The sequence below is a fragment of the Lytechinus variegatus genome, chromosome 3, assembly GCF_018143015.1.
Source record: "Lytechinus variegatus isolate NC3 chromosome 3, Lvar_3.0, whole genome shotgun sequence".
In the NCBI taxonomy this organism is placed as follows: domain Eukaryota; kingdom Metazoa; phylum Echinodermata; class Echinoidea; order Temnopleuroida; family Toxopneustidae; genus Lytechinus; species Lytechinus variegatus.
This window is the reverse complement of record NC_054742.1, coordinates 34,019,811-34,091,899: the sequence shown is the minus strand read 5'-3', so window position 1 is coordinate 34,091,899 and position 72,089 is coordinate 34,019,811. Positions and strand designations below refer to the sequence as shown.

General features: G+C 35.1%; 2 protein-coding genes across 4 annotated transcripts in view; both read right to left on the bottom strand.

Moving 5' to 3' along the window:
* Window positions 1-42,038: 42,038 nt before the first annotated feature.
* LOC121410844 lies at window positions 42,039-55,832 on the bottom strand. Its single transcript, XM_041603167.1, has 3 exons — window positions 55,610-55,832; window positions 46,280-46,519; window positions 42,039-42,237 (listed from the first exon to the last, which is right to left on the bottom strand). Exons 1-3 carry the CDS (start codon window positions 55,650-55,652, stop codon window positions 42,170-42,172), a joined length of 351 nt encoding a protein of 116 aa, XP_041459101.1. The 5' UTR covers window positions 55,653-55,832; the 3' UTR covers window positions 42,039-42,169.
* Window positions 55,833-65,345: 9,513 nt separating this feature from the next.
* LOC121410843 (altered inheritance of mitochondria protein 44-like) overlaps window positions 65,346-72,089 on the bottom strand; it is a 14,788-nt gene continuing 8,044 nt past the window's right edge. The window contains exons 6-11 of one of the 3 annotated variants that reach the window (XM_041603163.1): window positions 71,604-71,696; window positions 70,531-70,706; window positions 70,038-70,095; window positions 69,214-69,285; window positions 68,192-68,330; window positions 65,346-66,771 (exon numbers count right to left, since the gene is read on the bottom strand). In XM_041603163.1, the coding sequence (XP_041459097.1) occupies window positions 66,660-66,771; window positions 68,192-68,330; window positions 69,214-69,285; window positions 70,038-70,095; window positions 70,531-70,706; window positions 71,604-71,696 (650 nt within the window). In that variant the 3' untranslated portion in view covers window positions 65,346-66,659. The remainder of the gene's footprint in view (window positions 66,772-68,191; window positions 68,331-69,213; window positions 69,286-70,037; window positions 70,096-70,530; window positions 70,707-71,603; window positions 71,697-72,089) is intronic. The other 2 variants (XM_041603164.1, XM_041603165.1) reach the window with 2 other exon arrangements.

The window sequence follows — 72,089 nt, the reverse complement described above, 5'->3', positions numbered from 1 at the left end:
GAACATGATAGCCTCAAAGAAGTCAAATTATCGCGCTTATTCTGAAAAAAAAATCTTTACAAAAATCAACTTTGAATTCGTAGTTCACTTTTGCCATTTGTGAAAACGCCACTTTATATATCTCTTAAAACCCTTCCTAATATCGCGATTATTCCGAAGGAGCCACGCTTTAACAGCAGTACAAGGCCATTTTGTACTGTAAGACCTACGTGATGTTAGAATGAGCTTTCGTTTTGAAAATGATTAGGCCCACAAACCTGAAATTGATAATCGATTTACACCTCCTTCTCCCCGACCCCCTGACATTCCGTCTCATAGAAACTAAGCTGCTGTATACGATTGTGGCAATTAGACTGTCCTCGACGATCTGGTTTTAGAACCGATGGGGTGGCTTTGGGGCGCATGCCCCCCCCCACCCCAAAAGAAAGAGAGAGAGAGAAAAAAAGGGAAAGAGAAAAGGGTGAAAGGGGCAAGAGTGAAGGTGAAATATGATATTATTTTCTGAATATCATGTCAAAAAAATCTATCAAAAATTGATACTTGCAATTAAACTGTCGAAATTTTTGTTCGCTTCCAACTTTTGATAAATTTTGCCCGATACACCAAATCTATTCCCCTAAATTTTTTTGGCTCATTTCGCCACTGGGCATGATTCAAATCACGCTCAACACATTCCTAATACCCTTTTCATAAACCTATCCTCCAATTAGCCGCCTAAGAGTAATGCGGATAATTCAATAAAATTGCGTTCATAAACTCCGAAAATAAGCCGCATTATTTTTACGAGCGCCCGTCCTGAAAAAGGCGGATAATCGCCATGACAACTGGACACGCCCCCTCCGATGCGGTTGTGTTGGAAAAGGGTGACCTTGTGACCGCACCATGGCAATTATCCGCATTATTTGGAAATGCGTTCATAAACTCAAAATCTTGTCCTGATGCTGCTATTATGCGGATAATAGCAGCATCAGAGTAATGCGGATAACTCTTGTCCTCCTCCAATTTTACGACCAAATTATGCTGCTATTAGCCGCCTAATTCATTTTAATGGGGTTTATGAAAGGGGTATCAGTCGTTCGTACATGTGGATTTAAAAATGGTTTGCTCAGTGATAGTGAAATAAAACACCCTGATAATGACCAAGGAGAAACATCCTCTCCTTTGAGAGGACCATATTTGTTAAGGGACAAAATGATGACACAAGCAATCCCACATTAACAAATTATTCTTTACCCGAGGCTGCTACCGATTGATTTTATGCAACCGTTTACAGGGTGCTTCGAGCAAACCCAAGGTTTACCCCCTCGATAATTGCGGGTTGGGGAGAGCACCCGCATTTCCGCACCGGTCGGAACGTTGGTAAAAGTCTCATTTTATGTCAAAAGAATCTTCTTTCAGTATTATGACACGAACAGAAAAAAATCGAAGGGTAGAATGGTGAAAGGGTTGTCATTTCCTTTCGACCTGAACAAAAGTCATAAACGTTTACTTATATGTCAATACATTAGCGTCACCCATATGACATGTATTGATTTATTGCCTTCTTCCCTGCAGACGACAAAGTAAACACTTCGAGGTTTAATTTTACTGTTTCTGATTTACACGCTTAAAGTTGTAGATAAACCTTCGGGAAATAGCATGGGTCTCAGAATCATAACTAGATTTACGATTCAAGTCAATCAGGATTATTAGGACTTATGAACTCAAAGACCCCAAAAAGAACATCGCATTTCGGAGGTGTTTATATACATTTCTGAATAACATGAATTGTCTTTTTCCCCATGTTATACTAGGCATTTAATTGAGAGGTAGATTTATGGTGGTAAAAATGACCTTCTGAAGATGTGAAGAACACCCACTTAAGAGAATTCAAAGTCTCCATGTATCTTTATTAATTCGGTATAATCAACGAATTTCACAATTAAATAAATAAGAAAGAAAACTCAAATGAAATTCAATTACGTTATCTTTCTTATTTACTAAATTTCAACTATCAGCATCACACTGTGCTTGACTTAAAATAAGGCGTTATACTTTTTCCCTCTAAATTTATAATTTCTGTGTTATCTCTCTTGATACATTATAATATTCAGGAGTATATGGAGACGACAGACTAAAACCCAGCCCACCTAGGAAATTAGACTAACTAACAAATTTATAAAATCTAACAAATTTTGCAACTGTCATGTAAGTTTTTTTTAACCTTGGATAAGTCATATTTTGGTTGAAAGTGACAACCCCACATTAATGTGATAAACCATCAATCCCTTTACAAAGCACTCTCCACCGACCGGAATGTATCTTTAAAGAGAAAATTGGCAAGAGATTACAGAGGGTTATTGATAGACACCTACACCACCGGAGCAACATGTAATTTCATTTGAGGAGAACTGGGATGAATGGACAAGAGTCAATTTTAATTTGTTTTACCGGCGATGTCAAAGACATTTACAATCGTGCTTACGTCACAATCTCCCAGATGACACATCCTTGTAACAAAATTATAGTTTAATATCACTTGGTTTCACTCAGGTGTCAAACCTGGTATCCGAACCATATCAAATGAAATTCCATAGTGTATTAAATAAACTGAAAGAAGGTAGTCGATATCAGCAATCATGATTGTAATCAGATATCTACCAATAAATTTACATCGATTATTTTTATCACCGTTAAAACAGGACGTATCGCATCTCGGGTTCTGCTATTATCTCAAGGTGGTGTCACACCTTGGCGTTTTAGACAGCGTATGCCCGACGTATCAAAATTTCTCTAAAACGTCGGCATACGCTGAACTTTGATTTTTTTTCAACTCTGGGCGTATGCTTAGCGTATTCATAACGAGTTGGACGTATACATAACGTATTAGTAACTTATATCGAACGCTCCGTTAATTTATAAGTAACGTATTCCAACGAATGCTTAGCGTATTGCTGGCGTACACAACTTATGCCTTACGATAGCATAACTTACGCATAGCGCGCGGCAGCGTATTGCTGACGAACACGTGTCGTAGCCTATAAAAAGGCTGCTGCTCGAATATTCAAATCATAACCGCATGATACATCACCTATCAACACCACCGCCATGCCGAAGAAAACTCCTGTGAAACCCACCTTTATATACCAATTCCTATGAACATGATAAACGTTGTCAATACGCCATTATACGGTAGCTGTAGGTTATAAACACGTTCAGTAAGTTTTGTGGTCGTCCGGAGCACGTCTTCATACGTCAATATACGTTGGAGTTAAGTTACACATACGTTCAAAGCACGTTACTCATAGGTTAGAAGTAAGTTTTAGGGTACGCTGGACATTATCTTGACGTACATCGACTTATGAGTAACTTACGAGTAACGTGTGTCAACGTGTATCAACGATCGCGTAACTTGCCTACAACTTATGGCCCGCGTATGCGGGACGTATGAGCCATACGCTGGCATACGTCGAAAAATTTTGTGCTTGCACAAAGTTTTCGACGACCTCGCCGTATGACGACGTATACCAGCGTGTTTTAGCGTACTCTTAACGTAAGCAAAACTTACTCGTAACGTATTCGACGTACACCAGCGTATTCGCCAAATTCCTTATACGTCGGGCATACGCTGTCTAAAACGCCAAGGTGTGACAACGCCAGACTCCGTGACAGCAATGGCAAGGCCAACACTGGGCATTTGTATCTTAACTGGGTTCCAAAAGAAACTGATCAAAGTTTACAAAGGCATCGCACAAATTTCACTCAGTCACAATTAACAATATTTTTACACAGACTATAGCGTCAATAATCTTTACTTAGCTCATGTCAATAATTAAGAGATTGCTTTAATCTCATAGAGGCTATAGCCCCTTAAATCAATTGGTTGCAGGGTCCGTAGTCACAAAATGGCAAAAAGAAAGACCAATGAAAATGAGATGGGATTAAACAAAATTATCGGTTTATTACACATTGGCTCAATTACAAAGAAGCTACAAGAAATTAACATACAAGTTTCAAATGACTGGAACAATCACCGAGCCACACACAAACTCCCTGGGGATGTCCAGGTAAGTGGGGATAATCTGAACAAGGTAAGTGTCTGTGTGTATCTAACTCAGCCATACACGAAAAGCACCACAGTGGTTCTGCATGGACAAGATAATTATGTTGAATTGGTGATTATTCTTATTGCACATTTTTGTATTAAAAACATTTTTTTTGTAATAAATAAGATGCGGTGCGATCCCATATAATATTGTAATATATTATAGATAGGGCAAGATCATTGTATTATATCAATAAGTGAGAATATGAGGTGGCAATGTGAATTCAAGTCTACTCATAACACTAACAGCACATGACACTTTGTACGATATTTCCTTAATATCATCTTCCCACGTAATAAAAAATCTAATTACCGAGGAATCTTAAAGAATTTACCTTATTCATTTTTTTATTGATATGCAATTTAGAACAATCTTCATTAATTTTCACTTTTTTTAAATTACATAATTAGTTTTTTGTTAAAAAGATTTATCAATTATTTGTGGCCAGAAACCAGGAATGTTAGTTCAGAGCTGATTGAAAATCTTGCGTTTGAAGGGTAATTGCTGGCAAGAAAAAGGCTTGTATCGTCAACAAATAAGATAAAAGATAAAATATCGCTAACATTTGGCAAGTCATTTACATAAAAAAGAAATGATGAGGTCCTAGTACTAATCCTTTAGGAACACCAAGTAAAAATTTCTAAAGAAGAAGATCAAGAAGATGAAATGATCAATATTTACAAACTTCATCTCTTTGTACCTTTCCAAGGCATTTGATTGTATTAAACCACTGTATTTTTATTAGAAAATTGTATTTTTACGGTGTAAGGGGTGTTTTTTAGAAAGGTCCAAAGAGATGCCAGTTAACGAATTCATGCTTACAAGATTGAGCAATTTTTTTCAGAAAAAAATAATAAGTGCATGAGAGTACTAAAGCCTTGCCTCAAACCTATTGTCGACTATATAAAATGTCATTCTGATCAATAAAAGCTATTAGATTATTATATATATATACATATTTATATTTTGCTCAAATGTGATAAAACTGATATTGGACGAAAACAAGTTAAAAGTAATCTGTTTCTTTTCTCAAAATAGGTATCACCTTGGTAATTATAATGAGTCTGAAAAGACACCCTTCTAAATGGCAAGATTGACAATATTGTACAAAGGTTTAAAAACTGCATGTCCTCATTTTTAAAGAATGTTTGGATGAATGTTATCATAGCCTTGACTCTTATTTGGATCTAATTTCATCTATAATTGATTTAACGCCATTAGGAGCAACAGGTTTGATATACAGATGATCTATAATTTCCTTTTAACCACTGTGAAATATCAATATTCATATCATTTTCAGTTTTTGTGCACGTATTTCTATTTTGGACAATTTGTCCAATATTTTCAAAAATGTTGTTAAAAGCATTAGCAATATCGAGTCTGTCTGAAATATTAGATTACTTGTGATATAATACATACACCATGACATGACTCAAATTAGCAAAAACAATATGGCCGCCGTTCTACACCCTTTTTTGCTCTATTTTGAACCCCCAAATTTGTAACTAAAATGTTTGTCATCTGTTTTTGTTACCATTTGATGTTATGAATAAAATACTAAAAATCTACCAAAATCCGTATCCGGAAAAGTGGTTATTTTCAAGATGGCGTCTAAGATGGCCGTCATTCACTGAAAATTAACATAACTGACTCTTTATCTGCCCTAGACCTTTTTTTTGGGGGGTGCATACATGACTTACATTCAATGGTTTATAGGGGGTAAAGGAAAGAGTAAACATAAGCACTCCAGGATACCTGAAAATCCAAGATTGCGTAAAAATGGCTGCCGTGGCCTAAATATTTACAATTCACTATTTTAGTGCATTTTATATGTTTTTTTTTTCATTGGTGATTTCAAGGGTCAAGTAGTAAACTGGGACAAGTTACAAGGACATTCAACTGTCCGCTATGTCCAAAAATCCAAGATGGCTTTCAAAATTGGAATCTAAAATAGCTGTTGTTGTCTAAAACCCCTAAAACCCGACATAGTTTGTTTACTAATATCTGCCTTGGGGATATCACGTTGATACCTAACCCATGATTTAGTGGGTAAAAAAATACGTTAGAACACGGAACAAAGACAGTTTGGTCCTCCATGTCCAAAAATCCAATATGGATTGCAAAAATGGAGCATAAAATGTCTGTTGTCAATTACAAACCGACACAGTTTGTTTAATAACCGCCTGGACAATATGATTTTTTTGTATAACCCATGGTTTAAAGGGTCAAATAATAAAGTAGGATAAGTTACAAGGACAGTCAGGGGTCCAGCATGTCCAAGAATAAAAAAATGCTTCCAAAAATGGAATCTATAATGGCCGTTCTTACCAAAAAAACTTACATAGTTTGTTTAAAATCAGCATAGGGTATATGATTATGTTGTCTAACCCTTGCTTTAAAAGGCCAAGTAATACATTAGAATAAGTAACAAGGGCAATCAATGGCCTTGTATGTCCAAAAATCCAAGATGACTTCCAATAAAGGAGTCTGAAATGAGTGCTGATACTTAAACTAATTGACATAATCCATTTAGAATCCATCTGGGAGATGTGATTTTGGTGTCTACACCATGGTTGCAAGGTTTAATAATACTTTTGGATTATTTACAATGCTATGAAGCTGTCCATTTTGCCTATTATTCAAAGATGGCTTCCAAAATTAGTCTCAAAAGAATTCCATCACTTGAACATTATAATTAGATTAAAAAATCTGCACTATTGTGGCTTTCAAGGCTGAAATAATAAATCGGGACAAATAACAAGGATGGTCATTGTTGTCATTTTCGTTGTAAAAAGCTCAAAGCGACTTCTAAAATTGCGTAAAAATGACTGCTGTCCCCCTAATCATAAAACCACAGGATAGTCCTAAGTACTAAAATGACGTGTCTTGAAATACTTATCAGCTAATTATGGTACCTTTTAGGTAAAAGTGTACCTTATTTCTTAAAGTTTGTTTTCGGATGTTTACTTGTTTGTTGCACCACCATCTAATTATGTCACTAACTCTTGTAAAACATATTTTTATGAGTCTTAAATACATAGCAGAGACGCCAAAATAGTGGCACTAGATGGGATATGAATTATTGCCATTTTTGTATCAATGTTGGCCAATTCGAATGCAATTTTTGGAGCGTTCTTCAATTTCTTGACAAAATGGACACCAGTGTATCCCTGTAATTCGTCTTCAGCTATATTATTTGACCCTTGAAATCATGAGAAAGATACAAAAATGTCTCTAGATATATAGTATATGCACTATGCAGCAATTTTTTTAAAGAAATAGCAACCATTTTTTAAGCCATCATGATTTTTTTGCAAAAAAGCACCACTAATACACCTTGACATTTTTCCAATATAATTTTTCTCCTTGGAACCATGATTTTTATATGTTTTTTTTTCGGTAGACCGCAAAATTATTTCTACCAGGTGGAAATTATAAGAATTTGGACCATTTCAAAGTTACAACGTTCATTACAGACGCCATTTTGAAAGGTCATCTTGGATTCTCTGACAACCTCACTATCTTGTAAACATGTCCTGATTCATTATTTGCCTTGAAAGCTTTTCTACGATTTTGATTTTGATGATTTACTTTAATATTTGGAGTTGATGGTACAACAACTGCCGTTTTGGACGCTATGTTGGATTTCCAGGTATACCCTGGACGACCTTTTGTAACTATAACCTGTCTCTACAGATTTTAACACTAAGTTTCATGAAATAGACGTCTATACCCTAAAAGTTATGATATTTCACAAACTTAACCTCGGTTAAGATTTGTTGATGTTGACCTTGCCGCCGCCATGGTCATCGCTGCCGTCGGAAAAGTGACGTCCATGTCATACTTCTGCTATGCAGGCGAGTAAAAAATGGCGGACACGTTAAAAATATCACATGATTATGCAAGCATCGCCCCCAAATCATCAAATATTTGGACATATTATTTATCGATCAGCAGCTGTAAATCATGGCAGCCATCTTGGAATTAAAGATGGCTGACGAATCAATCGGATGCATTATGTTTGCAACCCAGGGTATCAAAAATAAGGCATAGACCCCAATTTCCGAAATAAAATCACTCATAAAAAATCTTTTAATATGGGAAACTGCATTAAAAATGCCGCCATTTTGTTTTTTGTTTTTGCCGATTTGAGGATGAAATCGTCGGAATCAAGTTTGGCAATCAACATTTTTGGATTCAGCACCCCTGAATTACCTAAAACCAATTGATAAATCAGCATTAACACATAATGCTAAAGCACTTTTTCTGAGCACATTTTTTTTTTAACTGGACCTGACTATATAATGAGGGGTTCATCAAAGAATTGTAGCTAAACGATGATATTCGTATTGGTAGATTTTCCCATCTTTCATCGTTTTAAGTTCACATTTCGAGTTTCTCAGTTCGCATTTAGAGTTTCTTTAGGTCATTGATTGATACTGTTTTCCTTACAGTTGATCCATTGGACGGCTTCATCAGTATGATGACGTTGCCATTAGTAGACCAGGCAGCGACTAATTTGTCCTTTGCTTTCACTTCATCTTTTGCTTTGTTCAACAGGTTGCGGTTCGCCAGTGTGAAATCCTCTTCTATTCCAATTTGAGTTCCGTTTAGTTTCTTCCGGCTTTTCAGAATGACCTCTCTTGTCCGATATGTACTGAATTTCACGATGATATAGGTTACGGATATGGTGTTTTCCCTTCAGTACTTTGTGCATTTCTTGGAGCTCCAATTCGGTGTGACCTGTCAATCTCATGCCGCTCAAGTTTTATGTTCAATTTCTTTTCTGCTAGGTCTAGCACCTCTTGGTCGGTATCCTCATGTTGCTTCTCGGTGATTCCATTCAACCGCAAGCAGTTTTGACCCGAGTACTGCTCTGCGTCGTTCATTTCTCCTTTTAGCTTTCCAGTGTCTTCTGAATCACGCTCATGTTGTCTTTGCAATGACTCAAAGATAGCTGTCTTTTCTTCCACTTTATTTTCCATCTTCGGGACTTTCCCTTCTGCTTCTTCCGGTCGAGTTTGGAGCTTCATCATTTCATTTTCATTTGGGCATTCCTAGCCTCTTACTTCTTCCTTTATCTTGACAAAAAAAAAATTACTCTCTATACGTAGCAGCACTAGCTTATGATGGACAATCGTATATATATAGACTTCAGTATATTAACTTCAATGTCTTTCTTTCTCCTCCAGGGTGCGTAACAGTATAAAAGCCGGGGATTATCCGTGTTCACAAAGGGTAACTTTGATAAGGGTAAACTGAATTCATAGAATAGCTATGATACGGATTATCACCACAGACCAATAATAGTAATGATGAGGATAATTATAATAATGATAATAATTACAACGACAACGAGAAGAAGAAGAAGAAGAAGGAAAGTGATAACTTTTATTAGAATAGTTTCCATGAAAAAAATCAGTACATGTATACATGCAGAAAAAAAGGGCGCCATTACATTAAAAAGGAAAGCCCGGACGATCTCAGGTTAGGGGTGAATGTAGTTTATTACCGTGACAGAGTCAACCATGAAGTATGGAACGCCATACGAAACACAAATAATTAACACATAGTGGCGTGACTACTTTTTCTCCTTCTCGTGATTATTTAAGATTACATACGTTTTATACAAGCAAATTCAGAAATTTATACAACCCGAAAACTGACAGCTAAATATTGAATCAAAACTTAATACAGCTCTACGCCTGAATGAAAAAGCATACATTTACTCCATAAACTGAAGCAAACTTAAGAATCATTTTAATCTTACTTCTCCATTTGCAAGTACCAACTCCAACTGTACTAACTACCATCTTTGAAAAGGTAAATTAAAACAACTGCCAATTGAACAGCCTCTTGATACACATAAATGTCTTTTAACTAACAACCTAAGATGCACATTGATATACAATATATGGTAACACACCTGAACTCTAAACCTGGCTAAATCTTTTACTCAATTAGATTATACAACTTAAACTTTATTCAGTTCAGACTTTCGATACGCTTAACCTATTACATAAACCAATCTGCCAAGTTGGTAAAATCACAATCAATTACTGATGCCAAGAAATTGTACACAAGCAATATCAAGAAGCATGTTATTAGTTGAACAAAAAGCATAAGGACCTATAGAAGTCAAACAAAAGATAAATACATGTATGAGCTTCTAAACAATCAACAGGTTATCTTTTCTCTCTATCTTCCCCAAAAGAGGAGATCCGTACACTCTATACAGTTTATCCGGTACATACTTGTATAAAACAAAATGCCCGCAGCAAGACCTAAAGACATATGATATATGATAATCCATTTCCATACTATAAAATAGTTATGTATACTTCAAATAATAAAAAGGAAAAATCTTAGACAAACATACACGTTTCAAAAAGGTGGTACAAAGTAAGACAAAAACATAATCACTACACCCTGCACAGAGGGCACTATGCTGTAAAACATGTTAAATACAATATATGAGAAGAGCAAAGGCTAAACAACAGGCACTGTCAACACCAACAACATATAACATCATGAAAGTCATGTCAGAAATGCAACTGTATAGCAAAAGCATAGCATTATAAAGGCATTGAAAAATTAAGTAGCAACCACATCAATACTCGCAGTCAAAGAAAAAATGATGAAAAAAGACAATGTTATTATCGTTATAAAAATACAAAGTATAGATGCAATCAATAGACAAGTGCATCCATGAAAAAAAACATTAGCAATTATACAAACCTTCATGCCTACGTGTAACCAATTAATGATCAAATGCACCAATCCCACAACAAAGGTAATGCAAATCCATACTAAATGTAACAAACCATCATCAAAAGTCACAAATTATAAATGATGAACAATCATTCATCCGAAAATAAGATGATTATCGAGTTAGACATGTGCAAGCAAAATAACGGGTGGGGGGAGTCTAAAAATTCAAGCTAATAACTCGTGGAAAAACAAAGTCCATACGACAAAATTGGCAGTCCTTTAAGCTTTCATGGATATGTACCAATCAAGTGGGGTCAAGGGGGGTACCAAAGTCCAGTAGAATGTGTGTGTGTGTGGGGGGGGGTTCTCCCACGAGGCGAGGCCAAAGATAACCATGGAAGATTCCTGACTGTCCATTGTGTACAAGATGATCTGGACCTGGGGAAGGGCATCCAGAATTCTCTCGGACAAAGAAGGTAATCCGGCTTCTGGTGATGGCGGCCGGGTCCATGGTTCCAGGGGGTAAGACTCCAGGTAAGGTAGGCATCACAGCATGCAGGACCAGGAGAGGAAGACAGGCTAGGGGCTAGAATGGAATGACCAGTGAAAGAGGCCTGTCGATGACGATCATAGGTTCTGCCATCAAGAGTGACCATGTGGCTAGTCACCGGAGAAACCAACGAATGAGCACCCGTCACATTTAAGATCGGACGTGTCATTGTCCTCGACTGAAGGCCGTCTACTACGGTGAAGATCTGCATCTTCCAAACGTGGGCCAAATGGATCAAGATAGTTGACATGCCTGGTGTCTGCAGTTGAGGCAGGAACAGTGGCATCAGGAGGATACGTAGGTTTAAGCGTGGCATAGTTGTCATGGTAACGAATGTCGGGAAATGAGCACACGGGCTCAATGACACGAGAAGCGTGCGGACCTAGTAGTGACAGAGGCATGCCGGCTATGCACCTCTGGAAATGTCCTATACGAAGGGTCAACGCTGTAGTACTCTGTGTAAGTACTCGAAGCGGTTACAGAGTTGTCAGAAACGTTACCTCTGCTAGAGCTGCTATGATACGACTAAACGACCGATCTGTTGACCGCAAAGAGACCTGTTGGTCGTTTGCGATCAACAACATGGCTACGACAGTACGACTCAAATGCTAGTTTGCGATTAGCATAGTAGCTGCGATATGATGTGGTACTGCAAGACGAATCGGAACCCGGAGCGTGTTTGTTACGACTGTCGCGATGCGAATCGACTATGGTCCTATCATCGATATCGTATGCAGTATCCGAACACTTAGGCGTGCACCGATTTGTTCTACAATTCACTTGCGAGTAACCTCCAGGGAAAGACACAACATCAGAGTGTTCATCACCATCGTCATACGACGAACTAACAGGCCCAGAGCTATGCACAGTAATAAAGACCGGAGGACCTGGAACATATACATGTTCCTCTCGACACATGCTAGAAAACCGACAATACACAGCCAAGAAACCAACAGCAATAGGATTGCTGTAAACATCTATAACTGTATCAGGGAGTTCATAGGCATGGGCCGGGGGGGGGGGCACTCGACCAAAAAAGTGGTAGGGGTGTGCCGCGGACGAGACAAAAAACGGGGGCCCTGGAGCGGGCTTATTGTAAAAAGGAGGGTCCTCGGAACGGGCTTCGGAACTACAATTCTGTGAAAACGGGGGTCCTTGGAACGGATCGCCAGCAAGTGAGTATGTGCGTATGTACCCCTATGGAACGGGCAAGCTAGCGCGGCCTCCGCCGGGTGCGCTCGCACAGAGACGATGGTCGGACAGCGCTCGGCGGGCGCTTTTCACCAAAATCGCAGCAGATCAATGCAACCGGAACGGAAAAACGAAAAATATGCGAAGCTTTGGAGCGGATTTCTGTCTTATTTTTTTCTTTATAAGAAGAAAATGGTATGCCTTGGAGCGGCTTTCTTTGTTCTTTTTCTCAATAAGACAAAAATGCTATGCCTTGGAACGGAAATTTGAGTGTAAAAATGGGGGTCCCCTCCGCGGCACATACCCACTATGCATTATATACTGAGTGCCCCCCCCCCCCCCGGGGGCATGGGGTGAATTTGGTTTGCAATAGATCTCATGATACGTGTCTGAGAGATCGTGTTCAGTGTTAGTGTTTTCATTATTTATACCTCACCTTTTCTTTATACCTCACCTTTTCTCTCTGTCTTCCGGCGGTGAAGGTAGTTTATTACACTGATCTCTCCCCTACCTGGATGGGAACAATAACGCTGATTGGCCTGTTCCGCGTTGAAGCACCGGAAGTTGGTACCTCCGCACGCCGAGTTCCCCCAAAAAAGCCAAAATCGGAGTAGAGTCTGGTATACGGCAATAGTGTCAATTCTTAATCATACTTACCAAATCAACTCTTATAACAGCACTTTTCAATGTGTATTTATACCTGATACAAAGTTTAAGATGTCGTCCTGTGCCACGTATAATTGCACTTATTGTGACGACCGTGGAAAGAGAGAAAATGGGATTACTTTTCACAGATAAGACAAGCTGGTGAACTGCATAGTTGTAGACTTTATGTAGTCCCATGTGCTCAAATACATGTGTGGTAATTCTATATTACCAGAGCAAGTTTCCAAAACTTTAAAACTCCGGGGGGGGGGGTTATCGATTGTTGTGATTTCTCTGGAAGCGTGATGAATTCAAACCATGATTCAAATGAATATTCAGTTTATTAATATTCACAAATGTTTTATGAGTTTATCAATCATGTTTGGACAGAAGAATATCACGACTGAGACACGAAAATACTGAGCGTGTATAGCATGTATTGTGAAACTTAAGTTAAGACTAAAAATCTGCCGTTTCGGAGGAGTTAAAAAAACTGACCGAAATAGACTGATTTTTGGGATAAGGACTTTTTATTTGTGAAAGGACAATAAAATTTACAAGCTATAGGTACATGTACGGTATAGGACTAGGACTTTAGGGGGCTTATGTAACTTGTGGCATGTGAATTTGTGATATTTCTCTGTCAACAATAGATCGAATTATTTTTTCCAAGAACTCTTTTTTTAAGTACGTAAAAAAGACATTAAGCTACAGAGACGGATTTACAGACTTCAGAAATTTCACAGAACTTATTTTTAGATGCCGAATGTCTTCAAAGAAAAAATGTCTCGGTGGAGCAAAAAAAAGGGGGGGGGGTTATCAACCAGAAATTTAGGGGGTGACGCAATAAAAATAATCTGATCCAAGCAAAAAAAGGTTATCAACCTAAAATTTAGGAAGGGATGCAAAACAAAAGAAATAATCTGACAAGCATCAAAAAAGGGTTATCAACCAGAATTTCAGGGCGGACCACAACGATTTTAGGGGGGTCCACCTGAATTTAGGGGGGATGCAGGAAAAAAATTGACAAGCAAAAAGAACAAAAAAAAGTTGTCAACATAAAATTTAGGGGTACAGGACCCCCCCCCCCCCGCTTCCTACAGTGTACCGTAAGGGCACTAGTATTCAACCCGGCATAATTCAAAGATTTTGACATATTTCCAAAAATATTTAGAAATATGGAAACTATCTTAATTTCATAGCTTTGTTATTTCCAGGGTAATCTGTTGTCGGTATTTTCTTTATCAATCTGTAGACTGTATGCGCGTAGGATCGAATTATGCGCCGATGGCCTTTTGCACTGAATTGCACTAGTATTCAACCTAGTGAGGATAGATAGCAAATCTCAAAAGGGTTTATATTGGTAAATTAGATCTAGATCTATGTAAGTCTCTGGCTTTGATTAATTCCCTGTTTGGTCTCATCTCAAATGGTCTAGTCCATAGTCGGATGGGACAAGGGCAGATTGAGAGACAGGACCATCTTTCATCGCTAGGTTGAATGCTAGTGCAGACGGGTTGAATACTAGTGCAAAAAAAACCGTCGCCCTATAATTCGATCGCCCGTGCACACAGTCGACTGGTTGAAGAAAAAAATAACGGAAAAAGAATAACCAGCATTTGCTCTTAGAAATAAGACGGTCTGAAATTCAGGTAAATTCTATGTTTCTATATATTTGAGGAAACTCTCCAAACGGGTTGAATACTAGTGCCCTTATGGTATATGAACAAACTGGGTAGAGGATAATTGAAGAGGGTCGATCGATGTGACAGAAGGAAAGAGAGAAGGTCAAGTCCACCTCAGAAAAATGTTGATTTGAATCAATAGAGAAAAATCAGACAAGCACAATGCTGAAAATTTCTTTAAAATCTGATGTAAAATAAAAAGTTATGACATTTCAAAGTTTCGCTTATTAAAAAAAATAGTGATATGAACGAGCCAGTTACATCCAAATGAGAGAGTCAATGATTTTACTCACTATTTGTTTTGTGTTTTATAGTTTGAATTATACAATATTTCAATTTTTACGAATTTGACGTTTAGGACCTCCTTGCCGGAAGCACAAAATGTTAAAATAATGGAATACCAACCGAGATGTGCATATAACTGTTTTGTGAAATGAAGCGAAACTTTAAACTGCCATATCTTTCATATTATATACATCCGATTTTGATGAAATTTTTCAGGGATATGCTTGTTGAATTTTTTTCTTTTTATTCAAGTTAAGTTTTTGTTGGGTGGACTTGTTCTTTAAAGGGCGAGTCCACCTCATGAAAATGATTATTTGAATAGAGAGAAAAACACACAATAATGCTCAAAATTTAATCAAAATAAGAAATAAAATATGAAAGTTATATTTTCAACGTTTGAAAACGATGAATTTTTGGGTGTTACACTTGTTTGATTTTTTTTTGGGGGGTGGGGTACACTTAAATTAAAGGGGGGTTCAAGCCCAGTGTTATAAGCCTTCATAACCTAGAAAGTCCTCGCCATATCGATCCTAAGATGGTTATTTGGAAAACCTCCAAAATACCCGTCAAGGATTTCATCCATTCTTCCGTAGGTGAGAAAAACACCAACCCCTTCAAAAGTTATGTTTCCGAATTGTATACTTGGAAAGTACCATGGTTTCAAGAAAATTGCGAATTCTGGCACCTTAAATATATGAAGTTTTGTATAAAAAGCAATGAGTGCTTCAGTGTGCAGACAGCTAGCGTATCGCTCACAATGCACATGCTAATGGAGCGATCGCGTTCCTTTGGGGGAACTGGTATGGCGGACAATAGAACTCGCGGGCTTCAAACAAAGGACCCTCCCCGCATATCCAGTTAGGGGAGAGATCAGTGGTTTATTACCGTGACCGAGTCAACCATGGAGTATGGAACGCCATACGAATTACAAACAATTAACACATAGTGGCGCATGATCATTATTTTTTGCAATTTAACAAAGAAGAGACTTATACAGAAACTTGGAAAAGCGCCGATATTATTCGACATTTTTAAGTATTAAAGTAAAGTATTGATTGTGTTTTTTTTTTCATTTTCTTCTTCTTATTATTATTATTAAATTCCATCACTATTTTCACTACTTTTGCTTCATAATAAATTACTGATCTGAAACAATACGTAAAATTGTTCAATCTGTTACTTGAATTTTAATTCTTTCACGTTAAAAGACTGATCTGCACTATTACTTTACGTCAATTTTGCGTAATTTTACACGACGGCATGGTGTAGGAGAAAATATTTCTCAATGTTCTCAACACAACATTTCGTGACGAGCGGGGTCGCGGCTTTTCTTAAAGGGTTGCGTTAACGCACCAAACCGCATCGCAATACTTCGAAATAAGTCCATGAGGACAAATGATGATGATGTGTTATTAATGATGACGACGAGGATGGTAATTTATCGGTCAGATTCGGCCCCTAAATGAATGGTTCTTGACTCCTTTTTTTAAACAGATCAACAATTTATATTTCCAAGGTTGATTTTCGAAAAATGGTGCACTGTTCCAATACTTTTTCACTTTTTTTTCAATATTTATACATTGATTTATTCTGGAACATGTTAGTTCAAAACGTGAGGCCTTAATTCCTTCATTTACTTATTAATTGCTATCTCCAGAATTTCTCAATACACCACACCTGTCTAATCACCTCTCCCTCTTTCTCTATCCATAACTATCTCTTCAATATATTAGTTATATCTGATAATTTCAGGTTTACCCTTTTTGCTTTTTTTTTACAATCAAAATACTGTGCGAGTATTCTAAATGGAATTGTTGATTATCATGATAGCTTCCTTGCTACAAGATTTCTTTTATAAATCCATAATTAATGCATAGAATAAACATGAGTCAGGCGGAGTAAAAAAAAAAATATTTATCACATGATTACTAAAATATCTCTGAATGTTTTGAAGCGCATAGTATGCAAACGGAAGCGGGAATAGTTATCTTGACAGTTACTGCTAATGAACTATCGTTTGCTAATGTCATTTGTACAAAAAAATAATCTGTAGGTATACAAAGGGTTGTGATTGATCAGATCGATCACAACTATGGGCGGCCAGCAACGTCAATATCTCTTATGCATGTTTGTTCAAAGTATTTTCTAGCAGTGATGTATATTCATGCATTCATTGTTTTCTTGAAAATTCACTGTGCTTCTTTTTGTTTACAAATGATATTATGCGAATTTCCTGCAGAAAAAATTATGACACTGATGGATTTCATAGAGTTACAATTGATTGGATCAATCGTAACTCTTTTTTAAGACGGGGATCCGGTATGCTATACACAATGTGTATGAATACAACTTGAAGTAAGATAGTGATCCCATATTCTAATTCTGTCGTTACCGTTGTTTACACTCAAATTTGAGGGGAGTAGGGGGTCAGACTGTCTATTGACCTTTGACCTTTTTCATCTTTGTTTTTGGGGGAGTTGGTTCTTAGACTTTTTTTTCTTCATTTTTTTAGAAATAGCAGTTGCCACACTTTTGTAATTTATTCCCTTTCCGAAAATATTTGTTAAATGTTTTAAAAATCTATCACAAAATTATATATTTATTTTTAAAAGGCCACTTTCTGTCGCTCATGGGCGACGTTTATGAAATGCCACGGTCTTAAACACAGTTCTCGTGTGTATTTAGTCAATATCAAAATTGTATTTTGATGAAGATCGTGTAATTAAAACGAAATAATTTTTCAAAAGTACAGTGTTTTATCAAATTGCTTATGAATAGAAATTGGATCCAGGATCGACTCCCACTTGTTGCGCTATAGTGCCCTTTGGTAAGACATTAATTCTCATTACCAGGTCAATCGGGGAGGACATTAAGCCTTTGGTCGTATGGTTGCCTGCTTACAACAATTAATTCTTTCTTAGCAATCAAGTAAAAAATAAAATAAAATCATCACCATCACCATTTTTAGATTTTAGTTGTATGGTATTTTTACAAAAAAAATCTTTCCATGCGACACGCTCTTCATGTTTTCCTCTAGTGGGTGTTTTGTTCAAAATGAAGCACCAAAGTAGGTCTTGAGCGCCACCCATAACTTATAACATGCAAATAATCTTGAATAAAGCTTCGTATCAAAGGTCGCTGCGATTAAGAATGACAAAGAAATATCACGAAATTCCAGTGATATTAACGAGATTTGTCATCATCTTGCCCCTAAAATAAGTACATTTAAATCATTATAGCTACTAATGACATAGAGATTAGAGAATGGCTGCAATTAACCTTTACTTTAACCTTTACTTTAATTAACCTTTACTTTATTTATTTCCCTGAAGAAAAAAAATAGTGCACGTGCATTTTTTCTAGGTCAAATGACTCATGAACTGGTCTACAGTTAATCCCCCTTATTTTACAGGGGGATTAACTGTTAAATTATTTTAAATAATGACGCACTATACAGCCATTGTGTGTCCTGTCACACACGTGATACACGTGATGTGTGACGCATGCACAAATATCACAATGATATACCTTAGTGCATCACAAACTATAATGTGTCATGGGACACATAAATACAAATTAAATATGTAATTTGACTAATTTTTGTGCATTTTGGACTCTTCGGAACCTCATGGAGGGTCACCTGGGAGACAAATTATAACTAACATAAGTGTGTCACTTGACCTGTAGAAAATATGTGTGTATAATTGAAGACAGAATGGTGGATTTAGAATCATGCTGATCAAGAAGAATCCGATCATAGAATGTTGAGAATAGAACATGGCATCTTTAAATTACTTTAATGAAATAACAAGGGAAGACATTGGATTGTAAGTTTTATCTGTTCAGAGTTTGCTGATGATAAGGAATGTTTGAGTGAAAGCAACTGATGACGCACTATACAGCCATTGTGTGTCCTGTCACACACGTGATACACGTGATGTGTGACGCATGCACAAATATCACAATGATATACCTTAGTGCATCACAAACTATAATGTGTCATGGGACACATAAATACAAATTAAATATGTAATTTGACTAATTTTTGTGCATTTTGGACTCTTCGGAACCTCATGGAGGGTCACCTGGGAGACAAATTATAACTAACATAAGTGTGTCACTTGACCTGTAGAAAATATGTGTGTATAATTGAAGACAGAATGGTGGATTTAGAATCATGCTGATCAAGAAGAATCCGATCATAGAATGTTGAGAATAGAACATGGCATCTTTAAATTACTTTAATGAAATAACAAGGGAAGACATTGGATTGTAAGTTTTATCTGTTCAGAGTTTGCTGATGATAAGGAATGTTTGAGTGAAAGCAACTGATGTAGAATTTCATAATTGAATCATTATATTGATGAAGTTTTTGTTGTTGATCAGAATGTCTTTAGAATATCCATCTATGGTCACTGAAATATAAAATAGTTGACTTTGATAAAAGTGATGCTCATGCAACGTTATGTACATTCTAGAAATCTTTCCATACACTGACATAATGCGATACTACGTTACCATAGAAACAATTATGGAATTAAAAAAACAATCACAAGTGAATATAAAGAGGTAAATAAGGTAGTATTTTTAAAACATTATTTTCTCAGAGGGATTATGTAACCTTAATTGAGATTCAGTATAATCGATATTTGCCCCCCTCCCATATTTTCATTGGAGGCGACACCCCCCCCCCATCGACGCCTATGATATGATACAGTCCCACCCTCCAGACTAAACTAAAAATTGTCAAAATTTGGAAGGTCGATGATTGATCGACAAGGAGACCGAGATCGACCGACCGAGTCACTAGCTAAACATTTCGTTCCAACTTAGCTTTTTGGTTTGCTTTCATCCCAAATTCCAAGTACAATAGACCCTGTTATATTTCCACTCCGTAGAAATTATCTTTCTTTCTGATTCCACGTGGGTGTTTCATAAAGCTGTTCGTAAGTCAAGAACGACTGGTGAACCTTTCTTACGCGCGCAAAAATCGTCTACCATTTACCACAATAAAGGCAAAGGATCACCAGTGACTGTCGCTCTTAACTTACCAACAGCTTTATGAAACGGCCCTAGATATTATTAGTTTTGCTATTGCTATTATTATTGTTGTAAAATTTCGTTGTTGTTTTTTTTACTTTATGATGATATCTTGTATTCCGTTGCTTTGTTCAAACTATAAAATTCTAAAATTCGTATTCAAGAAGCTTTGAAATTATGCGTATCATTAATTATTGCATATAATTACCTATATATTTATTCCATTAACAGTATTATTATCATTACTATAGTAGATGTATTCGTTTAGTTTCCTTTGCTAATGGTGTGGCTGATGCTGAAAATGATATTTGTTGGATATAATAGATTCTGTTTCTCAGTTAGCAATAATGATAATAGCAATAATAGCAGAAGAAGGAGAGAAGAATAGTAATATCAATCATGATAATAGTAATAACAAGAAGAAAAGAATAATAATTAAAAAAAGGATAATGATAATAATGATGATCATGGCATTTGTTGTTTTTTAAAGGAGGCGAGCTGTATGTTGTTTCTCATTGACTGTGTGTTATAAATGGCAAGTCTTAAGATATACATTTTGAGGTAACTAGTAGTAATACAGAGGATAAATAAGCCTATAATTTTATTTGTGGAGATAAACTAACATGTTCTGATATATTATTAGAGAGATACTTCATTGCTCATAATGTTGCATCAGTGGTAATAAACCTGGCCAGATGAATAGTTCAAGGACAAGTCCACCCAAAGAGAAATGTAAAATAAGAAAGTTATGATAATATACAGTTTCACTTAATTTCACAAACATTTAATATATGCACATTCTGGTCAGTATTAAAATGAGGAGACCGATGACATCATTCACTCACTATTTCGTTTATATTTTGTTTTATATACCTCTCTTTAAAAATGTCGAATTATCCATAGTCAATATATCTATAATATGAAATATGAAAATTTTTCTCCTCATTGTCAAGTAAAACAACGATTAATTCCTCCCTAAACATGTGGAATAAGCATTGTTTAATACTATATTGTTCAGTCAAGTTGGCCCTTATTGTCAAATCTGTAAAAAAATGAAATATTTCATAATTCAAACAATAAAATACAAAAGAAATAGTGAGTGAGAGACATCATCGACTGTCTCATTTGCAAGTCACTGAGTTGTGTATATCACTGTTTTGTTCAAAATGACTGAAAGTATAAAATGTCAAACTTTCTTATTTTACATCCAATTTTGATGAAAGTTTCAGCGTGCATGCCAGTTTGATTTTTCTCTATTCATTCAAATCAACATTTTTCTGGGGTGGACTTGACTTTTAAGGATTTGAGGTGAGGCTGCTTTAGCCTTTTCAAGTCCAGGCGCAAATATTCACTGCTGAATGATGTGCGTCGTGTGTATAAACTAAAAACAACAACACCGAGGCCCTGTTTTTGTCGATTATGATACCAAGCGAAGCGATCTATATCCTAACTTGCAGTGCAAATTACTAGATCAGCCGGCAAGCAGGTCCTCGACAAGAGGCTAGGATATTGGCTGTTGGTTTGTTTTCCCTTTATGCTCAGATAAACAAGACTAGCTTTTTTTCTATGACCACATCTTCTTTTTTTACAATTTGTAAAGAATATTATTAATATAAAGAATCGTAAGGCTAATAATAATAACATACATCAACAACGATATATTGTATCTCTTCGTCAAAATATTCCGATTCACTTTTCGGTTTTCAGGGAGATATTTTAAAAGTCTTCACAAGAAAATGGCGCCAAAATCCTTGCGCCATCCTCCTGGATCATGTGACATCAGCATGATCAGTCACCAATTCTTGTGTCATTTATGAAAACCTGTGAACGGACAGCTATAAAGAGAAGTCATGATTGGCAGCTGCTTTTCAATACCCACATTACTCAAACGTAAGTGTCTACTCCCCTCTCCCTCCCTTTCTCCCTCTCTCTTACACCTGCACACAACATTTGCACAACATCTACCATTTCCGGTTGTACAAATATAACAGAAATTGAGAGCCGAGAAAAAAAATGCGACGGTGTCCTTAGGGGGAGAGCCGTTAAAGGCTTTTCAACCATCTAAGTACACCCGTCCCCCCCCCTTACACCTACGTTGATTAATATTTCCATATTATTGTTTTGTTTTACCCACATTATTACATTTTAAGGAACCCCCGTGTGACAGTGCGTGCGTGTTGGTGGTCATTTCAAATGAACACATTAATTAACTGGATGTTTGTAAAGGAATGTGCGACGTACTGGTTGATTTTCAATTTTCCCTTATTAGTTCTTCTCTATTCAATATCCTTTGTTTAATAGAATTGCGGAATTACTATTTCCTCCAATGAATTCACGCAATAGTATGTAGGGAATTCTATGATTTCTGATCATCACGCACACGTACCAACTGCTTTGCGTGTTAACCGTTTCAAACCGAACATTATTTTGATAGAGGTGTTGATCACGTTAAAACACGTTTATCACGTTTAAACAACTTTAAAATCGTGATCGGTATAACATACTTTACGGTATAACATAATGAAAAAAAAAACACTGCAGGATCAAGCATGTCATCAGTAATTAATAGAAAGTATTTTTTCAGATACAAGTCTTTTCAGAAACCGGAGTACGTCTCATATCAGTTATTGGTGTTGGGTTGTTTGGTTACTCTTTAAATGCAAAAGAGCTAATCTCGCCCCTAATCACACTCCTCTCAGAGTGATAGTAGGGACCAATCTATTTGGAGTGAAGTGTACATCATTTTAGAGTAAATTATAGCTTCTTCTGGAGAAAACAGTGAATCTTTTGAGACACTTTCACTCAAAAAAGAGGTACATCCACTCTAGAAAGATGCAAATCTCACTCAAAATGAGTGAATTCGTCTCAATCTGAGGAAAATGACGAGAGGCTAAATTAGCTCTTTTGCAGAGTAATATCTTAATTTCTTATCTTGTATGAGGTATTCCCGTAGTCACACTTAGAGATAAGTACTTGTAGTTGCAGCAAACAAGTCTTCAAACTCAAGGTTTATTTTAACCATGTCATAACCTATTTAGATCCGATTCATTTGTATAAACCTAACTCTATGGCCCGTATTCTGAACTCGGGTTTGAATTTAACTCAGGTCCTAAGTTGCAGTTTAACTATATGAATAGCAAATTGCATCATGAATCTTTAAAGGGATAGGCTCAATTTATTTACTTTTGGGGGCTCTCAAGTCATTCTTAAATGTCTGGGAAGGGTGAATAATTTACTTCACCACTAGAAAAGAGCACAATGAACATAAGGAACATACAATGTAAGCAAAATGTTGACAATTTTTGCTTCCCATTATTTCGTCAGTGATTTTACGAACCGGCTCAAATCTAGTTTTCGGCCAAATTTTCGTAATTATTAAATTTTTGCATATTCTGAAAGCCCGTGATTCACTCTATTGATTTGCCAAATTTCAGATCAAAATTCGTATTATTAAAAAAAAAAGGGCATATTTATTTTTTTACGAACCAGCTCAACCCCCTGCTTTGATTTTACGAACTTTTTCGTAATCATTTAACACAATTTTTTTTTCTTTCTATCTTTCTCACACACACACTTAGATTGCCAACAGAGGACGTTTCTTACCACTCTACACAACTTGAGTTCAATTGGCCGAAAGGGTTTTTTAAACAAATGAGTTTACTATTATTATGGAATAAGATGAGGGATAATTGATTAGCATGGTGATCTGAACGAGGGACGTTCGTGGCTGATGTGTAAATGTAAGAAAACGTCCCCATAAGTAAGTCAGTATAAGCTCATACGCACACCCATACAAATCCACCCTCTCTCACACACACCCTATGTCTGTGTCATCCTAAACGCGTGTTTATCCAATTTTCTCTCTATCTCTTTTTTTTTCAGGTCCATTCTCCCCTTACCTTTACCCATACAGTATATTCCTTCCTTTCTCATATCCTTGCACACATTTTATATACCTCTTCTTATGTTTTTCTTTTTCTTCACTTACATTTCGTACTCTTCAGGCTTCCCCTTCTCTCTCTCATCAGTGTTTGAAGTGTCTTGTTTGCCATTCCCATCGTTTAGCGCTTTCGTATCTGCATCCCGGATATAAATAATGTCTTTTCGTTCTTTTTTCATCTGACACATTGTCATATGATACTTTCCCTTAACTCTGATTTTTTTTTCTTCCTTGGCTTTTTACTTCCAGTGTAAACTGTTAACTAGAGAATAAACTGTTGTAACTGGAGAAGACACAGTCGGTACGCCTGGCTATATTCTTGTCAATGTAACCCTCATTTTTCAGCGATTTTTCCTTTTACGCCATGCCTGTCGCTTTTACAAAAGCCTTGTGGGTGTTCACGTGTCACAGCAAATATCAGGTGACCTTGCTGCTGCATTTTGCTCCTCTTAACAGAGTTAAAGATGTACCGCCCTGATAACTAGGCGTTTTATCCCCCTCTCCCATTGGCCTGCCCTTGCTTGTATTTCATGTCTTTCTAGCTATAGGAATATAAGGGGAATTCATATACAAAATGTTATTTCATTTTGGATGTTAAGAACAACGTTTAAAGTCTTTGTCACTTATAATATGGGAAGAACTCTGATCACTCTGCGGGTACCGTCGCAAGGGGAAGTGTGTGTATACGTCTTGGCGCCTTTACTTATTGCGGGGGGGGGGGGGTCTAAAACCAGGGAATTATCATTACATTTCGAAACAAAATAATGTAAGTTGAAAATTGTTATTTAAAAAAAAGCCACACCTTCTCTCTCTCTATTCTTTATCCTTTGCCAACTTGAACATGTTGAAGGCATCCGTGAAAACTCATAGCAGGAGATAATTGTAGAGTGAGTGTGCGCAAAAATGAAGAAAATGTGAATGGTGATTAAAAATCCTTGATAACTAATGTTTAATGTCAAAAAGCGATGTGCTTTAACTCTTTTCTATCATGACCTTGCGAAGTCTACGTATTCTATCATTTTGCATATATGAATAATTAGACAAAATGCGTGTAAATGGCGTCTCTGTAAGTAAAATCTTGTTAAATTATCTTAGAGAATGTAGTAAAACAAATACACGAAACAACGTGTTTTAGATGGCAGCAATCCTTCAAGGCCATAATATATCAGGACAGCGGATAACGGATAAGTTCGCCAAATCAGAATGACGCATTTTTTTTCATAAATAAGGTTTTGAACAAAATAACTTGGGAAAGGTGTTTCTATAATCTCATGTACTAACCTCTCTTTATGAGTGTGTTTACTCATTTCGAAAACAGCATTGTCACAACAAAAGTTCACATAAACATTTCTTTCACTGTTTACAGTGAACATAATGCATTTATTGCTGTTTTGTATCAATGTGTCCTCATTTTCAGACTGAGGAAACCCTGTTTACAAGATCTTACAACAGGGTTTGGTAGAAATCTCTTTCCCTTATAATCTGGATCGACTTTGAAATTCTAAGTTCGAGACGGTTGAACAAAACAGGAAGAGGGTAAAAATGTAAGATGCGACGCAATAAACAACCGCAGAACCACTTATACGTTCATACGAAAAACAACCTGAGGAAATAAGTTCCAAAAATGAATTTTGAAAACAGTTTACCCATTGTTTATTCACTGATGTCCAACCCAACGGGTTAGTTTTTTAAAAAAGATTAGTGATTTTTCGCGCGGTGAAGCAGAACGAATTTAAGAACACAGTAAATAAATTTACAATATCGAAAATTGGTCAACTGAAAAAGCAGTTTCGTTCGAAGTTTGGGAGCTGACGTAAAATTACAATTACGTCGTTTGTCCAGAGTCCAGGACGAAACTGCTGTTTTAAATTCATTAATTTTTGACAATGTCTTCTTGGTTGATCTTTGTCATGAAGGGCATTTGCCAAAATTCTTTGTATGTTTTTAAATCTTTTGACGGGAAACTTAGGAAGTTGATTTTACTTGCTTATTTACAAACACCAGTTCGTACTTGCAGAACTTAATCAACATATTTTTTCAAACGCACTTCTTATCCTTGTCTTATAGATGGCGCTATTGATAACACTTTATTTATATTTTTGTCTGTCATCTTATATAATTTCAGAGACTGTTATATTTGTTAATGTTCATTATTTAATTGAGTTTCAGTAAGTATGCCTATTCTTTCTTATGGAAGTTTGTATCACCATTTGGACCATGAAATTGAATATATTGTTAAAAATTGTGATTGTTTTTCACGCGGATCATTTCAGTTGACTTTTTATTTTTTCATGACTTGTATTCATTTCCATTTCCAAAATACAGCATGTCTCTTGTGTTGTACATTCAAATAATTAGGTTTAAGGCCTAAATATCAATCCAGAGTTGGTAAGTAGCTTACCGCAGGTGATTAGGATTTATTTTAATCTCTGATTTTTTTCCTAGAGCGTATACCGGAAATAACAATGCACTGACGCCACACATTACCTAAGTGAAATGATTTGTTATGTAATATTCATGTGATGATAAATGTTTAAAAAACACATTTGATTATTTATACATTTTGAGAAACAGTAAATTGAGCTACTTGAATCACAGCCATCAGCACAAGTAAAAAAATGGATCATGTTGCTAGAGATCTCATCTGGTCTCAGCGATTCTCGCTGGCATAGCGGGAAGAATCTCGGCTACAGATAAAACGAGGTGGGTTCGAGTCCCAACTAAGGAAACTATAAAAAAAAATTCACAAAGTGAACGGACCGGAATTATCTACAATTATTTTTTGTTATTTTAGGTGGGGGTACATTATGCACCCTAAGAGATAGACGTGTACACCCTATAAGGCGCAGGTGGACACCGCAAATAGGGGTGCAAACTGTACACCCCTATTCGGGGTGTCCGTGTGCACCACTCGGGATACTCGTATAGGGACAAGCCCGTGCACTCCTAGGGGTGTAACATTGAACCCGAATTTCTTAGTGTGTAGGAACTGTGCTTAGCCGATAGATACAAATCGACGGGAGCGAAAAGCTCGTAGAAGTGAACAATATTTGGTCTGGGTATTGTGCAAGTGAATATACTTCAATATAGGCAGTTTAGTCATTATTGTTTTTTTACTCCCATTGCTATTTCTAATCTGGCCACTAACGTCTGTTTCTGGCATTACTTCTACTTTGATGGCGTTAACTAGTATTACTTCTGAGTGTATCTTCAGCTCTTCGTATCTTCGCCTTGAAATTGATATACGTGATACATGTATAAAGCAGGATATCTGAAAATACAATCATGGCTAAAATCAGGATCAGATGGCTCAGTCTCTCAATATCCAGACCAGACGTTTCATAAATATCAGAGTTTACCTTCATCAATGAACACCGCTATCATCATTATTCCAACATCATATCGAGCACGCCGCCACTCATCTATCAAAATGGGGTTATTCCAAAAATGTCCCAGGGCGCGCTTTCTGTCGTGTGACTAGCCTGAAGAAGTAATGCGATTGGGTCAAGGGATATTATAGTGCAATCTATGACTGGGTACATTCTGGACCCACGGGCTGAATCCCCACATCCCTCATCAATGAAAGATGAAAAAGGCGCATGAATTTAGATTTTTTTTTAATCTGTGCACGGTGAGAGAATAATGGGGGGGGGGGGGTGGATGCCAAGCTGAAAAAAATCGCCAAAAAACATGTCTCTACCTATACTGTTACCTTCCTTTACCTGTATTTCGTTGAGCATTAATTATAAAGGTATGGAACATCATTAACACTTCGACCTCGATAATAATCATGTTTAATTTAAAGAGTAGAGAAAATGGTACAACACTCAAATGTCATCAAAATCGGATTCGAATAAGAAATCTATGGCATTTCACAATTTGACATGATTTCCTACAGAGGTGACATATTACACAAGGGTGGTATGAACGGGCTGATATACACCCGCACTCTATTCTCATTGTATGACATATTTCAATTTTTCGCTCCAATAATTTTTACTCCTAATGGAACATGCAAAATTATCAATACCACAAAGGAGCTTCTTCATCGGTTTCAAATATGTGATTCTTCTGTGATATACAGTACAATGAAACACAGTGAAATTAAAACTACTGCTGAGTTTTTACGCTAAATCAATCAATAAATGAATTATACAGGGTATCCATACACTCCATTTGAGTCGAATTCGACAATGTAATTGTAAAAAGAGTTCATTGCTGAATTTGACTTCGAGTTGGATTCGTATTCGCAACCGTTTTCTTCAAGAGTACCATTTTCGATTTTTACCAAAAAAAATTCTGTCTACATTCGTTTGTTTTATTTGTAATCATCATGATTATGCTGATTTTTTTCCATAGTTTATCGATCAAACACGTTACATGTTCCTGACGTCCACATAAATTCTGGCACCTTTCTTTTACAGATTTCCTCTAAATTAAGAACGCCGTTATAGCTGACCACCCCTCCTTCCTTTCTTCCTTTACACTACAGGACAAAGAAAAAAAAAGAATATACTTATTTTCCGGGATCTGTCTCCGATGTCCTCCATTTCCATCAAATTGCGGCGTATTATCTAGATCTTAAAGTAGGCTTATCCCGAAACATGCGTCTTTTTTTCCTAATAACTCTTCAAAAGGATGTTCTTGTTTACATTTGTTGTATCGCTTTACAGACGCGTGCACTTTATTTAAGATGCTAATGATTGAAAATGAAGATCTCGATATACCTGGCTGCCGCCATGAGTAGTGAACAGACCTTGCATTTCATCGATGGGTACGCTTTCTTGCAACTGACTCTACTTATTCCAGTACAGTTTATTCCATTTGATTTTGTTGGAATAATCTTAGTTGGAACTTAATGCATTACCTTGATTTCTAGCATCGTCACACTCATAAATAAATAAATATATATATATATATAGAGAGAGAGAGATGAATTCTGTAGGAGCTAATGAAACAGTACACATTTCATCACCTTCGATGAGTAAAAGTTTTATTTAAAATGATTTTTTTTATCATTGGGGATTAAAAATGAGATCTACAATTTCTCTGTGATGTTTACTTCCTCATTCGAGAGCAAAATTAATGATGTTTTCGCGAATATGGATTATAACTTAAGCGGGGGAAGGGTTGGGGCATGCATGGGTCGAATTTCTGGCGTTAGACGTATTATAGATTGGAGAAGGGGCATTATTATATGGCTGTTTGATTAAAAAAAAACTTATGCAAACTAAAGTGCATAACACTAGTTAAAAAACGGTCATCATTTTAGAAACATTGTAGGAACCAATATCCGTTCTTGCTATTGAATATAAAAGATCTTGAATAATGTGAAAGAAAGTAAAAGAAACCAAGATATTCTCCGCTCAGTTTTGCGCCATGAAATATTCGATTTAAGCTTTATATAATCATGGGGTAGTGGAGTGCCCCAAAAAGTTATCCGAAGTCATCTGGATTTTTTTTTGTGTGGCATACACCGTCTCTTACTCAAATATGAAAAATGATATTGTTTTCCAGGTGAATTCTTTGATTCTATACGAGTTCCGCTCATTCTACATGGAGGATAATGAATATTTCATAAAATATATTAAAAAGATATATATAGACAACGGTCAAAATTCAATGCCAAAACAGTATACCACAATATTTATCCATCAAAGTATGTGATCTGATAAGGGGTCTAATTTCTCGATGCCAGAATCCAATTTGTAATTTCTTACCCTCAAAGTATACTTTTGCTCCCACAAATGTAACGCGAATTCAAACGTGACATCATCTCATGCGACCCACAGACTGCTCTACATTTTAGATATTTGGTCAAAGTGAACCTGACATGGTCTGAAATGAATCGAAATTCAATCTCGAATCGTCATGCTCATTATAACTTGTCATTGCGAATATAATACACGTAGGTACAGTGTATAATAGACATACGACGGGATCGTGACAAAGCGAACAAACCAAAATCAGTTCTAATAAAGGGGCAGAAAAATATTTTCATTGAGTAAGCAGCTGGGTTCGTCGAACATTATTGACAGAGGGTGAAGAGTGCTCTGCAAGCGAGCTAGATCCAAGCAAAACATAGCTCTCTTAAGCTTGAGTAAAAAAAAAATAATGCACCAAGAAATATACATATATATTGGTTTATACTTTTAAACCCAAATAATATTTATGGGATACAGGAAGCAAAACATGAATAAGACGGTTAAAATATTGCGCCTTTAAGCATTTTTTTTTTACGTAATGCATTCGCTAAAAACGTGGCAACCGTCGTGATGTTCTGGATAGGGAAAACAACATGGAATATGAATAAAAAGCAGCAGGTTTCTGACGTCTTTTGTTGCAGGTAAATGCCACATTTCTTGAGGGCAAGATTATCGATTCGCTTTTGAATTGATTTTAAGACATACTACAAGGCGATTTCTTAGGTATTTCACGTCAATCAGTTGAGGAAACCGGCAGTGTTCTAACATGTGTTCTGATACCCCTTTCATTGTTTCACTTAGACTCGCTATAAATCGAAATGTCATTTACTGCTGAACTCTCACTGATATTCAATTTATCATGTTTGTCCACTTTTATGGTATTTGGATAAAATATTGCTACAAAACTACAAAGCTATTGCTTTATTAAAAGCGATAGACCGCCGGTATAGGCGTTTTCGCTTGTGTGGCTAAGTATAGAGCATTCATAGCTATATTAAATAGCCATCCAACGTCTGATTGGTCACTAGCTGGTCACATTGTATAAATTAGAGGCATTGTTTATTGTTATATTTTCATACCCGGTCATCTTCGATGAAAATATTAAGCTGGTCAATACTTTTGGCAACGAAGAAGGCCAAAAATTATTGTTTTTTTAGGGGGGCCGGGGGGGCTTTTTAATTGAGCTGTTCAAACATGGAGGTGAAGCCTTATTGATTACAAAACAAAACAAGAACAAAACGTTCAAAGCGTATATCATTGTAAGATAAGGTTGCACGTTTTTAACGTTGTTTATTTTGTAACTGATACAAATTTGATGAACAAACTTAATGCAAATCGATCGTAATTCTTATTCCGGAGTTATAGTGTCTTCTTAAATGGCGAAGGAGCCCTTTAGTTGATTTAAACAAAAACTATAAAAAGTGAATAGCAATGTAAGTATGGTATTTTAATCGATTTTAGATGAGATACTCAGTTTATGAACAATTTTAAAATCGACTGCTTATTTTGGAGATACAATATTAAAGGAATCGTTCAGTAATATGTGATTATGATAACGAAAAAAGGTGTATAGCATTGTAAGCATTGAATTGCAATTACTTTTAAATGTGATAAAAACAATGTTATGAGCAATTTCAACAATCGCTTGTAAGTCTTCTTTTTTAGCTACAATATTTTCGGACAGGGAGATGAAGAGTGTCAATTGATATTAGATACGCATAAAGTGTATGGCATTGTACTATGGTATTGCAATCGACCTATATCTTACAAACTCAAACTTAGGATCAATTTTTGAATAAAGATAATAATAGTTACATTTCTACAGCGCTCCATACGCTGTGTTTCTAAGCGCTCTACATTGTAACTATTACCCCGGTCACAGGATCCATCACTGTTCCACACATAAAGCGCACAATCTCCACTCCCTGGGGAGCATCGTGGTCGACCGTTAATTTAAAGGTGCATATTTGCCAATCCAATCACATTCGCGTCTTCATCCTTCTGTGTACCCATTCAACACCTGGATGAAGAGTGGCTAACGTTGATAAGTGCCTTGCCAAAGGACATTAGGGCAGAGTAGGATTCGAACCCTCGACTCTCAGTTTAAGAGTCAAGTGACTGAACTATTACACCATGACACCTCCACAAATCAATTGTAAATTTTAGTTTGGAGTTACGATATGTTCTGATATTTTATATCTTGCTTTTATATCTTCATATGTACATTTATGTTTTTGTTGTGAATTTCTGAGAACAAATTAAATGTAAATACAAATCCAAAGATGAAGTTTTTTTTTCAATTTCCTTTTATAAATACATAAGTAGGTTATGATATTGCAAGGTGAGGTATTACAATTGATTTTAAATATGGTAAAATCAATTTCATGATCAATTATTGAATCGATTGTAATTCTTATTTCGTAGATACAATCTGTTCGTAAAGCCTTGCAATTCATGTGAACATTTTGGTGATTTAATTCTGAGGCAATGAGCTGATTGTAGGCCTTCACTTGATTCCCCACATCAGCCTCACCCATACTATCAACAAAAGTTATTTAATATAACAAATATTGACTGCGATATTGTGAAACACAACATTCTGCGGATCACCTAATGACTTTAAATTTTCCCTTGAGATCATACTTTAAAATACAAGCAATAATCCCGCGGAAAAATACAACGAATGTAAATTGTTACACACAATGTCGGTCAATAACTGTTCATTTTCTTTCTTGTAAGTTGTTTTTTTTTTTCTAGATCTACCGTATGTATAAAAATTATTTTAAAATGTTGCTATGTACCACATATTTCATAATTCTTTTATTGAAACATGTGAACAAATTCAACTGTATTATTGAGCAGAGGAAGCCGCGAAGGTGCCGAAGATATTACTCCTCTGTTGTGTTGACATTTTGGCTGCCTACTTCAAAATCTGTCTATGCTAGCAGCCCAAAGTGCCCTAAAATCTCAATTGCAAATAAATTCCGATGTTTTGATATTTTCCATCGAAATTCTTAATTCATGGAAAACGCGAATTTAGCATAGCCTTTATATAAGTGCAAAATAACGTCATGTATTGTACATAAAACTAGGTTAGATGACTCAATATACGAGTCAGATGGCTGTAACACAATTCATGAAAGAAATACATGTATGTGTTGCTATAGTCATTGATCTTATTTATATTCCAGTCAGAAATAATGTTTTACTCGAACGCCACACACTGTACAAAATATTGGGTAAAATTTTAACCAGCGAGGGTAATTATGTGTCCAACCTATTTAGGGCAGTATTTTACCCAATGCGGGAAGCATATTGTCCAGTAAGGTTAAAAAAAATAAGCAGCAATTACTTTAGAATGGGTAAAATTTTCATCACATTGGATAAATAAAAATGCCCAAAAGAAATGCCAGATGTTGGTTGAACACAAATTACCCCCGTGGAGCATTTTAACCCAATATTTTTAGGTGCAGGAAAGCAAGTGAATAATGACTTACATAAAAGTTGCACTCTTGCAAATGACCACAAAATCGAATCCTAGCTTTGTCTCGCCTGCATTACAGCAAAAGCCAGTCATTGGCGCCGCTTAAGTTTACCGACGGCGACCGCGGCGTCGTCAAATCTTAACCAAGGTTATATCTTTTCAATGCATTCATAACTTTCATGAACATTGGACTTAAGATAAATATATATTTAACTAATGAACCACCATAAGTTTCGGGTCATGATTAAGGTCAGTGGTTATTTTATCCGTTTGGGGTCACTGAACCTTAGCCATGTTGTGGCAGCAACATCAAAATCAAGCATGGTTTAAGATTTCTTTGTCCATCAAAATTGATGTTATGTGATTACAGGATACTAGTAAGATTACATTTTTCTTAACCAGGAGGTCTTGATAAATGTTGGGTCGTGTGCTATCCATAAAAACAAGGACACAAATACATGTATTATCCATTTTGGCGAATTAATCCAACTGTTGGATGTTAACTTGTATTTTCATTCGGTGAAATCTAGTCATCATGTTGTTTTACAACTCTTTAATAATATACCTGTAATTCTAGTCCCATCCTATTCCATACAATATTCTCTCCTTTCCCTATGCATTGATGAAACATAACACAGAATTTGTTTGTATCGAAATGATGGATTTCATCAAAGAACATTTGCTAACTAGAACCCCTTGATTTTCATTTCCATTTGGTCATTATTGAAGAATGAATTAGGAAACAACTACATGGATTCTTTCATTTTGTTACCGCCTGTGATATCTCAGTCACATTCTCCTGCGGCCGTACGGAGAGTCGAAAACAGCCATTTTAACATTCTTGTATCAGCTACATACATATTAGGTGGTTTGAATGGAAATGAATAAAACAGCCGTTTTCGACTCGACATATGGCCACCGTAGAGCAAATGTGACTGGGGTATAAGAAATCATTCTGTGTAAAGTCCATATTACAGTTTGAGCAGAAATTTGTCAAATGCGGCTTCAATTAGCAAGATGATTTACACAGCTCTGGAAAAAATCACATTCGAGGCATCTACTCTTTGTGTGCATGGGGCTGTGAATACAAACGTGTGAAAATATATAATATTCATGATGGTAATGAGATTTTGTTTCACGGGTTTTACCATTCTTCTTTCTTTTGAATTTTTTGTATCTTAATAGAATTTAATGCTGGGTACATTAACGTTGCCGCTATTTCTTTCAAAAGTTGTTCAAAATGATGGTTTCTTTCAAACTTGCTGCGTACGATAAATCAATAAAATCACTTTGTGGTTCCTTGCTAACGGTTGCTTTTTCTGGTTCGATCATTGGCCACCATGCCAGGAAATCCAAACTAGGACTGGAAATGATGATGATGAAATTGGAGAGCTCATAACGTTCGTTTAATCTTTACCGTTTTTATTTCACATCTCTCTTATTTGATCGGAGAGATTGCAATAATCCACACAGGGCGCCTGCATCCAATATTGACCTTTTTGGTTCTTATTTTCCCCCGACTTGATTGAAAATAAATAAGTTTTCCAGATTGATCATGTTTCACCCAGTCCATGATTCTGTGTTTTTGAGGATTAACGGAACTGAAATCCGTGGGCCGAATTTTTGTTTATATTGAAGTCATAGTGATCAAGGCAATGTCATGATAAAACATTGGTATTCAAACGAATTGTATCATATCATTCTACGAAGAGTGACCCATGGCAGTGTTTGTTGTCGTTGTTGCTTTTTTTTAGCAACGTCTATTATTTAAGTATCGTAAATCGTATTCATGCAAAGGTTGATTTTTCTCTCTCTCATATCAGTACTAAAATAATTATTACGTATCTGTTAATGATTTTCATAATCAAGGGCCTTTGTCGTACCTTGCTAAATCGTACACTCTAAAAAAATATTGGGTAAAAGTGCTCCATGAGGGTAATTATGTGTCCAACCAACATTGGGCATTTTTATTTATCCAGCAAGATGAACATTTTTCCCATTGCTGCTTATTTTTAACCTTACTGGACAATGATTCCCGCATTTGGTAAAATACTGCCCAAAATTGGTTGGACACATTGTTACCCTCGTGGTGGTAAAAATTTTACCCAATATTTTTTACAGTGTAAGGATTTCGTACAGATTCACAATAAGTTTGTTTTCACGCGGATATAAATGTGAATATAAACATAGAAATAAATATAAATATGCATAATGATATAAATATAAATACAAATATTAATATACATGGAAATATATGATTTTATTTCAAAATCACATTCTTAGTGGTACACACTGACGGAGTGAGCGCTATAAGCGTGCAACTGAAATCAAAATGAACAGAGAATTAATCTATGCGTGGAGCATAAAATGAAACCAATATTGAAAACATCTTATCCAATCAAAAGACAGTATTCTTTGTATTATTTGCATCATTTATTTTTAGTTAATTTACTTGTCGTTTATGTATGTATTTATCATTATTTTATATTTCAAAATTAGATATTTGCTCATGTAAAACGCCATACAGTCATTGTGAATAGCGCTATTGTATTGTATAACTTGTATCGCATTATATCGAATTATATTATATTGTAATGTATTGTATGAGCTTTATAAACATGGGTGTCGACCCTTGGGAGAGATAGGGGTTGTATCTCTTAATATTTCAGGTGGGGGATCCAAATCAGCTGTGATCTATCCGAATAAACGTATTCTGGAGGATTCGGGAATATTCTGTTCTCCCTCCCCGAATGCAAAAAAAATTGGGCAGGATTTGGAAACATTCTTGAAGGGATTCGACTCGTTTTGAAACGTTCAAAACCAGCCGAATGCCCTCCAAAATCTATCTAATGTGACCACAACAAATTTCATTTGGGCCACATTTGGTATGTACTCGGATGGAATTCGGTTTGATTCTGGGAGGGATTCGAGGTATTTGGGCAGTCAATTCTCGGCGATTCTGCTCTGTTTCGGGCCTATTCCTGACCTATTCGTCTTCAATTTGGGAAGCACCTCGAATCACAAACGAATAGGTTCAGAATCCACCGAAGCCATCCGAATCGGGCCATATTCGGACAGAATCGGTCCGAATTTATTCGGTTTTAGTGTAACCCAAGCTAAAGCCTGGTTTACACTCGAACCGAATCAGCTGCAAATACATTTGAATCGACGTATTCGGGAGGATTCGGGAACATTCTTCGAGGGTTTCGGCTCATTTTGGAATGTTTGCATTTACTACGGGGAAACTTTCTACAACGCACCAAGTTCTTTGAAAAGGCAAGTCAAAACAATGCAGAGCTGAGAGGCCTTTGTCGAAAGTTGGTGGACCGGGACAGCATCGGACTTCTCTTGATTCTGGACAACGACATATTTGCAATTGTTCGTCTGTTGCAAATCTTCGGATGATCTGCTGTCCCTGTCCACCAACCTTTGACAAAAGCCTCTCAGCTGCCCATTGTCATGATTGTGATTTAATTGCATTTCCTAGGAATCGGTGCGTTGCAGAGAATTTCTATAGTAGTAAATAAAAAAAAAATCCTAATATCAATTTATTGGAATACAACAGGGCAGTGTTCTGGACCCCATCCTGTTTTTGATATCTATAAATGAAATATCTGAATGTATTACTGAAGGTGCTTGCAGCATGTTTGCTGATGATGTGGTAGCATTTGCCTCTGACAATAAATTGGAAGATATGAAATGATTATATGATAAAAAGGATTAACCCAGTCATTGATAGAGACTGGATATCTATTGCCACCCTTCTTTGTTCCAGTGATTAAGAGACACATAGTCACAGACCCCGGCCAGCATTGTGTGTGACAGATAACTTGGCTTGAGAAAGTCCACAGGAGTGGAAGAAAGCTCGCCCCCAAAACGGCATTAAGGTTGGAAGAAGCGAAACTTAATTTCACCAAATGTAGTATTACCCAAACTTAGCATATCTCTATTCAAACAATCCTTTAAATATGCCAGAGCAGTAACCTGGAATAAAAAAAACTCTGATGATATCCACAATACCATTTCAGTTGAAAGTTTCAAATATCAATATAAGATATTTCGCTTAGATCAATACAAATTTTTAACTTTTCCATTTTCGTTCATATATACTGATAGTACTGTTATTATTAGCATGAATACCCAAGATTGCACATCTAATTATTATCGATTATTATGATTTCCCTTGATGACACTGCTTGTGTGTATTGATATTTATACAATTTTTTGAATTGAGGCCTATACCTGTTTTAACATGATTTCAGATCGAGGTATAAAACCTCCTTCTTTTCCTTCACTTCTTTTTCTTACGATCAGTTAGATCGCACTGTCTGTTTTTTTTTTCCTGATGTTTCACTTTTAGTATTAATTATTGGAACTTTATTTTTGCTACATATTATTCCTAATTATTTGTAACTTTTCTTTTAATGTGTGTATTTCTCTCTTTATGCAGGGCCATTATATGAAACAGTCTGTGAGCTGATTAATGTTTTATTCTGTTGAAAGATGTTTTAATAAACAAATAAATCAATCAATCATTGATTAATTATGTCAATTTTCTGTGAATGGTGGCCATTTTGGACGCCATCTTGGATGACGGAAAACTGTCAAGGAGGATATTACTTTGTAATTCCAGACATATTTCAGGACCTATCCTGAAAAAAAAAATCAGCTTGTTACCTGAACATGCTGAAATTTCCTTTCTTATGGCTATTTTGCCTAATGCTCTTGGCCTAAATGTTGAAGCCATACAATCCTCTTCTTAATTCCAAGTTGCTTCAGTTCCTAAATCGAAGAAATCATGCAGGGGATCGGTCATTTTCACATGCTGGACCTTCCTTGTGGAATCAGTTGCCATATTCCATTCGTAATATTTCAAATATCGATTGTTTCAAAATTGCTTTAAAATCCCATTTGTTTAAAATTGCCTTCCAGTAGTTTTCTCTCATTGTCATGATTGTGTTTCTTTATTATCCTTTGTCTTTTCCCGCTACGTGTAATCTTTCTCATTTCCTTTCTCAGCGCCTTGAGCACATAAGTAATGTGGATTAGGCACTGTAGAAATAGACCTACTCAATATTATTATCAATGTTATCATGATGATTATTATCAGACTGAAATTAATAAGTACTCATCATCTTATAAATTCAGAAATGGTTTCCAAGTGCCATATATCTGATCGCAACTAACCTGCGAGATTTCACGTTATCAAATCGCCTCCATGTCTCCTCACTCTGTCTATATTTTCCGACTTAACATTGGCTGTGTGTATATATAATATACACAATATCAAAACCTAGCTCTCCTTTCTTTCTTTCTTTCTTTCTTTTATTTTCTCTTTGTCTCTCTCTCTCTCTTAACCGTCTTTTGCAATATAATTCTTTTTAGATATCGATGTGTTTTTTGATGGACAACTCGAGAAAGTCGTCATAGACCGAATTATGTGTGGGTGTGTATGGATGTGCAAGGGTGGGAGGGTTAGCGGGTGTCTGTTTATGCCAAGCATATTTTACTATGTGATCAGCGATTTCCAATACTCGCAGAAAGATAAGACACAAATAAAAACGATTTAAACTTCACATAAAAAATATTTTAATAGTGAGTTTCAAAGTCAGAATAGAAAGTTTATAATCATGTTTAAACATAGACAAGTAAAAATAATATATAGTAAGCCTTTTCTCTAAGGATTTTCAATCTTCAATCAATTTAGCGTGGTTCTCCATTCTCTACGCTGTTCCACACAGCCATCCTATCTTTATCTACATGTATTATGTATATTTTCAACGTTAAAACTCAAGTTTGATTTAGCATCACACAACATATATCTCTCCCTCAAATCTTTTTTATCCTTATGGTGCATTTCCTTTTAAATAGTACAATATACATCATTGGAATTCTTTGTCCACTTTCTTTCTAATTGGTCATATTAGTTTCATATTTTGATATCAATGCAATATTGTATTATTTATCACAATTGGTTTGCATTAATTGAAAATTTTCCATTTATAAATTGCCTTCCTTTAAATCAATATTTGATATCTTCATTCAAATAGTTTATATCTACGTAATTAATTCTATGTGTTAATAAATGACCGTTATCCTTGTTGGAAGTGTATTTTTAGTATGTAAGCATGTTTAGAGCCAATAGGATTGTGTATTTTGATATGTTTGACCACGTCGCATTTCCATGTCACTATATGGATAAGTAAAGAAATTTGAATGAACTGAATTCAAAATGAAATTACTACACTGTTTGATAAGTTGGAATGTTACATCCTACTATATCAAAAGAAAAAAATGACCTTGGATTCTGAATTGAATAAGCAAAATGTTACAAGAGATTCTTATGCTTTCCTCTTTATCTTAATGATATATAGACAGGGGCGGGTCCACCTTTCGCCAACAAAGGGGAGAGACCGATTTTTTAAACCCATATTTTCCCCGATCGGCCGCTCAAAGTCGATTTTTGTTTCTTTGAAGGGGTTAGTCCTAATAATAATCACTTTTTAGCTTTATTCTTGTAAAATAATATAAGTAATAATGTCATAAGCCCTATTTGAATACTTGGAGCGCGAAGGCGAAGTGGGAGCAATTTTTTTTATTTCACGTATTTTTTCCTGAAAATTGAACAATTTAGGCAATGTTTGCGATCCTGAACAAGATGCGTATGTAGGCCTAACTAGATAATTACTGCGTGCGCGAAGCGCGAGCAGAATTGTACGTTATGGACTGATCGAAATGAGACCTGTTAAGGACTGTTTGCAGTTAGCCATGAAGACGATACATATTTGAACAATTGAAATAATGTGAGCGCGAAGCGCGAGCTAAAACATTTGACACTCCGACCTATAAACTAAACATTCTAAGCACTTTTGGAATCATATAATATATATAATTTAGTATATAACTAAACAATTGATGCAAGGGCGAAGCGTGAGCGGTAAAATAATGAGATTTCAGACCTAAAAACGGGACACTATTCATGTTTTGTAAATCATGAAAAGGATGGGTAATTGAGTATCTTCCTACATTCAAAATAGGAGTGCTAACTGCGAGCAGAATCTTGTATATTCTGGTTTGAAACTGGATAATTAAAATTAAGAACAAGCTGTGTATCTCTATAAACATGCGTTTCTTAGATTTAGACTTAGAATCTTGACATCCTGAATAATTTTGTACATCATTTTATTTCATTTACGGATTTCTGCTTTACATGTACGTAATATAAAGAACATAACATAACAAAGTAATTAATATTACAAGACATTACATCATATATAAATAACTAGGCTTATACATTTGATTAAGGCAGATATTTTTTTATATTTAGAGTAATACGTGGGGGCTTGCCGAAAAAAAAGCTTGTATGAAAGGCAAGCCCCGAAGCTTAGTTTTTATTACGTAATTTACACGCACATAAAAAATAATATCGTAATAATAATAATAGTAATAATTATCTGTGTACGAATCAAACAAATCATGAAAAAGTAATCATTAACTGAAAACTAAAATCATGAAAATCAATAATGCGAGCGCGATCGAAGCGCGAGCTAAAAATATTTGACATTCCAGTCTTGAAAAAAGGGGTTAATGAAAAAAGGGGTTAATTTAAACACTATTTCAAGTTATTTGTATGAAAATAATAAAGAGGGTGTAATAAATGATGCGAGCACGAAGCGCGAACTGATTGTCTTAATCATTAATTTGAACTAGGATCGTGACATTCTAAGGACATTTTGTCATCATATAAAGATGATGGCTATCTTCATATTCCTCTTCCTAAGCACGAGATGATCTTGTCGATATTTCATTCGAAAAGGTTAGTTATCAGGAATTCATGAAAATGTTATCTTATTTATCAACTAATAAGCCAAATGGTCAGCGTGAGAGCCTGAAAACTGGACATATTAAAACACTTTTATAATTATGAATATGATGCATGGGTTTATATATTTTTAACAATGCTAGCACGAATCTCGTGCGAAAGATTTATATAGTGAAATGAAAGAATTCATTTATTTTCCAAGTCTTCCCCTAACCTTATTTTATTCACCCATCTCTCTCATCTTATTTCTTATCTTCTTTTTTAGTCCTATCTTTCCCCTTCTTTCCCCCCCCCCTTTTTTTGCTCTGGGATGGGGGGAGGGCGAGCCCCTCGCCCCTGGATCCACCTATGTATATATATAAATAACGAATTCTTTTGATGTAGGGGACTAGATAGAGCCACGTATGAATATAATACGGTATTGACAAATAAAACGATTTAAAAAAAAGGAAGCGAGAAAAAAAGGAAGACAGTCTTAATTCATTTAATTAAAATGGATGAATATGTTTATATTTATTTGAGAATACAAGGTTTAAAACATTACCATCTCACTACAACAATTTTTGGAACTTATAGTAGTAACAAAGGCAAAACAATTATGGATAAAAACAAAGTATTGTGCATATACATGCAGTGCCTTTCGTGTATAGGCTGTCCTTTGATGGGTCGTCAAAGTATCAAGTTTTAATAATTAACACTTTACACGGTTGACAATAAGGGCTTACTAAATTCTCAGTTCTAAAAAAAAATACAAAAGATATACCGTTACACATTTTACATAAAGTTATATGTACGTAACAAAAACAATTTATGCCTTTGTCGAACTCGATATGAATTATAATCATTGGCAATAAATCATAACCTCAAAAAAATTTAAAGAGTGAAGTTTTTTTCAATATACTCAAAACTTTTTCGATTGACACCAGCGAATAAAAAAGACAATCGGTTGACATCAGTTCGATTACAACTTTTTAATTAACACTAGTGATTTAAAAAAAATCACTAACCAAAGTAATTGACATGGCTTTACCGCCTCCACACATCTTGGTTCGTCTTGATTTCGTCTTTGATTGCCTCAGCTAGCAACGATAAATCTGTGAAAGGAAAAAGAGTGTAAAAATGAGGGGTCTGGGTGTCTGACTCTATATACTATACCCTTATAATTCAATGGTGAAAATTCAATGGTGCAAAATTACTACTACTACTACTACTATACCTTTAGCCCCCCCCCCCCGTAAAACTATCCTGGCGCCGCCCATGTATGTGCGCCGGACTTTTTCATCAGTTCCACCTTAGAGAAATGTTGATTTGAATCAATAGAGAAAAATCAGACAAGCATAATGATGAAAATTTGATCAAAATTTGATGTAAAATAAGAAAACCTATGACATTTTAAAGCTTCGCTTATTTTTCACAAAATAATTATTAGCATAATTTAGTCACATGCAAAAATGAGACAATCGATTATTTTTTTCTCCTTCATTTCTCCAAATGAAGGAGAAAAAAAAATTGCAAAATCTTTTGTTTATGTTAATATCTGACACTGGAAAAAAAACAATATGTTAAATTTATTGTAGCAGTTTTATTCTTAATGCATATTATTATCATCGATGTTATTTATAATTATGTATTGGAAGATGTCTGACATCGTGTTTTATTGTAACACTTAAAGGGGAAAATGGTATTGAATTCATGAGTTGTCAAGGTATTTATCAATTTGTAGGGACATCAAACTTCTATTTGTTATATGTATTTTATATTGTATATGAATTGAAGTTGTCAATAAAAAAGACTTAATACAAAAGAAACCCCACTAATTCTTTTGTTTTTATTGTTTGAAATATACAATATTTCAATTTTTACAGATTTGACAATAAGAACCAACTTGATTGAACCATAAAATGTGAAACAATGGCAGTTCCGCATGTTCAGGGAGAAATAAAATTTTGTTTCACAGGGTAATAAGGAGAAAATTTGAATATTTCATATTTCCTACAATAAAATACAAAAGAAATATAGTAAGTGATGTCATCATTTTTTTCAGTTGCATACCGACCGGGATATGCATATATGTTACGTGATATTAAGTGAAAATAAAAAATGTCATAACTTTCTTATTTTACATCCGATTTTGATGAAATTCTCAGTGTTATGCGTGTTGGATTTTTCTATTTTTATTCAAATCAATTTTTGTTCGGCTGGACTTGTTCTTTGATCAAGGAACCGTTCATTATAGTGGTGTTACAAATACACTGAAAACGGACTGAAGCCGGCGTCGGAGGCGGTTGCTTTGACCGGAGATACAGGGATCCCGCGCTTAACACATTTTCCATAGACTCGTGTGTTAAAATGGGAATGTTAAAAATTTCATTAAAAAATTAAGTTGAAATTAGAGGGTTAAATGTTTACTACGAGTAATAATAATAATAATAATAGTGGTATTTATAAAGCGCCTTTTGCCTGAGGATACAAAGCGCTGCTATTATTACCCCGGCTTTAGCTCGAGCTGCCATCACCGGCGCTCAGTGCATGCAAGGAATTAATCCTGCCGGGTACCCATTCACCTCACCTGGGTCGAGTGCAGCACATTGCGGATAAATTTCTTGCTGAAGGAAAACACGCCATGGTTAGGATTCGAACACATGACCCTCTGTTTGAAAGGCGAGAGTCAGAACCACTAGACCACGACGCACCCGCTTCGTGTAGATAGGATATACATCTGATAGTCCAAATCTGACCAGAAAAGTGTACCTCTACCGGCTTATTTTATAGATAAATCGGCATTTGTGAAGACATCTTCTGACGGGATCAAATTCATCACCTGAAACAGCAAAGTAGCTCTAATTCTTCCGCCAGAAGAAATAGTTCCAAAGTCATCAATATTTTCTTCCCGATTTGGGCAAAGGAAGTTCAGTAGTTGCCTTCCCTATAATTAGTGTTAGATGGGTAATCATATTCATACACTTTTGTCAATCAGCAATATCAAATTAGAAAAAAAAAGGAATTGGGTTGGGTCGAACATGTCGAATGAATAACGTTTGCCTTCCGAATTCAAGCCTGCAATGTTTTGGTGATAACACTTGCATTGAAAAATTGATTATCAAGTTTGCGGTAGCCATTACCATGGAAACTTGATTGGGAACTCGGTATCCACTTGGACTAGATGCAATGAGGTATATATAACAAACGCAACAATAATTGCTACAATTACACCATTTACATTAAACTGTATAGTGTCATATTACTGCCTGTATACTTTCGGATCCATTATGATATGAAAATAAAGAAAATTACATTTATTACAGAATGTTTTGTTATTTTCTCTTATCCATGATCATGTACACATTTTTTTTAAATGGCGTTCTTCTGGCGCGTCGTGAAAGTGACCGGAACTCATGCAAGTGGTTCGAAGTATTCCCGATGGTACTGCACATTGATGTTTATATCAAACATCGTTGGGTATACATGCGCAGCGCTATATACATGATATAGTTAATTACGACTTATCTTTTTAACCAACGTGATTCTCATTTCACGTGCTGTGGACTTAACTCTTGCTTGATTGATTTGATGGACAAGGTGGACGTCCCTTTCCCTTTGTTAAGACAAATATGTCAAGTAAGCACATTATGATTTGTGATTTTTTTTCTATTAGTGCTAATTACAGCACGTCCCAGGAGAAAGAAAAAACAGGAAAAAGGAAAAGGTTCCTTAAATAAGTGGCCTATTGAGCCTAATATTTTTACCTTTTAATACCAAAAAATCTCTATTAATTTTGTTATATATTTTGGCATGCTATATATTCAGGAAATGATTACAAATTTCACCTTTACCCATTTCCTTTTCTTTGTTTTTCTCCTTTTTTTTCTTTGCCGTGATTTTTTTCGACGGCCATGGCCAGAAATGATAACATATTTCACCTTACCAAAGAAAAAGATATTAAAATATAAATATAAATTTATTTTTATAATGTGATGTTTGTATATATATACATTAATTTTGTTCTATTTTTGTGGCACGCAATCTTGATAATTATTATGAATGAGAGTTTTGCTTCGGAAATTAGAATAAAAAAAAAAATCCATAAATCTATTTTGTAGACTAAAATTTCATAAGAACTGTTGGTCATAGGCCATTATTACATACAATAAATCTATACAATAAATTTCCTAATACCTATTTAGATGAAGGAATGTAACCGAAAATTCGACCCTTTAAATCACTTCTCCAGCATGTCCAGAGAAGACATTTATGTGATTGTGTGACTGGTGTCATGGTCAGGATATTTCTTGACATTCGCCAAAACCGTTTCTCCCCCTTATTTTTCGAGTATTGCGTAAACTGAGTTTTGTGGAAATACCATAAAGATTTGTCGTTCAAAAAGTTTTAGGTGAAGTTTTTTGCCACTAAAACCATAATGGGAGCAACCAACTATACCCCTGTGGGCAGATGGATGTTTCATAAAGCTGTTCGGAAGGAGCCAATTTCATGCCAATGACAAAGACGTCAGTCATCAGCTGAGGCATAAATGAAAGCGTTTATTTCAATTATTTCAGCACAAAACAGACTCTATACCTGTTGTCTTACATCAATTTATTTGGTCAATCGGGACATCAGAGGTTCGCGTTGGATATCACTGATATGTAAGTAAATTTACATAAAATTCAATAAGCTCTCAATAATTGCCCTATAAAAGGGATTATCTTTTTTATATACAGGCTGTACAATATGTGGGTGCGCGTGTGTATATTCAGTCATGCCATTTACATACAAGACTGTAAAGTTTTTTTTTTTAAATATTTCTTACTAAAAGCTTTTTCAAAATCTGGGACAATTTCATAAAGTTATTCGTAAATCTATACGTATTTCTTAAAGAAAGATTGGAATATTATAAACTATGTCCGTCTCTCTGGCATTTTAATCTAGTTAGCCAAAGTTGAAATATGTTGACGTTTAAACAGTTTATCTGCTCCATTCTAAATAAGAATTGTCACACTTTGTCGAAACTCCACGAAACCTAGATGAGTTCCCGACTAAAATGCATTCGAACGTCAACATTTGTTTGTTTATTGATTTCTGCATCTTTACAAACAGCTGTTATAAAACCCCTGGAGTAGGGTCCTACTTGAAGCTTACCACATGGTGGTGGATCTCTGTACAGAGGCAGCGTGTAAAATTCTCTTTGAGATAAGAACCCATCACCATCAATATCATAAAGAGAGAAAAAGTTAGCATGGCTGTCTTCTGAATATAGAGGGAGTTCTTCTTGTCCAGCTCTTCTCCCGATGACGATCTTCTTATGATGCCTCTGCGCTTGTGCTGTGTTGGACGATGTTGCTGCAACGAAGGCCAAAACGAGTGAAGCCAGAAAGACGGCTAGGGAATAGAAGATTGAAAAGAGTCACAAAAAGGTTACGATTCCAGAATGAAACGCAGCTCAATTAATTAGGATGATTAATATTTCATAATCATTCCATTAAGTATAAGGTCTCCAGTTGGAAATATTTATTTCGTTTTAAGATAAGTAAATAAAATAAACTTTGAGAGCTCTTAGCACTCACACAATGCTCTAAATTGATTCGATATTATTTTCATCAATTCTAGGCCGATATATTGATATATCATTTCGCGATTCACCCTCGCGCATCAGTGGCGTTTCGCGAGTCACGGCATGGGGGGGGGGGCACCAGTAAAAATTGCCATGTATACCATAGAGTTATATAAACCTAAACACTCTGTGATGTATACTGACCTAAGTAATAGAGAAACTTTAAGGACTGTGCCATTAGACGGAGATGTATCTCACTTGTCAAATAATGCGAGCGCGAAGCGTGAGCTGAATTTTTTTTATATACAGACCTAAAAAAAGGGACATTATAAGTGAACCTTTTTTAATCAAGGTACGTACCTGTCTCACCAATCAAATAATGTGAGCGCGAAGCGCGAGCTGAAATTTTTGTATACATTGACCCCATGCAAGCAGGGACATTTTAAGCACTATTTTTTTAAGGAATTCATTAAGAGCATACATATCTCACCAAAGTCATCCAATGCTAGTGCCAAACGCTTGCTGATTTTGTTAGAATTACACCTTAACACATGAAATAATTTTGTAGTCATTGCGAGCTGATTTTTTTTTTAATTTAGACCTGAAGAGGGGCATTCTAAGGCTTGTTTGTAGAAATTCACTAATAACCACAGTATTTCACCATGTAATAGGATATAATATGATATAACACAATATAATATACAATAATTTCTTCTTTTCCCGCTGCGTTTTTTTCTCCCCCTTTTTCTCCTACGCTACTGCCTTGTATTATTCATTTAATGAAATATGTATCATGGCCATAAATTTAAAACAGTACCGTTCATTTTTAAAATTCCTCCCATTTGGCCTACCGGTATAGGTTACATTAACTAGCTTAATCTTCCATTATTAGGCAACGACTATATTCATGCTTTCCTTTTTCAATCCAAATCTTTATTGTCGTCCTCTGCATAGGCCCATATAAAATGAAAAAAAAAATTAATCTAATTTCTCATAAAGGTTGCTCGCGATGTCCAGATTGGAATGGAAACCATGTGGACTACTAATTTACCTTTTCTTCTTTTGCTGACAATCAGACCGAATACAATCAAAATTAAATGAAAACTTTTGACATTCCAGTTAAATATATTTATCAAATAGGCCTGCCTAAAGGCTCGGTCACTAATGTCATTATAAACTAATACGAATGCCGTACGAAAATTTTTAAAACCATTTCGTAAGAACATCGTAAGAACCACGCATTTTTTTTGGGGGGGATCAGTAGACAATTCTAGAAGCCATTAATTCTTACAATGATCATAAGAAGGTCATAAGTTGTTCTTAAAGTGTTCTTACGGTATTCGTAAGAACGTCTTACGAACGTATATTTGTACAGCGCTCTTACGGACGACTCTTGGAGTTTTTAAGGCGCTCGTAAGGGATTCGTAAGAGTTTCAGGGGGTATAAAGCCAAACGAGCGTAGTTCAATCTTCACTCTGCTTGTGGTGTTCAACAAAGAAGCATCTCCTTTTGAAGAAATGTGCGACCAAAAGGGAAATCTCACAAAGGGAAAGGGGCGATGGCGAAGAAAGGAAGTGAGGGAGATGAGAAGAAAAGAGCGGAACGAGGAGAGCTGCAGCAACAGCCTCTTCATCAAGAGTTGATGGACAGTTGAAGTGACTAGGAGGTGGTGGTGGAACTTGACGAGGACGAGCAAGACGAGGGAGAACCATCAAGACGACAGGGAGTGAGGAAGATGAGGTAACAGGAAAAACAAAGAAGAAAAATGACTTTGATGCCACCACAGAACAAAAGCTCGTTTATTTTATCGTTGACAATGATTGTTTTTACAAGAAAGGGGGTGAGAGATATACCAACACCGAGTACATGCAAGAAACATCCAATGGAAACCTTGACCAAAAACCTCAATACCTCTAGTGAGATGCCTCCTCTACATCCATGGTCACACCCACCAGCGTCGCCTTCTTCTCTCTACTTCCTCCTCTCTCGTCTGAACTAAAGCAGCTACTATAAAACCACTCGATCTTCTTCCTCGTCATCTGATTGTAGATGCAGCTGCAGTTATAGTCTCCTTGGCACTACTGCCATTTTGAAAGTATCAAACTTTCAACATTTTCTACATGTCGCGGTAGCGTATTCCTTACAATCCGACAAAATATACACAAATCTTCGTACGAATGACTTGAGAGTGCCGTGAGTTACACTTGTGAATATCTTCGAAAACAGAAATCGTAAGATGGCCGTAAGTCTTACGAAAGAATAACTAATTCTTAAAAAAACTGTACGAATTCTAGGACCATAAGATTACCGAAAATCATTTTGTTTCTCAAAAAGGTTTTAAGATGTTCTTATAGGAATTAAACGGCATTCGTATGGATTTCGTAGAAGGCCGTAAGAATCTATGGCCCATTAACGTATGTCTTCGAACTCATAATTCAATTCGTACGAACGCTTCGTTCGTACGAACCTTCGTGACCATAGCTTAACCAAAAAAAAAAGATCGAGTCATTAATTCCTTTGCGATGATGCAATCTATATAAACTCAGACCTTCGCCATAGATGGCGTAGTTTTTGATACAGCAAGAAAATATTGAGAGTACCAATGTATTATGGTTGAATCTTTTTGTGGAGTGAGGGGCTGCTGCCAGGCCTCGCTTCTGCACCCCCAACAATGATAATAGTAATAATAATAATAAATAATGATGATGATAATAATAGTAATAATAGTGATAATAATAACAATAATAATAATGATAATTATAATAATAATAATGATGATAATAATAATACTAATAATAACAATAATAATGATAATAATAATAATGATAATGATAATGACAATAATAACAATAAAACTCTTATGGAATTTTAATATCCAGACAGACAAGGTCATTGCAGCTAGACGACCAGACATTGTTCTCTTAAAGAAAAAGGATAAGGAATGTCTCATCATAGATATTGCGATTCCAGGAGACTGCAGAGCTTGGCGTAAAGAGAAGGAAAAGATACAGAAGTATAACGATATGGCATGGAAGCTGAGAAGGATATGGAAGATGAAGACGGAGGTGGTACCAGTAGTCATCGGAGCCCTAGGAACAGTGACAACAAGTAACAGAAGCTTCCTGGCTGTCCTAGGAGTCGAGGTGTCCTCTGAAGCGATACAGAAGACAAGCTTGCTTGGAACAGCTCATATCCTACGGAAGGTCTTGAATTAGAAAGAGAAGTGAACAATGAGAAGAGGGCTCATTTCATAGAATATAGAACAATAACCCTAGATTTCTGGAAGAAGTCCGGTTGCTGTTTAATATATCAACAGAACATCAAGTTGTGGACAATGGAAATAATAATAAAATAATAATAATAAGAAGAAAAACAATTGGTACACCCTTTGGCCCAAATTCACAAAGGTGGATTTTGCAGAATCCACCTTTGTGAATTCGGGCCTTTGAGTCTCGCCTGCATTACGTAATTCAATAGCAGCAGTATTAATTGGCTTGGTGCCATCAAAATATCAAACATATTCTCTTTCTTTATTTTTCTTTTGAGTATACAATGCAATAATCCATGGCCGTGAAGGAACAACGCAAATCACTTCAGCATTGGAACTTGACACCCCTTCTCTATAACTTTCTTGAAATATAGAAACAAAGAGGATTAATATTTTTCTTATAAGGTAGATGAAAAAATAATTAATTTGATAATAGAACCTTAAGTTCATTGACCTCACACGATCTTTGACCTTAACTAATACGTTATTCACTCAATATCATTTATGAAATCCAATAACCATTTCACAATGTTTAATCTGATTTGTAAAATTAAAAATGATCAAAATATGGAGCTTTATCAGTAAATTGATCCTAAATGGTATTTTATCTCGATCCTGTGACTCAGAAATATACTGATGCAATTTGTGATTTCTGATAAATTGTATAACCAAGATTAACTGAATAACGACTACGATTTCAAAATTTTCTTAAAATTTAAAATATTAGTCTTAGTTTTTAAGTTGATACCCGTTTACTCACCCAAAATGACCTTTGGCTTTGATCTAGTGACCTAAGATTGCACTCATCTATTTGCCCGATTATTATACTTAAGTTTTATTAAATATGAACTTTTAACAAGTGGAGCGCCTCTGGCAGTCTCACCTGTATTACGCGATCCAAAATAGCAGTAGTGCTGACTTTGAAAACTACTATGAAACAATTATTCACAAAAAATACCATTCATATGATAATACCATGCGACGTTCATTGACTTTAAATGACATTTGACCTTGATCATGAAACCTATTACCCCAATGTCCACATTTCATATACTATATCAATAACTTTGAAAGTTATGACAACAATTTAATAATTACTTCTAACATGGCAATCGAAAAAGCGGTGCCTATAGTCTCATCGGGGGGGGGGGGGGGGCACAGGGGGCACGTGCCCCCCCCCCCCACCCACCCATTTGAGAAGCAAAATTAAAAAAATTTAATGTAAAAATGCCATGAAAACAGAGCCGTGCCACCTCGTTTGAAATGAAGACCTTTTTTTTGTTGAAAATCCTAGATCCGCCCCTGCTGCTATGTAGGTGAGACAAAAATGATATTGAAAAATCCAGTTACATTTTTGTCCCGCCTGCATAGAGCAGTTCAAGCCTATATAGGCGTCACTTTACCGACACATACGGCGACGTCGTCAACATTGAAATCCTAACCAAGATTAAGTTTTTGAAATATAATATAACAGAAAGTATATGAACCTATTCCATGAAATTTGGACATAAGGGCAATGAGGTATTATTGAACATTTTGCCTCGGATTTCGTCTCCTGACTAAGGTCAAAGGTAATTTAGGGTAAATGAACCTTGACCCTGTTAGGGATATCAACATTGAAATGTCATAAGTTCAAAAGTACAACAACCTATTCATGATACTTGGACACGATTGTGATCAAGTATTACTGATTATTTTGCGTGATGATCAAATGATCAAGGTCAAAGGTCATTTCTGATCAATGAACGTAGTATTGTATTTTCATCTGAATGGTGTATTTTGTAAATGATTATTCATCGTAACTGTTTTCCAAGTCAGCCTATATTGCTTTATATATCGCGTCATGTAGGCGAGACTGCCAGAGGCGTTCCACTTGTTAGAAGTTGATACCATAACATTGTCAAATTTCATTATCCCTGTTGACTATTGACCTTGACCATGTGACCATGATCTTTAACCTTGAATATCTGACCTGAATTCCATGCTAAATTACCAAGGAATTCCATTATGTGCAACCTTCATGAAATTTATTGCTATTTATTTCCTACAAGTTATGGTGATACTTAAAATAATTAATCTTATGTTTGGATTAAACGTTGACGAATCCTCCGCTGTCGATTTCGTGTCTGTTATTACAAAGACAAAATCAATGTGAAGAAATTGTGCCAACTGACGATATCATGATTTCACAAAAGTAAATCGTATTTCTCAAAAGTTATACTGCTTACTTTTTAAAACCGAGAAATGAAAATTTTTCCAAAAATAATAAAGCACTCGTGTTTCCAGAAATTGTACGAGTCAATCAAACTTTGTCAATTGCATGATTGCTTGCCATAACACGCAAAATTCGTGTAATCATCATTTTGGGTGCATTTTTAAAATTATTTTTATTTTTATGCTTTGCATTATACATTTTCAAAATGGCAAACATTATTTTATATTATGTTATATTATCAGAGTGAGATTTGCGCTATACAAGAACTGTTTATTATCATTATTATCAACATTATCATTAGACAAATTAAACTTAAATTTCATAGAAAGGGTATTTAGCGTACATTAAGGCATCATATTTGAATTTGGAAAATATTTAACTGGTGTCGTCAGTTTGTCGAAATTATACCGATATAAACATAAGATAAACAATAGATTTGGTCCCATTTTCACTACTTCACTTTTCTCTACTTGTTTTATACTTTGAGCAAACTGATTGCAGACAACGTTATTTGAAATTGAACTATGCCTACATCTTTTGATTAAAGTATACCATGCTTAAAACATCTCCATCGTGAGTGCATGTCCTATTTACTACTCTCATCAGAAACGATGTCATATAATATAATGTCAATGTGTGCCATCAAGTACCTAACACAAGACGCTTCTATTCAATTGTTTTTTTTTCTCCTTGTCCTGTGTCCATCTCATGTGGCAGCTGCCCGATTATTGTGTATGCCGAGGAATAATTGTTCTAATTTGTATCTTCCAAGGAACTCCAAGTAAAGGGCCCGTTACACAAAACTTAGCAATGATCGTAGAACATTTTTCTACGATTGATTCCATTGACAACACTGTACAATCAATCGCAACAATCAAGTGTACGGTCAATCGTAAACCTTATGTATACGGGCCCTAAGCCGTTAAAAATGGTAATAGCCTGCATTCATTTTTTTATGTACTCACGTCGATGTAAATAGCTAAACACTCAAAAAAATCAAAGAGAATGGAAACAACTGTAAAAGAATGGTAATATTGTTATTATCATCATTATTATTATTATTGTCATCATCTTTATTATTGTTATCACTCATGATTATCATCATCATTATTGTTATAATAATAATAATAATTATCATAATTATTGTTATTATTATTAGTAGTAGTAGTAGTAGAAGAAGAAGAAGAAAAAGAAGTAGTAGTAGCAGTAGCAGTAGTAGTGGTGGTGGTAGTAGTAGTAGTAGTAGTAGTAGTAGTAGTAGTAGTAGTAGGAGTAGTAGTAGTAGGAGTAGTAGTAGTAGTTAATTATTTTGGGGATTTGTGCATTTATTGAATAAGTAAAGTGATTTGGGGCAGACTGCTATTGTTTCGCCTGCATATAGCAGAGCGAGATTATATAGCCGCTGCTATTCCGACGGCGATGGCGTCATCGGCAGTGAAATCTTGACTAAGATTAATGTCATCATTATAACTTTTTAAGTATATAGACCAATTGCACAACACTTAAACATAGGGGTAATCAAACATCATATCACTCATCATTTTACATGAGTTTCAGTTCACATGATCAAGGTCAAAAGTCATCTAGGGTCAATGAATCTAGAATTTTATCATCATATGAATGGTGTTTTTTTATAATCATTAATTATTTTTGTTTACGAAGTCAGCCCTATTGCAGTATTGAATCGTGTAATACAGGCGAGACTTGCAGAGGTATATGTATTCTAATAAAAGTCCAATGGTCGCAAATGAGATTTTGTGTACATTTTAAACCTCTTTTGGTTTGATATGCTTTTAATAATTTTTTTCTACATTTCATTATGAGTGAGCACCACACACTTTTCATGAAAATTGTGCTTCGTTATTAATACTCGGGTTGAAATTTTCATTTAAGTTTGCAAAGTTGTTCAAAAAAGTTGTAATGTATTTATTCTATTTTCAAGGACTGAAAGATGCAAAGAAATTATGAGACATGTACAGCAAGCTGAATTTGTTTCATCGTCTTTCCCTTCTTAATTCATTCAGCCGTAAATGAAGTATTTCCCCCAGCCAGATAACTTATGCGAACTTTACAAATGCGACTGGTGCTCACTCAAGCGTCACATTCCACCAACAATAATCATACGCATAGACCGAAGATTAAAAGCAATTATAAAAAATATCATCCCACTAATTTCTTTTACTTGAAATGACTTTTGTGAAGTTTACACTTACGTACTGTATAATACTAGTATACAAGTGGAGCGCCTCTGGCAGTCTCATCTATACGCGATTCAGTATAACAGCAGTGCTGACTTTGAAAACTACTATAAAATAATTATTCACAAAAAACACCTTTCATTTAATGATACAATACTACGGTCATTGACCCTAAATGACATTTGACCTTGATCATGTGACCTAAGACTTGTCAGTGATACTACATTACCCCCATGTCAACAATTTATAAATCCATCAACTTTGAAAATTATGACAGCAATTTAATAATTACCTCCAGCATGGCCAAAGTTCATTGATCTTAATGACCTTTGACCTTGGTCATGTGACTTGAAACTCGCACAGGATGTTCAGTGATACTTGATTACTCTTATGTCCAAGTTGTATGTATGAGATCCATAAACTTTCAAAGTTTTCACGGTAATTCAACAAATACCTCCAAAATGGCCAAAATTTATTGACCTTATGACCTTTGTCATGTGACCTGAAACTCGCACATGATGTTCAGTGATACTTTATTACCTTATAGCCAAGTTTTATGAATCGGATCTATAAACTTTCAAAGTTATATGATGGTAATTTAACAAATACCCACAACTTGGCCAAAGTTTATTGACCCTAAATTACCCTTGACCTTGGTCATGTGACTTGAAACTCAGCCAAAATGTTTAGTAATACTTGATTAATTTTAAGTCCAAGTTTCATGAACTAGGTCCATATACTTTCTAAGTTATGCTGTCATTTCAAAAAATTAACCTTCGGTTAAGATTTGGTGTTGAAGCAGCCGCCGGCGCGGCGTCGTAAAAAGCAGCACCTATAGTCTCACTCTGCTACGCAGGTGAGACAAAAACAATAACCATTATCATAGTGAGGTGTTCTTTTCAATTCAGTTATACGTCATTGATAATCTTTCATTATTTTAAACAACTTGAACACCAAGTTGATTAACAAACACATGAGGCATGAGGCCACTTTAACCATTATGTCTCTTATCATGATGGCTAAGAGGACGATGCGACCCGCGATGCGACCGTGTAGAACCCATGTCCTACCAATTGATTGGTCTCCATTCATATAGGCCCTACAGTAATATAAATTCTTCATTTAGAGAGTTCTGACATAGCACCAATATCCATCTTGGCAATAAAAAAACAAGAAACAGATAACACATCTTGAAATCTAAATCACATTAATCGAAACATGAATTTTTTAAACTTACGGAAGGCTTGCATGGTGATAACGCTGTATACCAAGTTGTTCATATGTGAATCAAACCACTGAATATCCTACAATAATGAACAACAATCTGTCACAACAACTTTAAAGAAAGATACATCTGGTTAATCTGGCCAGCCAGTCTAGAAATGAATGTGTATGTACCCCTTGATCGCATTAAATACACCCTCTCCATCTCAAGATGATGAAGAAGGCATGGTTACATGGACCCCTCTTAACCCCTCATCTAAATTTCTTCTTATAATCTGACAAGGGAAAGTGATGGGTGATTAATAGGGTAGGTTGTAGACGGCGTTTTGTTGACACATCTTGCCAGGTGTTCCTTGTGTTAGTTCTAAAGCAGTGCTTTATTTGTCCTCTCTTTGCACGCATTCCCGCGTTTCCATGCATTGTAACTGGTCTGTAAATGACCTTTAATTGAAATTGAATGCTAGTGCGAAATGACAACTGATTAAAATATCATTGATATAAATGAAGAGGTTAATCGCGTTTGAAACATGCGGACGCAGTCATAAATCCTTTCACATGGTCTTGAAAGGATTCAACTTGTAGTATAGTACGGCTAATTGATTTTTTTTGTAATGATAATAAACAAACTCTTTAACATAGACTATTTATTCATTACACAATTTTTTAAAGACACCGATTTTAGGATATAATGTGAGATCTTCTCTTTTTCTTTTTTTAGAAGTGTAAAGAGCTTGAACAAATTACGTATTTTTAGGACATAAAATTGAGAATCTGCACATCAGCATGACGTAGTTTATTATTTAAAAGAAAAAAAATCTTTGCCTTGGCAGCATACAGGGTTTTTCATTATCAGTGCCTTATATAGACTGATCATTATAATATCATTTTTCAAACCAGTATAAGGTAGGCCCACACATAAATTTATTCATTCATTTATTATTATTATTCTTTTATCATTTTTTTTTGAGGGGGATATCAGAGTAAACAAGTGAATAAATCGACCAAAAGAATGAAATATCCAATCACCAATAAGCCTATAAACACATCATTATGCTCCGGATACCTCCCAACCTTGAAACCCAAGAATGTTAGATAAACGGTAAGACAGAGACTGAAAATTGGGATATCTCAGTTTCTATAATATAGGCCTACATTACTTAAGTCATTAGTGATGCAGTGGTTGAATTGACTATCTATTACCACATGTAATCACTACTACTATTACTACATGTTCCTATCTTATAGGGACAGGTATCCATTTACAAATGGGAAACTTTCAACTATAAGAATATACTTTCGAAATCACCTCTGAATATATTGTTTATTAATTCAACAAGAATATCTTTCTAATGTGTACTTAATTCATTTTGCATAGGTTTATCAATCTGCTTTGTGGTGTCTTCCTTAATTGCTTTATTTAGCCCCAGTGCATTATGACTTTGTAAATTCAAAATTAAGTTAACTCGCACAAAATTACTTTTTCCATGGCAGCCTATGCTCATCATCCTTTAATCAATTTTCCTCACTTTGAATATAATATGTAGAAATGTCAAATCAAATATGGATAACTATTTAAAAAAATTGATAAAAATATATTCTTTTGAATCGGTTATATAATAGGATATACCCGATGTAGACAAAAATTTTAATAACTTTTTAATGAAAAACACAGTATCAAGTTTAAAACCTTGTAAAAAATCAAGAATAAGTCATTGAAAATTGTTTGCATGGTTTTATTGTTTCAAAATTTTAAATATTTTGGCCTCAAATAATGGCCATCTATATAATTTTGGTGTTTATTCAATGATCTTGTGATGTGAAAGTATGTTTTACTTCCCTGACGTTTTGTAAAATGTCATATAAAGGCCTTCAATACAGTAATACCTAGAATCTAATGTTGTACTCATAGGGCTATCTTGAGAAATGAACATCGCTAGTAGCTGTTTCAGCAGTATACGCCTATTCAAGAGGAACTCTGAACGGTAACGTTTGTTTTTTCCTTCTTAATTCCTACGTCATGTTGGCTTGATGTGCATGGCTATTAAACAGGTTCTAGACAAGCTGAATCTATAGCAACCAAACCATGTGTAGTCTTCTAATGGATATGTGTGTAAAATGAGGTACACCACTAATGATCTTGCTGTCTTAGAGGTTGTTTTTTTCTTCTTCTCATAGAAAGAGTGGAATATATAAATGATTTTCTATCTTTCTATTAAATAAAAAACACTATTTTCGTCATATAGTATATAGTAAGACTGGATTATATTATACCTATTCAAATGTTTCTGCCCCGGTTTCTGTTTACCTACCGATTGTAAAAATAGAAAGATTTGTTTCAAATTATCTAGTGTACACATCGAATCTTTTATATGATTTGTTTGATTACATTGCTTAGTTTACCCCTGTTACACCCACAAATGTAATAATCGCCCACAAATGTAATAACGCCCACAAATGTAATAACACTTTACCCACAAATGTAATAACGCCCACAAATGTAATAACACTTTACCCACAAATGTAATAATTTTTGATCGCCCACAAATGTAATAACACTTTACCCACAAATGTAATAACGCCCACAAATGTAATAACACTTTACCCACAAATGTAATAATGACTTTACCTACAAATGTAATAAATTTGAAGTGATTTTTGGCGAATTCGTTCTAAACTAATATCCTATAGTAATGCGTTCATATAGCACAAAAGTTCAAAGTCTTTTTTCCAGACCCGGTTAATGAAATATTACAGTACAAGTCCAAGTCTTTTTCCAGACCCGGTTTTTCAAACTTATAATATACGTCCAAAGACTTTTTACCAGACCCGGTTGTTTCAAAATTATAATATACGTCCAAAGTCTTTTTTCCAGACCCGGTTAATTCAAAAATTATAATGCAAGTCCAAAGTCTTTTTTTCAGACCCGGTCGTTTTAAAAGTTATAATATACGTCGGTGAGGGGTAAAGACAACACTCGAAGCCCAAGCATTTTAAGTGGGTTTAATTTTGAAGATTGGTCTCAGCTGTCATTTTTTTTCAATATTTCTTTATCTTTTAAATAACCGGGTCCAGACGAAAGACTAAGCATAATATTCGTGTTATTCCACAAGAATAAGAATATGAGTCCTTTTTTAGGATTGTTTAAATCATTTTTAAATCACCGGATCTGGAATAAAGACAACTCTCTTAACGTGTGCTTTTCTACATACATGGTCTTAATTTGGAGGATTGTTGGTTTTAGATTCGTTGTTGGGGGTTGAGTTTTATTGATTTTTTATTCCTGAAATAATTGTGTCTGGAGGAAAGTCGATCTTCGACAATCGGTCTTCATGTTGTTCCACAGTAATTAAATTATTGGGTATTCGTTTTAGAATATTTGTAAAAACTATTTTATTTTTCAAATAGTAACCAAGTCTGGAGAAAGGATTCCGGCTTTACCCGCGCGTTATTACAATGTTTTGTAGGGGTAGTAGTATTATTTAAAGAAAGACATATTTTTACTGGGTGAAACTTTGGAAATTTGGTCTTAGATTCGAAGTTTTTCAGTTACTTTTTTTAATAGCCGGGTCTGGAGGAAAGAGTACGTTTTAAAACTCGTGTTATTCCACGAGAATAAGAATATAAGGTCTTATGTTAGAAGTTTTTTTCTTAACTGTTTTAGGTCTGGAATAAAGACAACACTCTAAACCTCTTTTAAAACAGGTTCTTAGGTTGAAGGTTTGTTTGGTCTTAAACTTTGATTTTTTTTAATTCTTACTATTAGCGTTTTTTTTAAGAAAAAAATGGTCGGGCTGAAAGACTACGCTATATATCCAGCATTAATAAGATTATGGGGTCTTTATACTGTTTTTAAACTGTTATTTATAATGTTTAAATAACAGGTAACCGGGTCTGGAGAAAAGACTACGCTTGATTCTCAATTTACTCTTAGTGCATATATTCACATTATACACCGTATAAGTTGAAACAACAACAAAGACATTAATTCCACCAGTTATAATTAACTGGGTCTGGAGAAAAGACTAAGCTCGATTCCCATTTTTTCCACAGGAATATCATTATCGTATCTTAGTTTGGACTTATATCATAAATTTTGAAATAAATGGGTCAGGAAAAAGACTTTAGACTTATTAAAATTCTTGAAACAACCGGGTCTGGAAAAAAGACTTCGGATTTATATTATAATTTTTGAAATAACCGGGTCTGGAAAAAAGACTTTGGATTTATATCACAATTTTTTAAACAACCGGGTCTGGAAAAAAAGACTTTGGACTTTCATTATATTTTTTTAAACATCCGGGTCTGGAAAAAAGACTTTGGATTTATATTATAATTTTTTAAACAACCGGGTCTGGAAGAAAGACTTTGGACTTGTACTTTGATGTTTTATTAACCCGGTCTGAAAAACAAAGACTTTGCACTTTTGTGCTATATGAACGCATTACTATACGATTTTAGTTTTAGAACGGATTCGCCAAAAATCCCTTCAAATTTATTACATTTGTGGGTAAAGTCATTATTACATTTGTGGGCGATCATAAATTATTACATTTGTGGGTAAAGTGTTATTACATTTGTGGGCGTTATTACATTTGTGGGTAAAGTGTTATTACATTTGTGGGCGTTATTACATTTGTGGGTGCAACAACCCCCCCCCCCCCCTACTTACTCCGCCATGTATAACAAAAGAAAGTTGGAAGCGTTTAACCAAAAAAGGAACCCAAAGAGACAGGAACATTTCATTGATTTTGTTTCCTGTTCATATTGTTCATAAGTGAATTAAGAAATAAGATAAATCTGCCCTATAAGCTTCACCCAACTAATCAACCTTTTCACTCTTTGTCCATATTACACCAATACTATAGCAAAAAGTGGTGTGTTACTCTGTCAATATCATTTAAACAAAACAAGTTAAAGAACTTTTTCAGAGTCGATTTCCATCATATGGACACTAGCTGTCTTTAGTGGAATTGCAGCGATGCACTGCTGCGTTGCTTATTGGAAGTTCACAAGGAAATCAAGAATATTTTGCACTTTTTGTACACTTCCAGCGAAGGCCAGTCCCTTTAATTTGATATATTGATCCATAGTGATAGAGCACGCATTAGTGGTATTCTTGTTGTTAAGTTTTGTGGTTTGGCCATTTATCTTTTTTTACTCCCTTAATCCTGAAGCCTACTTCTATTACAATGCCTCCAACCCCTCTCCAAAAAAATACAACTGAGGAAATAAATGAATACAACTTCGACAATTCTCATGGAAATACATAAATACATGTAAAGTGTACAGAACGACTCCAAGTTCTTTTACCGACGAACTGAAAAATCCTCACATTTTGGTGGCGATGAATTTTGAAAAACAAGGAGAATATATACATGTATGCATGTCCCTACTTTATCACAAGAAATTGAAATACCAACAACTTAATTTGTAGCAATTTTTTTATATCATATAGGAATCACTCTCTTCCCCCATTTTCCTTCAGACCCTCTCTCTTCCAAGTATAACCTTCCCCCTCCTTACTAAGTTGTATCAAAATTAGACAATAATGATCAGGAAGCTATATTTGTTTTCTTAAAGTTTTATATAAGTTGTTTTCAAAATAATTTACAATAATTTCAGAACACAAACAAGAAAAGAATTAAACATTATCAGGCGATCAAGCAAGGTAATTCAACAAATGGTGAAAGCACAAAGCATATATATTATATACAGTTGAGGCCAGAAGCTTACATACACCCAGGAAATTCAAAGAAAAGTTGACATTTGCCAAGAATCATAACACTTACTGTATCTTATAAAATATTTGTGCTATCATGACGAAAATGCTATCAAACAAATGAGTATGTGATGCCCCTTCATCACATTGCTTTGTCATCAGGAGCTAAAGAATATATTTAGGTGTCATTTTTTCCCCAAACAATCTTCATATTTTAGAAAAATTAAAAATAAAAACTTGACAATAAAATTTCATATTTGTGCTAGTTTAAGTTACTTCTCAACACAAGCATATCAGATTGCACTTTTTTGTTCAGTGGTGAAATGTCATGATAGACAATGTACTATAAATCATAGATTTGAAATTTATATATTTCTATAAATTGATGTTTGAAAATATAATAACCGACCATAGAATACATTTGGCACAAATATTCCTTTTTTTTCTTCAAAGAAAATTCCACCTGAAATTTATTTCCAACGGCAACCATGTGAAAGAGCTTAATACGCTCTTTCATATGATACCAAATTTGTCATGGTAGTATTTATATTTCTGAAAATATAGTAAATGTTATGTTTGGCAGGCAAATAAATTTCACTTAATTCCATGGGTATATGTAAACTTTTGGCCTCAACTGTACATATATATATAGTTGCAAAACAAAGCAAAGAACAGATCAACCAATTCATATGGCTCATTTTGTCAAAGTGCAACAGGGCTCAACTACCACTATGTGTACAAAGGCAATGGCGTATGATGAGGCATGAAAAATAGTTGAAAATGTAAACAAGGCGACAAGGTGACAAAAATCTATGGACCAATCACATTCTCCATAACAGTTCCTGTCTGGAGTTCTACCAACAAGCTGATGACATTTTTCAATATAACTTGTGATGTTATAATGAAATCAGTATGAACCATAAACAGGGGTGTGAGTGGTCACAAAAAAATCTGAAAAAAGCTGAAAAGTGTTGAAAAAGTCTGAAAAAGAAAGACCTCTCATACTTTTTGCACAGAGGAAAGCCAAAAATAAGCTAAAATTGAGCTGAAAATTAAAACAAAAAATCTGAAATCAGATAAAAATCTGAACTCCTGAACTCTCACACCCCTGCATATGACAAGAGCCATGACATGGCAGTGGAAATATTATGACTTTACACTTAAAAACCAAATTAAAGCATTATAACATGCACAAACTGTAGCTTGTGATGCAATGTGTCACATTGTAATGTGCACTTTTTTTATAGGTGAAAGTCTGAAACCACTCCTAATTCAGAGTTATACCAGACAAAGAATCATGGTAATGTATTTTCAGCGTATACTGTTTGCTCTTCTGCTAGAAATATCACTTATTTCCATTTGCCATTGTGAAGACTGAAGATCATGGTAAATGCCTCTTGACATTAATTTAAAAAAAAAACATTCACCAGCTCTTTGAATGTGATTAGTTGCACAAAGTTTAAAGTGAGATCTGAATGTCTAAACTTGTTATTTCCAAGGGAAGCAACAAAAAAAGTGAATCTTATAGCCAGAGTGTGAAAACTATAACAATCTATCCTTCCAATTTATCTTACTGTAAGAAAATATTCAAAATATCACTGTATGCAACCTGGCCAATATATTTTCAGTAATATTCTTTTTTATTTAAAGTTAGTTTGTGGGTTTTGAGTACAAAGTCAATGTTATTCATATACTTTGATATTTTTTTAATTGATATGCACCACACGCTCCCTTACATCTTTAAAGAGTACCAAACAATGTGAGATATGATGCCAATCACTTCAAACTTTAAGTTATCAAGCTTTTTCTAGCTTTGATATAACTACATACCCGGTACATCATAAATACATGTACATCAAGCACCACACAAAGATATGAAGAAAAAAAATTGTTTCTTTGAAAAATAATGCCTCTGGCAGTCTCACCTGCATTACGCAATTCAATATAGCAACAGTGCTAAATTTAAAAACAACTAATGGATAATTATTCACAATTGAAAACATTCATACGATGATAAAATACTATTGCTCTTAATGTGTCCTAGTGTCATGAACTAGATCCATTAACTTTCAAAGTAATAATGACAAAAAAGTTTCATTTTACAGGGATATACTAAGCAGCCAAAATATTCATAAAATATTGACTGGCCTTGAGGAGAGCATAAAATATATTGCCCACAACAGAATCATATTTGGGAGGGTCTTTAGACATGGGCAATATGGTGCGTTGTGGCCTAGTGGATAAGTCTTCTGACTTCGAAACAGAGGGTTGTGGGTCCGAATCCAGCCATGGCGTAATTTCCTTCAGCAAGAAATTTATCCATATTGTGCTGCACTCGACCCAGGTGAGGTGAATGGGTACCCGGCAGGATTAATTCCTTGAATGCATGAGCGCTGAAAGGCAGCTCGAGCTAAAGCCAGGGTAATAATAATAACAACGCGCCTCGGAATATATTCCTATATGCCTATTATTATTATCATTAATATGGTTCTTTTAAGGGCAATATATTTGATGTTCCCCCAAAAGAAGAGCCAGTCAATATTTTTATTAACATCCAAATTAGACATCTAGAGCAAAAATCATGAAAATGGACATAATTCCCTTCAATATGTATAGGGTTCTATTGCATGTTTATATCAGGTGCTAGGCTTTGCATTGTACCATTGTGAGATACTTGTAATTATAAGATCACGTTCCTAGGGACGCGTATCCAGCGCCAGGATCCAGCACCGTACTATGATTATGACGTATATTGATGCTGTGCAGATCATTATGAAGCGTATCTCTCTCAGCGCATCCCCAAATGCCCAGAAGCAAGTCCAGGGAAAATAAAAAGGTACATTTTGCATTGTCTCTGCAAGCAAAGTCAATATGCGTTTTACGGTTTTGTAAATTACCAGCTCAAATGTGTGATAACATAGAATCCATGACTAGACTATGCCTGTTTGGCATGATTCATAGAGACCTGTTTGGTATTCAGCACATTAACAAAAAGATGCCCACGGCATAGCTGGATGCAGGAGTTTAAAGTGGCATTATTTTTTTACATCCCTTGTGTTGTGTATGCAGGAAATGAAGTATTAGAAGGGACAAGATGAAGCATTCCAAATAGCCACAGCTAAACAAGCTAGTTTAGTTCAGGTAGCTTCTGAACAGCAATCTTATGGTAATTGTACAATCTGTATTTATTTCATTGTAGTAACTGAAAATGTGTCCGACTTGACTCCAACATTTCTGATCTTGCTACTCTATAGTTATGTACTGCTGTCATCATGCTGCCATCTTAGTGGCTGAAGCGATTGCATTACAGCTGGCATATCTCTGAGGGAGGGCACTGTATGAGATAGTGACGTCATATGTATAAGGTCTATTGATAATTTCCTGGGTATTCTTATTACCATATAATATTTTTAACTTTTACTATTTGTTTATGCATTTGAGAACCTGGTAACTTTCATTTCCAGTGCTTTATGCCTACTACATAGGATTATGTGCCCAGTGCTAAAAAAGCTTTTTATATAGATTTCATTGTTTTTATTGCTTATATGGCGTTCAACGAGTTATCTTTAAAATATGATTGTTATCTACAGCATATTGATATAATCTCATAATTGTATGGCATTAGGTGGTTTCAGACCGCCTCGAAGTTCGCCAGTTCCAGGTATTCTCTGATCGGGAAATTTACCCCGATCAGAAAATACCAGGTATTTTGGTAATGTGAAAGCAAACTACGCGTAATCTCCCCGAAAGAAAATACCCGCTAAATAGTAGGTACTTGGCGAAATTACGAGAACTTTCGTGGGGATTTTTCCAAGGTCGCAGGTATTTTGGCGATGTGAAAGCAAATTACGGGAACTTTTATCCCAGCGTGTAGTTGGGCGCGGCGGCGTGGGTGGCTGCTGGGCTAGAGATTTTGAATCTCCCGCCTTGCCTGCTTATCAGACCACACTGCGCATGCTCGTAACTTCGGGAACTTATCCCGAAGGATGTGTTTCGGGGCGGTGTGAATGCAGGAATAATTAACGGGTATTTTTTAGCCTTAAAAAGTTCTCGTAATTTAACGGGGATTCTTGTGATCGAGGCGGTTTGAAACCGCCTATTCTAAACCAACATACTCCATGGAATTTCAACAACAAAAGAAATACAAGGAAATTCAACACACTCTTCTACTTGTTTTTAAGACACTGGAAGATGGACGGATGGACTGACAATAATGTGCGTCTACCTAACACTAACAAAATTCATTAAAAAGTAATAAATGCATGAATATATCAAAAAATGCTTAGATAATAATAAAATTTTGAATGACACACCCCCAAAATCCCTTAAAAAATAAATAAAAGGAGATGAATTCTATGAAAAATAACATGTTTGAAAACTCTGATGACAAATTTGCTTTGTGAGATTCTGTAAAGGATCACTCTATCACTTGACGCCCTACGTACACTTGAAGTAATGCATGGTAAACATGCCAAAGATAACATATGGTAAACATGGTGTTCAGCTTGCCTGCAGTGTACAAGTAATAAATATAGTATCTTCAAGATAAGCTGAATATTCAATCAAGTGACCATCTTGCTTCATGAACTACTCTAAAAAGGCAAATCTGCTGAGCAGTTAATAAATATGCCTATGTAGTAGATAATTTTTGGTGGTTCCTTTGAATAAAAGTCAGTATAAATAGGCATCAAGATATGCAATAGCATTAACCAATGTAACCATTATACACCAGTGAATCACTGCCTATATAGTCACTGTAATTCGTTTATGATTCCACACAATGGAAATAAGGTGCATAGTCCTTTGAAGATTAACAATAGAATAACATTCAAGTGCCTTAAACCTCTTTTTAAATACTGAAAAAAAAGGCAAAGCTGCTGATAAGATGATGGACACACCTTGGTAGTTGATATAGTTCTAGTGATTCCTTTGAATGGAAGTCAGTATATATAGGCATCAATATATGCATTTACTGTTGACAGCTGATGTAACCATTACCAACTGAAGATCATTTATGATTACACACAATGGAGATAAACTGCAGAGTCCTTTGAAGATCAATTATAGAAAAATGTAATTCCTTCTCAAAATACTCCAGAAAGGCAAAGGAATGTTTAAGTTTATAAATGTGCCTTTTTAGCTGATAAGTTTTGATGGCTCCTTTGCATAAAAGTCAGTAATTAGGAATCAAGAAAGGCAATGGCGCTCTGTAACAAGCGATATTTGCCATCATATGTAACGGTAAGTGAATCACTGGCTCATTGTTGTAGATTTATGATTTGATACCGTGAAGACAAACAATCATATTAGCAACATTGTTGAAGCACACCATCATAGTCATTTATCAGTGGATGGCATCTGATTTGGAAGTATCTGAAGTATTTGGGTAAACCACAGATTTAGAATCAGTCTTTCCTTTTGTCTCCTCCTCCTCCTCATCCTCACTCTCATCAGAACTGTAGGGGGATCAAAACGGTACCAATAAAACAATTGAAACATCCAATATCTCCTACACATCAGTGCATACATATCCCAAATACAGTTTCATACTGTATAAGTATGAAACCAAGTCAAGGACAAGGAAATGAGAATATTAAGCATTTTTAAGCTGGTCATACATGTATTATTCATATGAATTTTAAAAAGCCTGTCATTAAATTTAAATATCGATGTAAAGATATTGGCAGGCATAGTAATCTCTTGTCTACAATTACAACATGAGCAACCCGTTTATCATTTTTAATAGTGACTAGGCCCGTTTTGAAAGTCCATTTTTGATGCACGTGTACACGGCGTGTTTTTCGGTCGTGTACACGTGTACACGTTGTAAACACTGTGAGAGCGAGTTCTGTTTTCATGTCGACACGGACCCGCATCAATATGTCATAAAAAGGGGTCTATATAGCCTAAGTCACGGTTTTAAAGCTTACCTGAGAAGTTTGAAGTATCAATCCACAAAAATTGGTGCAAATTAAAAGTTTACTCGGCTTAGCAGCGCATTAAATTAATAAAGAATGCAAAAGAAAATCAGTGCAGGGCCCTAGCTATTGCCGACGCTCGGTGGATGCGCATTTTGTATACTGTACCGTACATGCATGCACAGATCGCTGCAGAATAAGTGTAACTGAAGTTATCGATTGATTTTCATTATTATGTTGCCAATTTGAAGAGCGTTTGTTTGTAGGCTTGTGTGCGAGCGTATAACACGTAAGTTGTAGCGATGATCGCTATCGCAATTGGTGATTCTCAAATTGACTCTGAGTGTGATTGAGCAACGCTTTCGAGCTTTTGAGACCGGAGCAGACCCATTTCGTGCCTATTTCGTGGTACAAAAACGTGAGTCTCCAGAAAGAATGTGGATTAAATTGGCGATTTTGGAAGTGAACTCACTCTGGATTAATTGAAATATGTTGACATATTACTAATTAAAACATGTGCAGTGTCTGAGAACTAAGATTTAATGTGAGGCTGTGAGCTTGTTTATGCAGATGCTACCGTGTACACGGTGATGGAATTTAGTACACGTGCACTGACTTGACCGTGCGTGTACACGTGTACCCGAAACGGGCCTAACTAATAGTGACATATTAAATAGGGCGCAACAGTAACTTGTCTGCATTATAACATATGCAACATGACCATTTTGATTATTGTCAACTACAATCAATAGTGATGGAATCAAGATGCAGTAATTTCTTTTACAACATATGCAATATATTCAATTTTTATAAGTGTATAAGATTTTTGTCCAAAAAAGATATATAAATTCAGTGAATTGGTAAAAATATGTGTAAAGAAGTACAACATTAGAAGGGGTAGGTTTACTCCATTAAATATTTTGGAAATATTCTAAAAATAAAAATATCAACTTATTACCTGTCACTTTCCGAGTCATCATCACTGTCATCATCCTCATCATCTTCATCTTCTTCATCATCTTCTTCATCATCATATTCTTCATCATCATCTCCGCTCTCGTCTTCACTGCTGCTTCCATACAGCTGATAATGCCACACTAGCAGAGGATAAAAAAGAATTCCAAAATAACTGAATATATCAAGGACATGGCTTTTATATTGCATCAGTTATTGTAGAATGTTTACTTTAACTCAAAGAAAAACAGCCAATAGAGAGAACTTATCTTGCTGTTGCAGGAATACAGTTTTGTTTAAGGGGTATTGCACACTGAAAATAATGATATCTAAATAAATAAAGTAAATTCAAACATTAAAAACAATAAAAATGTCATTGAAATCTTATATAAAAAAACACACATTTTTTTAAAAATGTCATCATGAATATGCAATTCTTTCTTTCTTTTTTCTTATTTTATTACATGAAATCATAATTGTTAATACTTTCATGCATGTGTATTTTACTTATCTCCCTCATAACAAAATAAGGTCCACCCGTTATCATCTTCTACATTCAATCAGTAGTTATTCCTATCTTTACATTCTTGGAGGACAATAATTGAATAACATTGCCTTTCTTCTTTGCCCGCCAGTTCTTCTTGGTCCAAAATGAGATTATTCTTGTCAATGAGAACCTTTTATGAGGGGAGGGGTTGTCAAAACAAATATTGCCTAAACAAAAAAAAAGTATTTCCTCCCCCTCCCCATGTACTGAAATTCTGCCCCCCCTCGATCTATTGAGTAAGCAGCAATATGACCATCCAATTCATATTTTTATACCAAAATATGTGTAAAAGTAACTCAATATTTTACCACCCTTTTAGTATTCTACATTTTTGTTACATTTCAAGTTCTGTTCATTTTGTACACTTGAAATATAAAGTCTATTCTGAGATTAATTGGTAGATTTACTTGTAAATAATATTATCCATACAAGACTTTAATAACATATGAAGACAATAATAATTATCATTTGAAACTCACATCTTTTCAGCATCTCTTCAATTAGTGGCTTGAATTGCAGACACTCAGCATTTTCAGGCTCATATATAAGAACTATGAAAGAAATAGTGCATGCTTTTAATTCAAGCTTTCTTTTAGCAAATATATTTGCATCAAAAAAAATATAATTTTCCCCCCTTACAATCAAATTCTGATTGGAAAAATTATATTTATCCTTTTCCACTGTCAAAATATTGTGCTTTCTGCATATTTATACTGGTATAATCATACAATTCAATTTCATTTTAAATCAATTTTATTGTGACAATATACTATGGATACATGATAACAGTCAAGAGAGTATTAAATACATATGTCTTATTTGATAACATTAAAATAATTGCTGAATGGAATACATCAAATAGACAATTCTCAACATAAATAAAACTATGGATTAACTATTGAATAACTGAAATATGAATATATTAATTGCATGAAATAGAGATAAAAAAGTCAAACTAAGATTGGAAATTTTCGGGAGAATCATGGAACAATTATTAACCAGTTTGAATAAACAGTTTAAAGACAAAAAAAAATCATATTCAATACTACAGAAAAAAATATATAAAATAGGACTACACAGACTAAAAAGACAATTTTCTTTTCCCCCAAAAAGGAATATTCCTATGTTGTGTAATATTTAATAGGAATACTTGGCATGTATGTATTACAGCATTGTAAAGTATCCAGTGCATATCAGCCTCTTTTCAGAATAAACAGAATTAAAATTGATACAGCTGAGATTAATACTTATTTTCTGACTCTCAAGGGAATGTTGGATTAACAATCGTTATAAGTTTACTTACTCATTTTACACAGCTTATCTGCAGTTTCATAGTCTTCTTCCATCACAGAATCTAAGAACTGATACAAGAAAGAAAATAAATGAATAATTATTTCTACATATATTTAATTCATAAAAGGTTGAGGGAGTTCTCACTTGGCAGTTTGCATTTTTGTGGTTTGTCATAACTGAATAAAACTGAAGAGGGAAGTGTTAATCTTTCAGAGATCTAATATGCCAATTTAGATTTCAAATGAAAAAATAATAAAACGGCAAGAAAAGAAAATATTTCAAACTCTATTTTGCTTCTTTTTTTTCATGTTTTTTTTTTACTAAAGCATTATTAGCTTTGATTAAATTTGGAATTCATGATAAAAAAAATGTTTACTTAGTTTTCTTACAAAATGACCCCATTAAGATGCAACAGGGCAGACATTCAACTTGATTACTAACAATATGCCAATGGGTATTTCAATAGTCCATCATATTTACATAAAACAAAGGTATAATCTTACTTCTCCCATGAGTTCAATTGGAGCAGTAGGTCCTTCTTCTTCCTCGTCATCCTCCTCCTCATCAACATCCTCTTCATCATCAGCTACTTCAGTATTATCAGCCTTATCTTCTTTTCTATCTTCAAGGAATGGTGGAGGTCCAGCAGTAGCTCCCATACTCAGAGCAGGCTCTTTAACTACAATGTATACCATGATTTAGAATAGAGTATTATTGTAAACCTATTGACAAAGATATAATTTATATTTTTCATGATATAAGCATGTTTCACATTTTCTTCATTTATTATTCCATATTTGTATATCAAGTTATCTACTATACATTGTTTGTAGCTACAGTAAAGGTATTTCAGTTGGGCCAAGTAACTTTACTTACAAGTAAGGTAGGTACTAATAAAACATTGATTAGGTATACATCCTCTACATGGAATTAAAGGGCCACATCCCAACTGAAATTCTTCACCTGAAGAAATATAATGCAGCTACACTTACACCGCATGACTGATATGCAACATTATTTTCATCCCCAAGCATTGTGTTTGTGAAGAATCGGAATAGAAGACAGGCAAAGTGAAATTGGTGTTAAAAGCTACAACTGAATGATGTTAACATATTTTAACTGGAATGCAATATTTTAATCATGTACTCTTATCATAGATCCTCAATAGAGTGATAATGCCAAAATTTATTAACATCATTAATATAAATATATATCAATTGCCTAGGAACAAAAGGATCACAGATTACCTTTTAACGTTGTCAATTTTCTCTAATACAGAGGTCTATGAGGGAATCTTTAATACAATATGAACCATCCAATTGACTGCAGATTCTAACCCTTTAATATCCACTTATAAAGCCATGGCTCTACAGGTAAAGCTATAATGATTCACATATTTAAGAAGCAATCTATCATAATTCACATTACCATACCCCTTTACCAGTCTGTATATTCATCATTATAAACATGATAAAACAACTTTTAGATGTTGAAATATTTCTCCACAGATTGCAATAACATTTTCCCAACATATACGAAATGCAAGTAATATAGTCATATACATAACCAAACTCACCTAGATCTAATTCTGGTTGATTACCTGTTGAAACATAGTAGGAGTCAGTGACAGTGGAAGGGTCTTCTCTATTCTTTACTAAAGAATCTGCAACTGATATAACAAATACTTCCTACTATTTCAAGGGCAAAGTATCATTGAAACAATATATTTGCATATTTGCTGTTGATGTTGCAGAAATTGGAGACAAGAAACTGATGCCTTCTTGTGAATTGTCAATGTTAATTTCAACTGAACACTGAGTATTTGAATACTGTGGGCTGAATCAGTCCCTATTTACAGTTTTTTTGTCAGAAATTTGTTTGAAGAGAACTTTGTATTATCATTTTTTTTTCTTTTGAGTTGCTTGCATCTTTTGAGTTCATGATTTGTGATGACCAAGTGTTGCAAAGTTATGTGTGATTTTGTTCCTGCATGAAAGATTGAAAATTGAGATTTCATGTTCCAATTCAAATTGAATTTGAAGCTAAAATTCAAATTTGATGT

Excerpts from the sequence above, each read along its gene's own strand:
- LOC121410844 (XM_041603167.1), bottom strand. The coding sequence starts at position 55,652 with ATGAACAACTTGGTATACAGCGTTATCACCATGCAAGCCTTCC. Across the intron at positions 46,520-55,609 it reads TATCACCATGCAAGCCTTCC|CCGTCTTTCTGGCTTCACTC; the intron begins GTAAGTTTAAAA and ends TCTATTCCCTAG. Across the intron at positions 42,238-46,279 it reads CAGAGATCCACCACCATGTG|ATTTATCGTTGCTAGCTGAG; the intron begins GTAAGCTTCAAG and ends TTCCTTTCACAG.